The sequence below is a fragment of the Carassius auratus genome, chromosome 6 (genome assembly GCF_003368295.1).
Source record: "Carassius auratus strain Wakin chromosome 6, ASM336829v1, whole genome shotgun sequence".
In the NCBI taxonomy this organism is placed as follows: Eukaryota; Metazoa; Chordata; class Actinopteri; order Cypriniformes; family Cyprinidae; genus Carassius; species Carassius auratus.
The window spans coordinates 14,916,510-14,988,598 of NC_039248.1; the positions used below are offsets into that span (position 1 = coordinate 14,916,510).

Sequence of the window (72,089 nt, forward strand, 5' to 3'; positions counted from 1 at the left end):
CACTGGCTTTTCTCCATGATGCCTTGTGTTTTATTGTCACTGGTATAATTCTAAAATAAATAAAATAAAGTAAATTCTAACAATGTGTAAAACATACAAATAAAGTTTTCAAGAACGGATGTTTTTCTAAAGCACTGAATCACAGACCTGTGTGTCCAGCTGACAGCATCTCTCAAATTTCTTTTCTGACAGATTTTGGTAGGCAAGACCCTTTCCATGGTGGCTCAAATTTCCTGAAAGACAGTATAATTGTGTAAATACTTACATTTGTAGTTATAATATAATCTATTGAATGTGTATATAAATACATATTTTGTGTCCAGGACAGTGTGGCTATTAATGTAATTATTTTGCTTATTTGTTATTTTTTATACCAGTGTTTTGTCTAAGAGTTATGATTCATTAGACACATTGAAAGAATCACGGGAGTATAGTGGTCAGCGCAGACCCAAATGAGTCAAACAGGTGGAGCTTGACCCAGTCCTGGAAGTCTAGCTCCACCCATTAGCTCTGCAGTGAGCAGCATTTCATTAAATTTCCTTACATGACCAATAATCAATCAGAAATTTCACATATTAAAAAACAAACAAACAAAATATAAATCAATAAATCATAGTACAGTTACCCAGCATAAGTGCGGACCAGAGAGGAGCCTGAGGCAGGAAGTTCTTCACCAGATTTGGCATAAATGTGGGAGAGTAGTACTCATTTGGTTCCCCCTTATCCTGCACAGGTGCAACGGCAATGATGTCCTCAAAGTGCCTCTGAAAAGGAGTAGGCCCTATGTCGAGCTGACAATTTATCACAATATATTTTTTTATAAAAATTGGATTTGTGCCACTTTTCAGTATTACTGTATTATGTGTATTATCCATTATGCAAGTCAAATCTTCAAACAAAGCTTTACAAAATAGCTCCTAACATGCACACCCATGTATGGTGTTGTGTATGTCTTTGAAATATATAATGTTCTAAAAAAAAAATCTAAATATTTCTGCTTATTCATTAAGTATTATACAATCTGTACCTTTGTGCTGATACTTCAACAGAACTGACATAATTTACATTTAAGAAGACAATAATGATTTATTATCTTACATGTACATGTATATATATATATATATATATATATATATATATGTGTGTGTGTGACATATAAATACCTCCAAGTCCTCCTCTGTTACTTCTGTCAGATCACCGGAAATGCCCATGTTTAGCATCTTGGTCTGAAGATTGAGAAAATGTTTCTCCACATTCTCCCCGCACTGGGGGCTTGAGAAGACAACTGCCATGCTAAACAGAATGTCTTCCATTTCAACCAATGTAGCTGCAGATGTCAACAGGCCAAATACATGCATTGACAGTCGGTAGTTTTTCGGGGAACTGCGAGAAAAAAAGATTCAGGGAAGTACAGTATGTACATTTTCAGAAATGTATTTTAAACTTTTCTCACAGATTTTTAATGAGTCAAGTAAACAATTATAAATGTATTTAAAAACCATCTGTTCTATGCAAGAACATCAGGAATGCTTGGCAATATAACAATGAAAATAATTTTCCTGCCAATAAAGCACATTTACACATTTAGCACATTTAGTATATTTTCAATAATTTTTGTAGGACTGTCATATGAAAAGGGAGAAGTACCCTTAGAAACCATGTGGATGTTTTAAAATAATAGAGGCTTAATTTTCTTTTGAAAGACAGTTGATGTTTCAGTAAAATCATTGCTTGATAAACATGATGTCTGAGTTAAATAGGACCTTTACTAATGTATGCTTACTGTTTTTTACAGAAGACTTTGGCATTCCTCATCACATGGCTCAAGCAACGATGAAGAATAGGAACCTTCATTTTCTCATCCTTCAACTTCCCAGTTACAATGTCATAATAGACTTTGAGCAACTGGCCAAGAGATACCCTACAAAAACTGTAGGCAACAGCCTGAAGTAAAACAAGGGACCCATCACACATAATGAGTACTGGTCTCACCTGTGATGTTTTTCCAAACAAACGATATAATCCGTTTGAAATGACTGTAGAAAGTACATAACAGATGAGGTGGTGTGGTCACAAGTTACATAAGTTGCCACAGGAACTGGAGAGGCACCCTTCTTAGGTCATAGGTCAACAAGCTCATAAACATAAAATGGGGTTGATCTTCCTTTACCGTTCTGTATGATGCTCCCTGTGGCATCGATGTAAACAACATCAGTTTTAAATCGCTGGTGGAACAGACGGATGGAATCTTGTGACCACAGCATCACTCCTCGGGGATGCAAGATAACTTTCTGAAGAACTTTCTTTGAAACGGTTCTCTCCTCTACCATCTTCTGAAGGCTGAGTACTTCATTATGATGACGGCGAGCTTTTTTCCTGCTGGTCCATGATATGTTTTTAAGCACTGCAGGTGTAGGGGCGTTATCCCGACATCCTGACTCGAACACAGTGCTTTCTATTTTTTCGAGATTTTGCAAGTATAGGGCCCTTGGGAGTGTGGACTCTAATTGCTTGGTCAAAATATCCCTTTCGTCAGCTCGCACGTGTCGTCTCTTCAGTTCCTCTACACTGTGGCATACTTCATCACCTTGAAATGTGACGACTGCTTTCAGGGTACTTTCATGTGCTATTTTTACTTCAGCACATACAGGGCAGTCTGCAAACGCACAGTACCCCAAGCAGTGGAAAAGGGGTCCCTTTCGTTTAGATCTCTTGATCTTCAAATGGTGTCTTTTGAAGGCAATAGTGCAGTAGGGGTGTACTGAATGTATGCCTTTTGAAATGACATTTGTCCACTGGAGATCTGAGAATTGACACTGATTTTGCCTTTTACTTAAGTCTCTCCAGATATCTCTGTTCACAAAAAAAAAAAAAAAAAAAAAAAAAAAACAAGGATGCCTTGGCAATTTGTGTCGGGAAATAGAGGTCATCATTGCTGACATTAATGTCTTCCGATGTTGAGTCAGTATGTGTGCCCATGTCCTGTGAAAGAAGTTTAATTTTTATTTAAAAAATGTAATTGAAAAAAATGTATAATCATATTGTACATTGTACATAATGTATTTCATATTAAAGATCTATGTTAAAATAAGGGAGAACATAATCTCAATAAATTTAATACAAAATACAGTAAGTATAAACATGTAAACAGTAGTTGCATTGTGTATTTAATTGTAATTTCTCAAAGACAATAAACATTTGCAGTAAGTTAAGTTGCTGATATGTTATAAATATTTTTTGGTAATGAAAGCAAAAGTGTCTTTCTAGAATAACAAAGGTGGCATAGTTTGGTGGTTGACCAAGGACTTTTAAAACATTGGTGCACAAATATTCGAACTAACTGTTTAATCTACAGGAGCATTTACCTTGGCATGAAGGAGAAATGCACTTTAATTTATTGCCTTCGACACTATACAAATAACTTTGAGATAACTGGGCAGGGCTATGCTGTGAAAAGTTCTTGATAATATAAAAGAGGTGATGAATCAAACATTTTTTTAAAAATATATAATTAATAGTCACAACTGTATAAGCTACAAAGAGCACATCCTCAAAGGCATGTGAATTTTGTGCAGAAGTAATAACCTTTGGAGATGGGGAAACAGACTCTCTAATGTCACTGTCAGCATGGCTGCCATGTAGTTCAAAAGGTGTAATTGGAAAAGTGTTTTGGAAAATCTAAATCAGAAAAAAATATCTGATGAGAATCTACTTGCATAGGGCCCAATGCACTTAAAGTGAAATGTAGCTTTATTATGGTACAAACCTTCTCTGAGGGTGAACTGGAAATCATAATGTCTCCTCCTTCTTCATTGAAGTTCAGGCCTTCTGCCAGTGCAGGGCTGTCCATACGTGACCTCTACATAATATACAGTATTTTTCAAATGACATATGATGAATCAAAATAGAAATATCAGCACATATTCACAAGAATGACAAACAATATGGATACATCCTCAAAGGCATGTGTATTTTATGCAGAAGTAATAACCTTTGGAGGTGGGCCAACAGGCTCTCCACTGTCACTGTCAGCATGGCTGCCGTGTGGCTCAGAAGGTGTAATTTGAAAAGTGTTTTGGGATTTCTAAATTAAACAGGGCAGCAAACAAACTTTACAGCGATAAATTCTTTACACTAAAGATGATTAAAAAACAGCAATGACAATGAACTTGCTTTCGACCCAATGAACTTGAAGTTGAATGTTGCATAAATAAAATACAAACCTCCTGTAAGGGTGAACTGGAAATCAGTATGTCTCCTCCTTCATTAATCAAATCTCCTTGAGAAGCCTTTGCAAGTCTATCTGTACAAGGTTCCTTGTGAATGAAAAGTATATAAAGACAAGAATAATATATACAATTATATAAAACTTTGTAAATACAGAAATGTCTTTTCCTTCACTTTAACAATCAAAATCAGCCAAAATGGGTTGTTCCCCAACAAACTATATGTAATGTATTATTTTTATTTGTTAATTTTTTCTTATTTTTTGTAACCTTTTTTTCAGTTTTTATGTGTTTTAAATAAAGTAAAGAAAAATAAATATATAATTAACAACATTTTTAATGTAAAGAAATATATATATTACAGACCAAAAGTTTGGACACACCTTCTCTTTCAAAGAGTTTTCTTTATTTTCATGACTATGAAAATTGTAGAGTCACACTGAAGGCATCAAGGGCTATTTGACCAAGAAGGAGAGTGATGGGGTACTGCGCCAGATGACCTGGCCTCCACAGTCACCAGACCTGAACCCAATCAAGATGGTTTAGGGGTGAGCTGGACCGCAGACAGAAGGCAAAAGGGCCAACAAGTGCTAAGCATCTCTCGGGGAACTCCTTCAAGACTGTTTTGTTATGTATATAATTCCATATATAATTCTACATGTGTTAATTCATAGTTTTGAATAAACTAAAAGGAATAAACACACACACATACTTACCAGTGATGCGCGGGTCAATGTATAAACAACCCGCACCGGACCGATGATTTCAACTAACCCGCCCGCAACTCGGAACGCAAAAAAAGGAAAAGAAAATATTGTACCCGACCCGCTTCCTGACCCGCATTTTTTAAAAGTAGTAAATGCTCATCATAGCGTCATTGGGCCATAGACGTAACTAGGCAAAAAAAAAAAAAAAAATCCTTAATATATTCTAATTTTGTCAAGAATTATAAAAACAAATCGTCAATTAGCTCATAATTTGTTCTAAAATAGTCTAGTCTGGCTATGTCTATTTTGATTTTTCTGTTCAGCAGACAGTGAGGCTCGGGTTTGTTCTGATCAGAGCTTGTGAGTGGAGAGCGCAGTTCTGAATCCGCTCGCTCATTCCGTGGGGTCTCGCTCAACACAGAATGGCCTTCTGGTTAGAAAATATGGCATCTTCGCGCAAGTTATTCAGCCAATAAAGTGTAGGCCTATGTATTTCAAAATTGTGTCTAGTACTATATTAATTACAAAGGCTTAATTAGCATCTTTATTTAAAATGACCCGACCGACCGCAACCCTATTTTTGGATGACTCGTAACCGCGGGCAACCGCAGGTACCCGCTAATTTTGGATCAACCCGCACATCACTGATAATTACATAAAAATACAAACACATTTACCTGCAAGTTTGCAAGACATGCATTCTTAAGCCGAATCCTGTTAGTAGTGGTATTCGGAGTTTGCAAGTCTTCGCAAAGATTCACCCAAGTGCCACTGGATGGATATGCACTTTCATGTGTTCTTTGGCCATATGGTTGTAAAGCATTTTGAATGTCATTGAATGTTAACTCTATTTTACGTTGCTGGATGTGGGCAGAAAAATAAACAATTATATACAGAAACAACTTTTTGAACATTTTGTCCATCTTTTACAAAATGAATTACTTTAATGGCATTACACAAGTTAAAAAGAGGACACACATGTGATCTTCTGGAGAACTGACTTTTATACATTAATATATTTTTGAAATGATTGAATGTATCACAGTTTGTTAGAAGTAACTGAAAGACTACCAAGGGACAAAAAAAAACACACTTGATTAGGAACACTCCAGCTTAATTTGTTTACACATACTAATTAGTTTAATATTTTGATTATAAAGCTATAATTATAAATACATAGAGTAAGTGCTGAAAAGTATGTACAAAGTGTTCATGGTCACTACTACTAAAAATACCAAATGTATGTTTACCTTTCCAAATGTGGGAAAGAAATATGTTCTGTGAATGTAAAAACAAAACAAAAACATTATCATTATTGCAACCTACAACGTATTTTCCTGAGGTGGCATTATTGTTGGCTCACAAGAACAAAACTAAGGTTGTTGACATTTTTATTTCTAACACAAGGTAAGCAATATAAAATAATTAATTACGTATTAAAATACAAATTGACTATTACAGAATAATATATATATATGTTATAATACACAATCTGATTAAAAAATTGCAGAAATATGTGTCATTTATTTAAAAACCTTTATAAAGTTACTGTTATTGAACGTATTAAAAATAAAAAAATAATAATACATCGATTCTAAATAGCAATATTATTAATACAATGTATATTTTAAAATGTTATATTTACAATTAATAATAATTCATACAATTTAATTAATTTAGAATTAATTTTGAATTCTCAAAAGCTCTCCATACTTATATAGACTGTCACCACAATTCCTGCATTTCCTGATTTCATTTTGTTGACTCCTGGTTAATTTAGTGTGCTCTGAGTCTGCATACATCTACATGCCACTACATAGGTACTAGTGAATTATTAAATGAGTTGTGAGCGACTACAGATATCGAGTCCAAAAAAACAAAACAAAAAACACACATTTTAATTAATTAATTCACAAAAACGCCGTATACACAAAAAACTACCCTAAGTAAACTAGTATATAATTATTTAAATGATCGTAATAAAGTTTATAATATTAGTTATTATTAGCATTAATAGTAGCTAGTACTAGTAGTACTAGTTACAGTTGTGATAGTTGTTAATGTTACAGGTTGTGTAATGTAACAACGTAATTTCAAATTATTGTAATTAAATAAGTATTTTTCTATTATTATAACAGTAATCAAGTAATGATAGGTTAAATGTTAATTTAAAAATAATTAAGATGTAATTCTTTAAATTATTTTTTATCTCTTTCTTAATTATTGTTCTTTTTCTTCTTCTCTGTGTAACGTAATGATCGCAAAATAGGCTGTAAATGAATAAATCCAACCCCTTATCTCCGTGTGTTGCTCTTCAGCACCACACATCACAGATTTTCCTGCGCTTGTGAATCTCCTCAAAATTTAACATTAGACATACCAGTCGATTTTAAACAATAAATGAAAGATAAAAACAAAGATCACGGACAACATAAGTACAGTATATACTTTTAGCATATGTGACCTGAATTAATGCTCTTTTGCTCCATTGGTGTTTCTTGAGGGAGAACAAATATACCGTTTACTCTCAACTCACATATTAATTCATCCATATTCAGTGTTTAGCGAAAAGCAAAACATTAGACAGTGTTTGTCCGATATAAATGGGATTCCTAATAGCTATCTAAATGTAGCTTATTTATGCATCTTTTCATAGCGTAGAGAATTATAACTTACCTTTTTCTGCGGGAAGTCATGATGCCATCAAGTAGTAATCATAAACAATAATATGCGTCATACTTCACAAAATATTAAAATTACATATAATTAATATATATATATATATATATATATATATATATATATATATATATATATATATTACTTTTAAAAATAAAACTCTTGTCAATTGTAATTTAACAGATACAAATATAATTTTAGAAGATGTAGATTTATTTGATCAAATATAGAGTACATAGTTAACCATGCTGTACTGTGTGCACGTTTTACTTTCAATTATGTCTTTGTAAAAAACCTTTATACAGTCAAATGGTCTTAACTGCAAATTGTATCACATTATTTTTCCAAAAATTTATATTAAATGCATGCGAAATTTATCGATCACATTCTCCTGAAGAGTTTACTGTCCAATTAAAAGTTTATGCACTGTTAGTCCATAAAGATCCCTTACTATAGCTGTCAATTTTGTAATTTATATATTTCTGTGTTAATGTTAATGTACTCATACTTATTTCAGATGAGGTCTTTATGCAATTGGAATGATCATGGATATCTTTGATACACTAAAGCAAACTATTTTCATATGTGGTGTGCCTACGGAATAGAACATTACCTTATAGAAGTGACCATACTTATTTGTATTTATTAGAAATAGTGCCTTTGTAGCCCTCTAAAGTTTCATTTCTTGAAAATTCAGTACAATGGTTTTTATATTAGGTGTGCATATAGAATGGGATGTCCCTTATAAGAACTGAGCGTTCATTTCTTCTACTTATTAGAAATTGTGTCTTTATAGCCCTCTAAAGTGTAATATCCTATATCTTGAAAATTATGCATTAGGGTGTCCCTCATTAGAACTGACCTTTAAATTATTCTACTTATTAGAAATGGGGTGTTTATAGCTCTATAAAGTATAATAATGTGCCACATCTTGAAAAATGCTGCCGTAAAATCAATTAATCAATCAATCACCTTTATTTACATAGCTTTTTTAACAGTACAGATTGTGTCAAAGCACTGAACAGTATCAAAAATTACAACAGAGTGTCAGTCATATACAGTATAATGAATGACAAGATTAAATGCTCAATTTTCAGCTTAACGCATTTCATTATTACATGCAGAGACATCTAGGGCAGCTCAGTTTAAATAGGATCTGTGTAATCAAATCAACAATAATCGCTATTAAGTGTCCCAAAATAAGCAAGATAGAGCTGATAGCGGCAAGTAACCAAAACTCCATTCGGTGGATAAAAAAACATAATCTTAGGAGAAACCGGGATCAGTTGGGGACCAGATCTCCTCTGGCCAGATGAAATTAGCACTTAATTTCCAGTTAAATTCCACATGCAGCGATGTCAGATTGAGTAAAGAACTTATTGTGTATGTGTGTGCATGATAGTCTGTGAGTGTCCGACTCCCATGATCTGTCTCTGGGTCTCATCTAGATATTCTGGTCTCTGATAAAGTTCAGGACTGTAGACAGCTTTTGGTGTTGATCCACCATCTGACCTGAAAAGATTCTTTATAAATAAAGACTTATATTAGTATCGATGTCATTTTTTTTAGGATGTAACAAGTACATTGTGTTAGGGTTAGGGTTTCAAAATGGTTTGATCTCCAAAATGCAGCAGTAAAATGGTTTCATATGAGGTGTGCTTACAGTATGGGATGTCCCTTTGAGTAAATAGCTATAGTTTTTTTCTACTTATTAGAAATGGGGTCTTTATAGCCCTCTAAATCATCTTATGGTCCCATATCTCCAAAATGCTGCAGTAAAATGGTTTGATATGAGGTGTGCATAGAGCATGGGACATCCCTTACAGTAAATGACCATTGTTTTTTTCTACTTATTAGAAATGGGGTTGTGATTAGTGGGGCGGGGCCGAGAGCCGTGAGAGTGGAACGAGGCCAGTGGAGTGATTGGAAATGAGCGACGCCTGCTCCACTCACCGGTCTCGCGTCCCACGGAGGAGATGGAAGGATATAAAAGAGGGGCGACAACAGTGAACAACGAGAGAGGGCCAGGCCAGGATTTTAGTTTGTGTTTGGTTTTTGTTTGTATGTGACAGTCATCCGTGAAGGGCTGTCGCAGTGTTTTGTGTTTATTTTGTTATTAAAAGCTTCATTTGATTGACGGCCGGCCGAGAGCCGTGAGAGTGGAACGAGGCCAGTGGAGTGATTGGAAATGAGCGACGCCTGCTCCACTCACCGGTCTCGCGTCCCACGGAGGAGATGGAAGGATATAAAAGAGGGGCGACAACAGTGAACAACGAGAGAGGGCCAGGCCAGGATTTTAGTTTGTGTTTGGTTTTTGTTTGTATGTGACAGTCATCCGTGAAGGGCTGTCGCAGTGTTTTGTGTTTATTTTGTTATTAAAAGCTTCATTTGATTGACGGCCGGTTTCCGCCTCCTTCTTCCTGTGGATACAAAGTTTTGTACTCCGCTAAAAGGGTCTTTATAGCCCTCTAAATCGCCATATGGACCCATATCCCAAAAATGCTGCAGTAAAATGATTTCATATGAAGTGTGTATATAGTATGGGACGTCCCTGATAAGAACTGACCATTGTTTTTTCTATTTATTAGAAATGTGGTCTTTATAACCCTTTAAAGTGTAATAATGTCCCATATCTCAAAAATGCTGTTGTTGTACAATGGTTTGATATGAGGTGTGCATATGGTATGGGACGTCCCTTATAAGAACCAACTATTGTTTTTTCTACTTATTAGACATTGGATCTTTTATAGCCCTTTCAAGTGTAATAACGTCCAATATCTCAAAAAGCCTGCAGTAGAATGGTTTGATATGAAGTTTGCATATAGTATGACATGTCCCTTATAAGTACTGACCATTGTTTTTTTCTACTTATTAGAAATGGGATCTTAATAGACTTGTAAAGTGTAATATTATCCTATATATCGAAAAGGCTCCAGTAAAATGGTTTTATGTGAGGTATAGATATAGTCTTCTTTAAGAACTGACCTTTAATTGTTTTTTTTCTCATCATAAAAAAGTGTATTCTAAATCATTGAATGTCCCATATCTCGTTTTAATGCTTTGAAAGGTTGAAAATTATAGTAATACAGAACAGTCAAAGAAAACAATAAGTTACACGAATATTAGAGTATTTACACGAATATACGAATATTACACGAATATACCGCAAAAAAGGTAATCATATATCAAATCTGAATGTGTAGATGAAAAGCGCTCTGAAAGCACGTTCCCTCTGTGTTGTTTCTGCCATTACCGTAATTATAGTAATACACGCGCATCTAAATTTTACTCGCGGCTGGCTTGACGGTGTTTTTCTGAAGTGCGGCTGGCTTGACCGCAGTGTAGCACACTGAGATTTAAATCGGCTAGTTAACTTATTGCAATACAAGTTAAAATCTGAAGCCTTTAATGTTCATTTATCGACAAGAGAGCAAGTGAATGCATTCAATTTAGTATGTGTGTCAGTCTTACTCATGAAGTACATATTTTTTTCTGATGATGTCAAAGTTATTGTTTTTTTTGTAGTACTGATTTGTTTTTATTAGTTGTTGTGTTTGTATTTATTTTACATACTCAAAATAAAGACACCTATCAGTAAAAATACACCCATCTTGTACCTTTTTATAGGAAGAAAAAAAATCTAGCTAGCTAGGTTACCCAGGTAGTTGTCAGATTGTCTGATGGTGATACCTACAAATTACAATATTTTACCTGTTTTAATAGGTATGTTGTTAATCTCTTTCAGAGTGGATTTCAAGGAGATGGAGAGGGTCGCATGAATGTTGACCTTTCTAAACATGCAACTACATTTCTTCTTCAAGCCAGAGAAACCCATCGACTGACACAAGTAATGGATGCCATTGATTTTCCAATTAATTATATTTAATTTTTAGTAGCAAGCTTTAAAGCAATACGCTTTTAAATAAACTGTAGAATGATTTAGCCACTGTTCAGACCTGGCATCTTGGTTGATCCGATCACAGGTGGACAGCTAAAGGTATGTCAGAGAAACACCTGACATTAAAATGTGTCTCCACATGCTTCTTCAGTGACCACTTGTTATCAGATCTCACTTCCCCGCTAGATGCAAATGGACACATACTTTGCTTACAAAATCTGCCCATCTACTATATTCTTTGAGCATGAGCTAAGAATATAGACAACATAATACACACAACACTTACACTTTTATTTAGCACTGTCCACTTGTGATCCTATTGCCTAAAACACATTTTAAGACCAAGTGTAATCAAGGTCTTAAAGCTGCAGAAGTCTATATTATTTCATAATAGTTTTGCTGGAAATAGCCTATTTTGATCATTGCATGTCCCTAACAATATGTAAATGAAGGGCTGAGTTTGCATGTTGACTGCATTTTTATATAATTTTTTAGAATATATAAATTTTGTTTGTTTATTTTATACTCCCCAGAGAGCTGTTAACCAAAAGGTGAGTGGAGTCCAGCAATATCAGGCCGCATTATTGGAACACCTAAAACAGCAAATGAGCGACATGATTGAGAGACATTCTGGGGACCTGGATCTGCTAAAGAGTGATGCAATGGGGATATCTGACCAGTTTGTTGACCCTTTCTGTCAAATTTCTTCCACCCATTTGCAGGATAAGACCAACAAAGAACTGTTAAAACCAGTTGAACCAGAGATTCTTGTCGCAAAACAAACAGTATGTTATGTGAAAAATGGAGACTCCAGAGTTCTTACCATTAAGGACCATTTTTTTCATTATATACCGTTGGTGAAAAGTTTGGAGTAGCTGCTATCACATCCAAGAATAATGGCAATGATTGATACGAGGCCACAGGCATGCAATGATGGATTTTTTCATGATTTCATTGATGGAGACATTTTTAAGTCGCACCCACTGTTTCTGAAATTTCCCACAGCATTACAGTTAATTTTATATACAGATGAAATTGAGTTATGCAATCCTCTTGGATCTCGGGCAAACAAAAACAAATTGTTATTGATTTATTACACCTTAGGTAACATCAACCCTAAATACAGATCAAGACTTGTTGCCATTCGTCTGCTTGCCATGGTAAAATCAAAAGATCTTTCCCATTGAGCCATTGATGAGATATTTGAGAGGATTAACCGTGACTTAACTGAGCTGTGTGATGGGGTCCAGGTTGTCACTGCAAAAGGTGAGAGGACAATTTATGGGGCACTTATGTCTGTGTGCGGAGACACTCTTGCTCAGCATGAAGTGGCTGGATTTAAGATAGGAGTGGGATTTGCCTACAGTAAATGCAGACACTGTGAATGCAACTTTGAAGACATGCAGGAGCAATTTAAGGAAGATTTGTTTGTTAAAAGGACAATGGCAAGTCATAACAGGCAATGTAATGACATTGAAAAGGCAAATACTGACTTTCTGAAAGACAATCTAAAAATGACATATGGCATAAACAGGAGAAGCAAATTAACAGAATTTCCTCACTTTGATATAATCAAACCCCACAGGACATCATGCATGTCATTCTTGAAGGTGTTGCCCCATATGAAATCAAATGTGTTTTAAAGCATCTTGTACTTTCAGGGCTCAGAGGACAACATATTTGGGTGGGGTATGGGATTCGATCATATAACGCAGGCACAGCTGTCTCCTGAATGCATCAAATCCATTCTAAACACCCTAAAGAACATCAAGCTAGGCCAGAAAGTCACTGTTCATCACTTTCAGAAGGTTTTAGGTCTCATGGCAGCTGCATCCACGGTGATACCTTTGGGCCTCCTGAACATGAGACCGTTTCAGTTGTGGCTTAGAGCCAGGGGATTTCATCCAAGGGCCAATCCCCAGTGGCAATTAAGGGTTACGCGCCAGGGGCTTCGTACCCTATCTATGTGGTTCAGACCCCGGTTTCTGACTTTGGGTCCCACTCTAGGTCCGTGTTGTCATCGCAAGATGCTAATGACAGACGCTTCCCTCATGGGCTGGGGAGTGGCCTTAGTTAGCTGTCCAGCCCAAGGGATCTGGAGAGGTCATCTTCTCGAATTGGCACATCAATTGCCTTGAAATGAAGACTGTATTTCTGGCCCTGAAATACTTTCTCCAGCAGTTGAGAGGGTACCATGTCCTAGTGCGAGTGGACAACACATCTGTAGTCTCTTACATAAATTGCCGGGGGCGGACATCAGTCGCGCCGCTCGAACGAGTTAACTCTCCAGGTTCTGCATTGGGCACAGGAAAAGTTCCTGTACCTCAGGGCGATTTACTTTCCTGGGCATATGAATGTGGGAGCAGACTTGCTGTCCAGACAAGCTGTGAAACACGGGAAATGGAAACTCCACCCCTAAGTAGTCAAATCTGGGAAAGATTTAAAGTAGCAGAAGTGGACCTCTGTGCTTCACAGGAGATGGCACAATGTCCCCTCTACATCTCTGACTCATCCAGCTCCCCTGGGTCTGGACGCTATGGCCCATGCGTGGCCCAGACTGCATTTTTATGCCTTTCCTCCGATTTCCTCTGCTCCCGGGAGTCCTGGCCAAGGTCCGTCGACAGGGGTCTCGCCTCTTACTGATAGTGCCCCGTGGCCGACCAAAGATGGGTTCTCAAATCTAATATCCCTCCTCGATGGCTCGCCATGGGCGCTTCCAGTCAGGAGAGATCTTCTCTCAAGCACAGGGGACAGTACTTCATCCCCGGCCTGAGCTCTGGAACCTTCACGTCTGGCCCCTGAGGGGGACCAACTAGAGATGCTGGCCTTCCAGCCACAGTAATAGAGACTATTCTAAGTGCTAGGACTCCCTCCACTAGAAGAACTTATGCCATCATATGGAGTGTTTTTGAGGGCTGGTGCATGACACACCATGCAGACCCAGCTCACTGCCAAATTGTTTCAGTACTGGAGTTCCTGCAATATAAATTTGTCCTCAGGCACATGCCCTAGTACTCTCAGAACTTATATGGCCGCTAGTTTGGCTTGCCATGTTTTGATTGACTGGGTTTCTGTGGGAAAACACCCTCTAGTCGCCCGCTTCATTCATGGGGCTCAGAGGTTGAGGCACCTACTAGAGCTACGGCCCCTTCAGGGGATTTAGTCGTAGTGCTCGAGGGGCTGGCTGGCACCGCTTTCGAACCATTAGAATCAGCGCCTGCCAGGCTTCTGACTCTAAAGATGGTTTATCTTATGGCCATTACCTCTCTAAGGAGATTTCGGGATTTACAGATTGTGTCAGTCCTGCCATCCTGTTCCAGTTCAGCCCCTAGGCAAAGCTATTTTGCATCCTCACCCTAATTATCTTCCGAATATTCCTTACTGTATCCAGTACGTGCTCTTCAGAGTTACATTCACCGCACTAGCCAGTGGCGTAAGTCAGAGCAGCTTTTCATATGCCATGGGAGCCGCAACCGTGGGCGGGGGGGGGGGCCTCCAGGCAAACAGTTTCACATTGGGTGAGGGATGTGTTATGGGTATTAGTGTGTTTCTTTCTTGGTATTTGGTTTTGTTTTCCTTTTGTTGCAGGCGGCCGCAGAGATACAGGAAACCTGACTCCCATTAGGAGGAGGAGATAAATATCGTGGTTTCATGCAATGAGGGAGGCACAGAGAGTTGACATCATCGCCGGTTGGCCTCAGGTTGCCTCGCTTTGGGATCGATCGTTGTCTGCCTTTTGTATTGTGAAAAGCCCTAGATTTTGTAATAAATATTAATTATATCAATTCAGTGGTGTGCCTGTCCCATCTTTGTTGCGGTTACGAGCTGGCCGTAACAAATTGGGGGCTCGTCCGGGATACGAGTTTGGTAATTAGAAGCACCTGTTGGTATTTTCAGCAATTCTGCTGTTTGCAGGAGAGTGTGCGGACAGATCGATGTGTAAGTTGGTTAGTCACTGCTCTTTGTTGATTGTTCATCGCAATTGTTTGCCACTCATTTACATGAGAGTAAAGTGAGGTAGGTGAGTTTGATTTTCACCAAACCTACGTTTGTAAAGCGATATTGAAATGCTGCGGAGGTAGACATATGTTTTACTCTTGTTTGGCATTTGTTTGTTTGACTGAAGGCAGTTGAGACCGGTTGTCGACGTACATGTATGAAGGTTGTTTATCATAACTTTTTGGGTGGTGTATGTACGTTGTTTGGTAGTCCATTAAAGTTGCGTGAGATTTATAGCGAGGATTAAATAGATTGTCTTCTCATATTGGTGGCTTTCCCTTGTTAGGCTGAAGCAACGCTTGCGTTGACCCTTTATTATTTTAGTTTGTTGTTTTTGTGCTGACGCTGGGCTGAGGGCACTGCCGCTGTACTAGTCTCTCTCTGTTTTTTCCGAGAGTAGTCTGTACTGATGGTACTCGAGTGCTTAAAGTCACTAAGCTCTTGGTGGAAGCATGAAGCTTAGGGTTGAGGTAGTGTTTTGTTTAGGTAGAGGGGAAAGTCATTAAATGTGAGAAGTTTGAAAACAGCTGACCTTTTAAAATTCATGTTCTAGAGGTTGATTGTGCTTTTTAAGATGACTACATTATTAGATGAGTTTTTTGAGCATCCCACTGAGGAGAACTTTTATAAGCTTTCTAAGAAACAGTTATTGGAAGTAGCAGAAAAGTATGAAATCAGCCTTACCACTAAAGAAAAGAGTTTAAAAGAGGGAGTGTTATTTGTTGTTAAAACTGCCCTTATTGATTTGGGCATTCTTGTTGTATCTGAATCAGGGGTGACTGGAGATCAAGGAGAAAAGGATGTTCCTGTATGTACCCGTTCATCTCTGTCGTTTGAAGAGCAGAAGGCGTTGTTGCTCTTGGAAATGGAGAAGAATAGAATAAGTCAAGAAGTTGAGCTGCGTAAGTTGGATATTGAATCTCAAAGGTTTGCTCTGATTAGAGAAGGTAAGTTGGGATATCATTCAGGGAATTTGCAGGCCTCAGTAGTTAGTCCAGCTCCAAAAGGTTTTGATGCTTCTCGTTCTATTAACCTCATGCTGAAATTTGATGAGGACGACTTGGATACTTTCTTTACTCTTTTTGAACGGTTGGCTGATCTAAAGGGATGGGAAGATTGTGAGCGAATGCCACTTTTACAGTGTGTGTTTTGTGGTAAAGCTCAAAAAGCCTACTCGACACTTAGTGTTCGTTACAGTCAAGTTTATAGTAGGGTCAAGGACGTGGTGCTGAAGGCATATGAGTTGGTTCCGGAAGCTTACAGGCAACGGTTTCGGACTTTGCGAAAAGGTATGCAGCAGTCTTTCACAGAGTTTGCAAGAGAGTTAAGGATTCAGTTTGATCGTTGGTGCTCTGTTTCACAGGCAGAAGATTTTGACTCACTCTATGAATTGTTATTGTTGGAACAGTTTAAAAACACTTTACCTGAAAATGTGGCTATTTTCATAACAGAGCGTAGTACTCAGAATGTAGAGGCAGCAGCTGTCCTTGCTGATGAATATGTGTTGACTCATAGAGATGTTAAAAAAAATCATTGGCGTCGGTTAAATGGCCCTGTGGAAAGAGCTCCTATGGAGACTCATTCTTTTTTGCCTGTTAATGTGAAACTTGAGACAAAGCAGAGAAGTTTGGTTGATAGAAGTGATCAGTGTGCTTATTGTTTGAATAAAGGACACTGGAAAAAAGATTGCCAAGCTCTTAAAGCAAAAGTGAACCGTTCTAAATCTGACCCAAAATCTGCTCTTGCTGTGTCTTCAGTTATTGAATTGGCTGTTCCTGATGTTGATATAGCCTGTATTCAAGAAAGTTTGGTGTCAGGTAATGAAGAAAAGTTGAGCTATGCTCCTTTCATTACTGACGGCTTTGTGTCTCTGGTTGGAAGTGATGAAAAAGTTCCCGTTAAAATTCTTAGAGACAATGGAGCTTCTGAGACTTTTATTTTAGAGTCTGTTTTGTCTTTTCTGAGAATTCCAGTACTGGAAATGAGGGGTTAATAAAAGGAATTGGGTTACAAGTTCTGCTTGTTCCATTGCACTCAATTGTACTTGAGTCAAACTTGGTCAATGGTCAGGTTACTGTAGGCGTGAGACCTTCTCTGCCAGTGGAGGGCATCTCGGTTATTCTGGGTAATAATTTGGCCGGGGGGCATGTCTGGAGGGATGTACCACCTCCCCCTATTGTAACAGATTCTCCTTCCTTACCAGCACAAGCTGATGTTGATCAACAGTTTTCTGAAGTGTTTGTGGCTTGTGTGGTTACGCGGGCAATGAGTAAGAAGGTGTCTGAAAATCAGGATTTAGAGTTCAAATCTGATGGCGAAAAGAGAATGATTCCTGGTTTTTCGTATCTTTTACCTTCTGTTTCTCAGCAGGATTTGGTGGTGGCGCAACAGGAGGATGCCACCTTGAAGGAAATGTTTTCTGCCACATTGTCCGCTGAAGAGGTAGCAAGTGCAGAAAGTGGTTTTTTCATTGACGATGAGGTCCTGTTAAGGAAATGGCTATCTGGTAGTGAAGTACCCTTGGGTGAGGGTTGTATTCAGGTGGTTGTGCCAATATCTCGTCAAGACACCGTTTTACGTACTGCACATGGCGACGCTGCAAGTCATTTTGGAGTTAACAAAACTTATAATCATCTGTTGAGCTACTTTTATTGGCCTCATATGAAAAGAGATGTGCGGAAGTATATTAAAACTTGTGAAACCTGTCAGCTTACAGGGAAGCCGAACCAGGGTCTAAAACCAGCACCGCTGTATCCAATACCAGCGATTGAACCACCATTTCAGCATTTGATTGTTGATTGTGTGGGTCCATTACCCCCTTCTAAATCAGGTAATTCTTATTTGCTTACAGTCATGAGCCAGAGTACTAGATACCCTGCTGCCTATCCTCTTCGCTCAATCACTACTCGTTCAATTGTTAAGGCATTGACACAGTTTATTTCTGTGTTTGGGATTCCTAGGGTTTTTCAAAGCGACCAAGGATCAAATTTTACTTCTCATATGTTCCAGGAGGTTTTGCGGCAGCTTGGTGTGAAGTGCAATCATTCTAGTGCTTACCATCCACAGAGCCAGGGGGCTCTGGAACGCTTCCACCAGACGTTGAAGTCTTTGCTTCGGGCCTATTGTGTGGAATTGAAGCGCGATTGGGAGGATGGTTTGCCCTGGTTGTTGTTGGCAGCTCGGGAGGTGGTTCAGGATAGTCTAGGTTTTAGTCCAAATGCGTTGGTCTTTGGTCATAAAGTGCGTGGACCATTGGCTGTTCTTCATGATGGACTGAAAATGGGCCTGACCCACCTCAGAGTTTGCTACAATATGTTGACGGCTTTAGACGACGTTTACTCTTAGCTGGTCAAATGGCAAAAGACAACTTGTTTAACAAACAAAAGAAGATGAAGCAGTTGTTTGATAGACATACAGAGACTTGTGTGTTTTGTCCAATGGATCAGGTGTTGGCTTTGTTGCCTCTTCCTGCGTCTCCTTTCTGTGCCAAGTTCTCAGGTCCATATACCGTGGTACGTCAAGTTAGTGACCAAAATTATTTGATCTCAACACCTGGGCGGAAAAGACGCACACAGTTGTGCCATGTTAACTTGTTAAAATCCTTTTATTCCCGTTCGTTGGTGTCAGAGAAGGCTCATGTAGCGGTTGCTGTAGCTTCGTCTGTGGAAGTGGCTGAGGATGTTAAAGTACCTGAGGATTGTATGCTGCAGCCCCAGCTTAACAATTCTGAGACTCTTAATAACTTGGAGGGTTTTGTGCAGCATTTGTCCCTACACCAGAGAGCGGAGTTGTTGTCTTTGATTTCTGAGTTTCCCGAATTGTTTTCAGATTCACCTTCATGCACTCATTTGATAGAGCACGATATAGATGTTGGTGATGCAAAACCAATACGCCAGCGTTTTTATCGTGTCTCTTTGGATAAGCAACGGCATCTTGAGTCTGAAATTAGGTATATGGTTGAAAATAACATCACCAAACCTTCATATTCAAGCTGGGCATCACCTTGTTTAATGATGGAGAATGTACTGGCTGATGCCTTATATCGTGCCCCATGTGAGATTCTTTGCAGCTAATTCAGATGTTTTGTTTCTTTCTGTCTTCTCTCACTCTGACCATGGCTTTTCCTAGGCGCCGGGAGTTGCTGGTTCAATTTGTAGAGGGGGATCAGGTTAAAGGACCATACTGGGTTGCTGTGGATTTATAATTTTGGGCTTAGTGGTTATGTTGAGACCTTTTGTAACTTAATGAATACCTAATTTTCACATTTTAGAGGTCCTTTTGTAAGAATCCTCTCTCTTAAGGGGGATGTGTTATGGGTATGGGTGTGTTTCTTTCTTGGTATTTGGTTTTGTTTTCCTTGTGTTGCAGGCGGCCGCAGAGATACAGGACACCTGACTCCCATTAGGAGGTGGAGATAAATATCGTGGTTTCATGCAATGAGGGAGGCACGGAGAGTTGACATCATCGCCGGTTGGCCTCGGGTTGCCTCGCTTTGGGATCGATCGTTGTCTGCCTTTTGTATTGTGAAAAACCCCTAGATTTTGTAATAAATATTAATTATATCAATTCAGTGGTGTGGCTGTCCCATCTTTGTTGCGGTTACGAGCTGGCCGTAACAGATGTTCCTGCTCAAGTGTGTGATGCGGCAGGTTGGTCCTCTCCGCACACATTTGTCAGGTTCTATACCTTGGATGTCCATCCTACTCATTTCCAAAGACTTCGTTCCCATTAGCGCTATTGAGCGCAGCATCGAGAGTGGCTTTTGAAAGGGAACGTCTCGGGTTACTTGACTGTAACCCTGTTCCCTGAAAAAGCGGGAACGAGATGCTGTGCCTCAATGCCAGACTGTCGACGTGTCCGGACGTCTCTTCAGACAAAGGGGTAACCTGAGGATGTTCTCGTTAGCGCTATTGAGCGCAGCATCTCGTTGCCGCTTTTTCAGGGAACAGGGTTACAGTCAAGTAACCGAGATTTTTTCAAGACTGTTTCACTTAACAAGATATTCAAGACGCACAGTCTAAAAGCAAGCTCCTTTATCTCACTTAAATCTGGCTCTTTAGGTGATTCTGTCTTATATTAAAGCTGCAGTAGGTAACTTTTGTAAAAATATATATATTTTTTTACATATTTGTTAAATCTGTCATTATGTCCTGACAGTAGAATATGAGACAGATAATCTGTGAAAAAATCAAGCTCCTCTGACTCCTCCCAGTGGTCCTATTGCCATTTGCAGAAAGTCATCCGCTCCCGGTAAGAAACAACCAATCAGAGCTGTGGTCCGTAACTTTGTTTGTGTTCAAAATGTTGAAAAATTTATATAATAAGCGAGTACACCATGAATCCATTTTCCAAACTGTGATTTTAGTTTGTCCTGAATCACTAGGGTGCACCTATAATAAGTGTTTATATTCGGACTATTTTAGATTGCTTCGGGGGTACCGCGGCGGAGTAACCCAGTGCCTTTGTGATTCTTCATAGACATAAACAGAGAGAAGTAGTTCCGGCTACGATGTTCTTCCACAAGACGCAAGCAGTTCTGTTTATTAACCGCTAGAGCATCAAAAGTTACCTTCCGCAGCTTTAAGTGTGATGAGATATTTTGACTAGAAATTAGAAAAATATACTTGTCAAGATTTTGAGTTGCAGTTACAGATTCTGAAAGTGTAGTCTCCAAGCTTTCCAATGATGTGTAACACATTGAAATCTGATCATATTTGGAGAAGTTGTGGCCATTTGAAGGTACCCACTTTCTGCTTTGTGGGTGATGTAAACTCGTTGTGTCACATTAAAAAATTTATTGCAAAAGAACCTGACGTGAGATTTAAAATGAATTAAAAGAGGCTTCGAGGCAGAGGAATTTGCCTCAATCATTTTTTGTAATCGAGTTACGCGAGGAATCGTTTCAGCCCTTCTCTTCACAGCTGTTCAGTCAGTGTACTGTTTGAGTAAACGATTCAGTTCGATTTGGTGAACTGGTTCAAGTAGAACAGGGGGGTATTCCAGAAAGCAGGTTATGTGACATACCTGGGTATGTTTAAGAGTAAGTAAGCGGATAACCTCAACTTTCGGTTCCAAAAATGGAGGTTACTTTCAGGGTATGTTAGTTGTCATAGCAACTCACTCTTACTCGAACTTAACCGGCTCCAGAGCAGGTTATGTTCCAGGGTTAGTTCACTTCAACGAGCCTTCAGATAGCACACAACATTATATAATATTACAATATGTAATAAAAAAATTAAAATAAAATAATATTATACATATAAAGATATATATATTTGATATGTTAATGAGGAAGTGCTAATTTAAGTAATAAATAAGGTAATATATTATTCTAAAATTATTATTTATTTTCTTGCCATATATAAGAGTTATCTGTATAAATTATAAAACACTATGACAAGGTAATGTTTAACTCGCCAACAAACAATATAATTCACATTCTCAAGGATTAAAGATTAAATGAAAAAAAAAATGATTGCACAGCCATCAATAAGGTGGACGATATGCACTAAACATATAAACAAGTAATGGACAAAAGAAGAAGAAAGAAACAGCTTGGCGCGCTTTTTCTTAGCGTCCGTTTCTATAGTGACTCGGCGATTCGTCGCTCTGTTGAGAATGTCTTGAGTCTTAACATGGAACATACTCTGTTGATTGAACTTACTCCCGGACGCGTTTTTGGAACCACATACCTCGAGTAAGCAAGGTTTGGGGTTAATTAACCGAGAGTTCAGGGTTTAGTTAACGGTTGGTTAACCCTGCTTTCTGGAATACATCCCAGGTTAAATCGAATGATTTGTATACGCAGTGTTGTGAACGAGCTCACAACAGACCCTGAAGAGAAGACAATGCTGAATAAAATTGTAGTTTTTCTTATTGTTGGACCAAAATGTATTTTCAATGCTTCAACAAATTCTACCTGAGCCTCTGATGTCACATGAATTACATTGATGATGTTTTTATTACCTTTCTGGACATGGACTTTATACCGTACATACATTTTCAATGGAGGGACAGAAAGCTCTCGGACTAAATCTAAAGGAGGAGTGAGGAGGAGGTGTTCTCAGCTTCCTCTGAAGAGAGGGAGAGACGGTTTAAGGAAAGTAAACTTCAGAATTCCATCACACACACATATATATATATATAGGGGTCAAATTAATTTGTTCTTAATTTATTTCTTTTTTACCCAACAAGCATTAGGAATACTGATAAACAAGGCACATGTATTTTAACTTATTGCCTTCTCAGCCATTAAACTCATTTAACTGATAAACAAGGCACATGTATATTTTAACTTATAGCCTTCTCAGACATTAAACTAATTTTTACTTATTTTCTCTTTTTTACCCAACAAGCATTAGGAATACTGATAAACAAGGCACATGTATTTTAACTTATTGCCTTCTCAGTCATTAAACTCATTTTCTCTTCTTTTTTTTACCCAAAAAGCATTAGGAATACTGATAAACAATGCAAATGTATTTTTCCTTATTGCATTCACAATCTATGGCAAATTTGTGTTAAGGAAGACAAGCATATTAAGTTTGTCTGGTTTCAAACTGGAGCAAAACACTGTCTTAATGTTCCCTGAAGAACTGAAAAGTCTTTCTGATGCAACACTGGTGGCGGGAATGCAAAGGATCTTCTGTGCCAGTTTTGCCAACCTTGGAAACTCCTCCTCATTATCCTTCCACCACTGAAGTGGGTCTTTTTCGACAGCAATAGTGGGCAAGGATGTGTAAACAGAAACTTCTTGAAATGCTAGTGTAGATTTCACCATGTCTGCTGATTGGTTTTTCTCCTGTTTTTTCATTGTTATTATTTTAAGAATACCAGACAAGCCTTTTGGGGCCTCAGGGACAGAGACACTGGTCCCCTCATCTTCACATTCTCCTCTGGAAGAAGACTCCTGTGAGAGAATAGAAGTGCTACCTTCATTTTGCAGAAGACTCCTGCATGACCTGTTGCTCTAGCTGTCCTTTGATTGAATCTGCCTCTTCCACGAAGTTCAACTTGAAGCAGGGGTCAAGTACACAGGCCATGTTAATCACTATAAAATAACCAAAGAGAATATTAATTATTAAAGGAGCTCATAAAACACAATCATTCATGATGAGTAATAATGATATAAGAATAAGGTGAGGCTGGAGAAATGTGTGGCACTGGCCTACTCACCAATAGCCATATCAGAATCCTCATACAGCTCTTTTAAGTTCTTGCAGATAGCATGTTTCATGTTCCTCACCAGGCTGCTGTCATCATCCTTTTCTGCCAGGATGGATTCAGTCAGATGCTGAAGGACAGGCCTCAGGGATGAGATTGTGATGCATTTCTCTGAGATTTATCCAAGATTCTGAGTGGCTTCAGCACCCTACATGTGTCCTCAGGTGTAGAGATGTATGACCCTCTTAGCACAAGATGCCTGGTATTTCTGTCAGCCATGAGAGTTGCTGTCACCGCAGCATGTTGTTCAACAAATCTGCAAAAATTATATTATATTAATTAAGTTAAGTTATAAACAAATTCCTAATCTACACAACAGGCTTGCTGAGAAGCATCCAGCAGATGTATGTGTGCGCATGTGTGTCTGTGAGTGGGAAAAGTACTAACTGTTACTACAAGTGAGTTAGTAAAAGGAATGCATTTCTTTATATGTTGTTTTCATTCACATTTGTTTTGTTTTCATGCACCCTGTACCTTTTAACTTATGCTGAGTTGACACTGACAGAATAATTAACTGAACAGGGTATTGCCATGCACTAGAAATGCATACATAACTAGAAATCATGTCATATGTAGACCCCCATCTGATGACAACATCTTGTATCAAGGTATGTTGAGGAAGATTAAGTTCTGCTTGCTTTTTCACCAGCTCTCTCCTTCTCTTCCATGAGTGGTTATATCCTTGGACGACACTCCTGCAAGCCTGAAAGTCTCTTTAATGTTTACTCTGGTGTTGTCATCAGGTAAAAATGCAGTCTCTAGACATGCAGCTTTCATTTCCCATGCTGCTGTGATCAAATGAACTGTTAAGCCCATATAGGGGTGTCCAGTATTACTGGTCCAGAGATCAGTTGTAAATGCAAATTGGTTTGCTTCAGCTAAAGAGTTGGCAATGTCATCCTTTAATTTTATGTACATGTTAGGGATTTATTTTTCAGAAAAGTGTTGTCTTTTTGGGAGTTTGTATTTTGGAGCAACTGTTTTTATCAGAGCATTAAATCCTGGCCTCTCTACCATTCTAAAGGGCATCATGTCCTTTGCAATAAAGTAGGCTAGTGACTTAGTGATGGCCGTGTCTTTACATCCACTAGCAATGTCTGTGTTTTTTTTTTCTCAAAAATCGTCAGCTGACCTGAAACTATGTCTCTGGCTTTCTGTGGCTTTTTTGGAGCTCCCTATGAAATAACAAGAGAGAAAAACTGTCAGGTTCAACAGTATGAAATAATATTAACATCAACACTGATATTTTAACCTGTTAACTGCAAAACGTTACCCATACTTTTACAATCTTTTATTACATGGCTTGCTTGAATTCCAATGTAGAATGCGGTCTGTTATTTATTGATAACAGACCATTGCCATGAAAAACAGAGCTTGCTATGGATTCGGTTCTGCTCAAGATGCAGCCTGTCGGGTTTGTATTCGCTATAACAACCGCCTCGCTATATACATTATCCCTTACTTATGATACATACAAAAAATAAAACGTGCAAATACAACACACATACACACGAATAAGACGAGTAAAGAAAACGAGGTAACATTACTTAAGAACATTACTCTTCTTCTTGTTTGATAGGTGTGTCAGCTGGTGCAATACTGCCACCAGAGAGGTTAAACAGGTACTGCGCTGGAGTATTTACGCGTCATGTTATCATACGAGTCCTATTCATTTTAAAGACTGTGGTTATTTCCAATAACGGTATATTGTCAAACTCTAAATTAACACGATGTCGATATTTCATGATTTAAATATCACGATTATTGTGAATACCGGTATATTGCGACACCCCTAATATATATATATATATATATATATATATATATATATATATATATATATATATATATATATATATATATATATATATATATATTAGGGCTGTCAAATTATTAAAATTTTTAATCAAATTAATCAGAATTTTCAGTGGATTAATCATGATTAATCACTATTTGCAACTACACCTGAATCCTAACCATTTTTTTTCTGAAATGCATACCAAAAGATAAATAACAGGACACAGATACATAATTTTCATGTATTGATTCATCAATATGTGGTTCTTTTTTTCTGAATTTCAAAAGTTTAATATTTACTTAGCACTATATCAAACCATGCCATTTAACTACAGATAGTGTAAGAGTTTTAGGTGAACCAGTGGTTAAATATAGCCACATATCTATGAAATTATGCATAGAGAAACTCGAAAGAATGAACCCAGAAACACAAACATGCACCACAATCACATAAGCAGCACTCTGGGCACTATTGTTTTTGGGAGGTGTTCATTTGCTCTGCCACAATACTTTAGGATCGATATTTACACGTTCTGAAGGCTTCAAGTGCCAGTAAAACCAAGTAAAAATGCATATGCTTTTCCAAACAGCTGTAATTTTGAGTAACCCCAGAGTGCAGTCTGGACGATGGGGCGGGGCGACACTTCGAGGCGGAGCGACACTTCGAGGCGGAGCGACACGTGTCGCCCCGCCCATATTTGTTTTTCCCCGCCTTTGACATTTTGCTCCGAGCCAGCAGGGGGCAGTTTGCGTTGAAAGAAACAGAACGGTGGCAACTGCAGCAGCAGAGTAATAACGCTATTCCAAGTTGATTGTATGAGGTGAGTAAAAGTGGTTGTGTAAATATAATATGAAGTGCGATGTTCGATCATTTATTTATCCATGGTAAGTTCAATTTGAATAATTATTATTAATAATTGTAATAAATTGCTTATTTTATTGTTCTTTGTGGATTGTAACAGTACACTTTGTACATGGCTTTAGTTCTTAGGTTTGATTTTACAGAGGTATGCGATTACATTTGTCAAGTTATTTGAACAGACAGCTTCACTCCGCAAATGTATGTAGCTGTTTGAATGTTGCTACATGAAACATTACTCTGTACAATAACTAGCAATATACCTACCTCTTGACATTTGTTCTTTTAGAGCTTAACCACTGAGGAGAACTTCACCATTCACCATGTCTTCAGGCAGAGTCCAGCAAAGCAGGTTATTTGTGCACATACATTCATTAAGAACTAATAATTACATATGTGTGTACATGCAGAGGTATTTTAGTTATTACAGCTACATAGTTGTTCAGATGTGAAATTGGTATTATGTACAAGTACTATATTGGTCAGCACTGTGGATTATTTAATATATAGCTATCAGTTAACATCAGCATCAAAGACATTTAAAAACATTTCAGCTTAATTCATTTTCAGACAGCAGCGAGTTTTTTAAATAACTTCTGTTTGCGATCTTATATGGATTTTGTTCACCATATAAGACAGAAATATTTATATTCAATGTAAAAGATCTTCATGTGGATCATGCATACAAATATATACAAATATCTCACTGGATTATTACAATTAATGGCAAAATGAATGTGTGGACATGTAAACTAATATATCCTACTGACACACAACAGCAAAAGATATAAATAATTGTCTTAAAACTGTTTGTTTTTTTTCAATGTGAAAATACTAACATGCCTAATACTTCTGCACAGTACTGTATATATTAACATTTTATTAGTGTTATTATAAAAGAATGAGTATGCAGTTGTGACAACAATCTATAGAGTTTTTAATGAGAGTTTTAAAGCAAGGTTGTCTGTATTCAGTGTTTATATAATGTGTAATAACTTTTATATACATGTATAAATAAACCTATGTATGTTTTTGATTCAACAGCTTCCACTGGAAATCCTCAGGGAAGTTATTTTGTCGGCGGGTGACTCTGCATATTTGACACTTTCTCTGATTTGCAGATGGTTAAGGGATGTGCTCCGAAGTTTTTTGGAAAGCGGCACAGTTTGTCTGGCTAGACAGTAAGATTTGCCCGTTTAATGCTCATTCTCCAATTGAATTTTGTAGTAGAAGGCTGTTAAACTTTTTTTGTATTATTATTATTATCTTTCATGTATTTTGTCTTTACACTATAAGTTGTGGCCAACTGGAAGAATTGTTCTCCTGTCTCCTGACCGGAACGAGTTCAGACGGATGTACAGCATCAGGGAATGCGTGCAGTGCAGAGCCCTTTTCAAGTTTAACCCACCAGGGTACAGGGAAGAGGCCGGCGTGGTGATCTTCTGGGCTTTTGTTTACACAGGATTTTGTTCCAAGGACTGTTTTTTTTTTTTTTTTTTTTTTTTTTGCGGCATGAAACACATTAGTGTGTTAAGTTCATTGAAGGAAATAGAGAATGGACTGAGATCAACTGGTTTTGATGTATTAATTGATGTCATTTAAAGTTCAACTTTGCAGTGTATAATGTTTTAATAAAAAAGCTATGGAAAACACGTGCATGACAACAGGTTTCAGTCATTTACATCAGTCTATCATTCTTTAAGGTTTCTCATATTTGATGATAACATCATTTGCTATGCATTGCTCATAATGAATTCTTTATTAAGTTGTGACAGGATTGTGAGGATTAATGAGGTTTTCAGTAGTGCAGTTCAGAAAACAAATAACAGAAAGTAACAAGTGTTTTTGGGCAAGTTCTTTAGAACCTGTATAGTTCCTTCCTTGCAAAAAGTAACCATGGATTTATTGTAGTAAAAATATTTGTTGGCATATTAATTACTGTGAGCTGTAATTATAAAAACACCATAGTTTTACTATAGTTACTGTAGCAGAACCATGGTAAATTTTCGTAGGGGCCAAGGGAATGTTCAGAATATTATTGGTGACGTTCAGAGACTGGTGACAATTTGTTACACACACGACGCACATAAATATATATATATATATATATATATATATATATATATATATATATATATATATATATATATATATATAATTTGAATATATAAATCAAGGTACTCCATGACTATCTACATAACCATACTTCGCATAATATTGCCGTGTCATTTTCAAACCAGCGAGTAATGCAGAGGTAGCGTCTACAGCCATTGAGGGAGTAGACCATTTATTTATATTCTGTTCGTCGTAATCCAAAACTCTTTATACGGGATGTTGTGGAAAAGCAACAATAAATGCAAAAACACAACATTTATATTCACTTTTTAATTTATATTAAAAGTTTATTCATCTGAGTGTCTACTTCCGCATTCCAATCCTGCTATAGCGTCATAATTCTCTATACCAATAAGCTGTAAAATCGTCACTCATCTGTACACCAATAAGCTCATCTTAATCATAAACCAATAACCGTTGAGGTGGGCGGGGCGACACGTGTCGCTCCGCCCCAACGTGTCGCCCCGCCCCATCGTCCAGACTGCACTCTGGGATACTTGGTAATTTTCGCTGCATTGCATGTAGGCGTTCTGCGCATGCGCAGTGTGAAACACAGGACGCTATAACACAGTGATCCTCAAATCTGGCTCAAACCTTAAGCTTCTTCGGTGTTTTCGTCGCGGTGCTCGCCGCTGTTTTTTACTATCTTGAGAATTCAGAGATCGACGAGACTTTCCTAACCTGAATAATTTGTCACACTGCGCATGCGTGAAATGCGTTAAAAAATGTGACGCAATTAACAACAACCAACTAATTAACGCGCTATTTTTGACAGCCCTAATATATATATATATATATATATATATATATATATATATATATATATATATAATTATTATTATATATATTTTTTTTTTTTGTAGATGCTGAAAGCCAGAGACAAAATAACTTCATTCTTTTGAGACTGATGTGAGTTATTTTTTTGTTTCCTGCCTGTTGACTTCACATTTTGATGCATCAACAGTGTGATTACATGTTCATATTTTAACTATTGATGTCCCTTTTTTCTTTGCAGAACTCAAACAAACCTTGGAGTTAAGGACACAGAAGATTGCTTGTGTGAAGAGGAGGTAATTTTTTCAGCTTCTTTGGAAGAGAGTCCATTGAGAGTCTGGATAACCGGTATTTTCAAGCCTCATAAATACATAGTTATTGTAGAAGTAATCCATTCGATATTTATATATGATTAAATCTTAAATTATATGAAAGGGCACATGTTCAAAAGAAAATATTGGTCTCCCAGATTAGCAATGGAGGACAAAAAAATTAAATTTTTATTTGTGTTCCAAAAATTAGCAGAGTTTGTGTGGGTCTGTAACAACATGGGGAGAGTAAGTTATGACGATTTAAATTTTTTGGAGAACTAACCCTTTGAAGAGCAGCACATGAACATTTGTGAGGTATGTGAATTTCATGTCTTTTTTAATGTTTTGGTAAAGAAGTAGCTTTCTGAAAGCAATATTGTGACGAGTGGGGCAGGGCCGAGAGCCGTGGGAATGGAGTGAGGCTGGTGGAGTGATTGGAAATGAGCGACACCTGCTACACTCACCGGTCTCGAGTCCCACTGAGGAGATGGATATAAAAGAGGAGCGACGACAGTGAAGGATGAGAAAGGACCAGGCCTGGGCTTTTGTGTTTGGTTTTTGTTTTTGTTTGTGCGCGACAGTCATCCACGAGGGGCTGTCGCGCTGTTTTGTTTATTTTACTATTAAAGTTTTCATTTTGAATGTCCGCCGGTTCCCTCCTCCTCCTTCCTGTGATTTTTATGAAGTTTTTATACCATTACAAATATATTTATTCAAACAATATTACATACCCACTAGTGCTGCCATTTATAGCATTCTAGAGCGCTGAAGACAAAGACATTAAACAACCACACAAAGTGTTGAAATTATAAAACAGATTATTTACCTATCCTTATCTGAAAATGGATAGTATAATTAAATGTTTTCTTTTTTCAAATGTGTTTCTCTTTTTAGGCCACTGATGAAGAACCGGCGGTGACTGGGATGAATGCTTGTCAAAGAAGAGAATGTCCTTTCCCCTAAACTGATGCAGCAGTGATCTTAAAGGAGGATGCTACCCTGGATGATGTAAAAGATGTCACATACTCTGCATGACTACATCAGTTATGCTAAAGAGATCATGAAAATTGACAGTGATGCATGATCTGAATTCATGGACTATGAAACAAACTGTGTTTCATTTGTAAAAACAAAATGTTAAATGCTTGTTCTGTGTTGTTTAGTAGAAATGGAGTTTGCACATTGTAATTTATACACACATTCTTTCACACACATGCGTCTGTTAAATGTTATACTATCAATGTTAATGTTGTGGTTTATTTGTATGCTAGAATAGTTAGTAAAGAACTTGCACTTGTACACTAATTGTACTGTTGTTGTATAATAGTGTTTTTGTATATTTTAGCATAAATGGCTGCCCACTGCTCTGGGTGTGCGTTCATGGTTTGTGTGTTTTCATTGCTGTGTGTGTGCACTTCGGATGGGTTAAATGCAGAGCACGAATTCTGAGTATGGGTATACTTGGCTGATTGTCATGTCACTTTCATTTCATATGAAAAATGTACCAAAAAAATCTAATTTGATCTTAAAGTTACATTTAACAAATGTTCAATGCTTTATTTATCAACTTTTAAGCTGTTAATGCCATACTTTTCTGCATTTCTTCTTACATGCATGTTACTTTTTGCCTGTTTTTAATAAATATTTACCTTTTGATGGTTATTATATGTGTGTAAAAGTGATTTTAAAATGAATAGGATTTGCAGGTTTAATGCCTACCTTAATTTGGGTTAATTTTAGCCTAGCAATATAGTAATTTTAAACCATCAAAAAAGCAACCCAGCATGCTGCGTTAAACATAATAACCCCACCGTTTGGGTTGAAATAACCCAGCATTGGGTTCGTCCCCTTTTGACTCAGTGCTGGGTTGCCAAAATAACCCAAATTGGGTTGTGTTCCACCCAGCAGTTTTTAGAGTGTACAATGCCCTCCATAAGTATTCGAACAGTAAAGACAAAATTGCTCAGCTGTGGTGTCAAGAATAATAATATATTAAAATAATAATATGAGGCAGAAGTACAGCATGTCACATTTTAATCATTGACTTTTTCAACACAAAATGTTTTACCAACTAAGAAGTACAGCAAGTTTAAAGGAACAGTTAATGTAAATGTAAAAGTGTAAAAGCTAATATTTAATTGTGAATCCCTTGCAATCACCACATCACCAGACTCTTGGTTTCACACTTTGAAATACTTTTTTTAAATGCCAGGCCTTTAATACAGCCATTTTCAGCTGTTCTGTTTTGGGAAGTTTCTGTTTTTTTTTTTTTTTTTTAATGATAAGAGCAGAAACCCCGTTACATTTTAAAGGCATACAATATATCTTATTTACAACATTTATATAATGGTTGAGTAACACCATGAACACATCTTCCAAACCATGTTTTTTTTTTTTTTTTTTGTCCTGAATCAGTAACAGTACACCTGTGATGTTTTAAGTGTTTACTTATTTATATTATACTATTTGAGAGTGAGACACCAATTGCTGTGGAGTAGCTCCAGCTCCAATGTTCTTCCGCTAGATGCATACAGTTTTATTTATTACCCACTAGAGTGGCAAAAATTACAAAAGTGTACCTTTAAACATTTTTGGCACTAAATGGTTAGTTTACACAAAAATAAAAATTCTGTTATTTACTCACCCTCCGCACAGAATTCATAACCAGTGTGGTGAACAAAATGTGTAGCGATACATACCAAATCATCCGTTGTGGTTGTCTTCTTGTAGTTCTTTCCGTGCTGACAAGAATGTATCAAACTTATTTTCACAGAGAGTGGGACATGTTTTGTATCTTCCACTTTCCATAAACATCACGGTGTCACCTTCTGCTTTTTTGTGTCTGTCATCAGACCTGTTATGAGGAAAAATACAGTTAAAATAAAAAATGAAATAAAAACTGAAAATTATGGGCAGGCACAGCATGAATAAATACATTTATTGCTCACTGTTAGTTAATGCTTTAACTGTTATAAAATGAGACCTTATTGCAAAGTGTTACCCTCTACTACCTTTTATCTTCTTACAATGCAAATTTCTCTATATTGAGAATTATACTATATTTGTTGTAATGTGTTTTCCGAAGTAAATATATCTGAAACTAGACACTTTTCTTTTATCATGGAAAATAATGTTCACAAGATATTTCCATTATACAAAAACAAGTAAGGTTACATTATTTATCAAAGCAGTAAAACATGCAGTAAAAATATGGACTGTTAAACTGTTTAAGATGTGCCTGATGCACACATGTGACTTTCCAGTAGATGTTTACTCTTTCTTAAGAAGAAGAAACTATTCCTGTTATACACTGTTCCGATGTTGTACATATTTTGAAATTTGTTGGGAGCAGTCTGACAGAAACAAAGTTATAAAGTATTAAAGTATAAAGAGGTTCATTACTTACGTCTCTGTGATCTTTTTCTTCATATTCATTTAGTATAACTGTGGAAAGATACATATACAAAAACGTAAGTTAATTCATTCTTTAATTAATTAAGATAAAATTAACCATGGCTTATTATAGTAAGGGTGTACCAACAATAAGCAGAGTACCAACATTACTTCACGTTTTATATTTTTTGGTTGTTTATTTTTTTTAACGAAAATAGCTTACATGTAAGATAATAAAACATAATAGATATAAAATATAATATCTAAGTTACCTGTATGACAGTTTTGTGACTTGATCCTGGGATTGGAAATGCCCGTGCAAAAATAAACAGCATTCTGCACATGATCGGTGACTTCTTTACTTTTTTTTCTTTTTTGAAAGAGGGCGTTTTAACAAGACCTCAAGAAACGCCCATTTTACGTCGTGGTAATGAAACCCCTGGAATTTAGGCTCTGTCCACACGGCAACGCATTTCTGTGCAAATATATAGGATAGGCGTTTCGTCCACACGGATCAGGCGTTTTGGGAGAGTGAAACCTCAATTTTTCGGATCCCAGAGTGGATACATTTGAAAACGCCGCCTTTGCGTTTTCGTGTGGAAAACGAATGTTTTCTGAAACGATTACGTCATCAGCCCACGTCTCGGCTCTTGTCAGACACCTCCTCTACGTCACATAACAACAACAAAAACATGAACATACATTGAACGTTTATGATTTTATTAACTAACATTAACACCGATTAATAAATGTATTGTTCCATGTTCGTTTGTGTACCACGTGCAAAGTTTATGAGCATAGTCCATGTCATTTTCTCTTTTTAAGTGTTTCCCTGTGGCAGAATTACAGCGCCACATGCTGGTCTGGAATGTATATTACATCCCGGGTGTACTTGTGGATTCGTGTGGATACATATATTTCTTGAGACGATAAAAAAGATCGGATCGGGGTAAACTCCACCTCCGTGTGGACGGGGCCTAGTAAATGCCAATCTTTAGTCAGGCAGAGCTGTGAAAATGGCGTTGGTTGTGAGATACAGTTTTCTATTGATCAGTATCTGTTTAAGAAGCACCACAGGGGCAGATGCAAATGTTCAAGGTATGAATATGAATATTTTTTATGAATATATTTTCCTTTCCATTTCAACATATACAAATGTTACTTGCAGAATGTATGCTAGATTCTGCAGTGGAAAATATTTAGTTCCATTAGTTAAGAAAAGGCAATTAAACACAGTCATGAAAAGCTGTAAAGCTTTATTTGTGTTTTCATGTCCGTACATGTTTGCTACAAAGATAATTTAAGACGCACTATATAGCCTAAAACTTATCACTGTATTTAAGTGTATTTAACTAAAGTTTTTAAGGTCTCTTTTAAAAATTTTTAATATATATATATATATATTTTTTTTATTCAAACACAGTTACATCTTTAATTGGAGCTGTTGGTAATGAGATCATCATCCAGTGTGCTACTGATAAAACCCCTCAAGATGGAGTGTACATGTACAAACAAGATTTAGGAAGTAAAAATAAGCAGAATATCTTCTACTATTACAACGACAAACGTTTTATCGATAAAACATCAATGCTCAAAGGCAGAGTCCGTGTAGATGGAAATTTTCCCAACCTTAATGTCACCTTCTCAAATGTAAATACCACAGACATCGGGCTTTACTGGTGTGAATTTAATTTGGAAGAAAAATGTACAGTTAGCACGCTCACATGGTTATGGATAGGTAAGTGTGTCTTAAACTACTTGTAAATAATTTAATTATCAGGATGATGGTTTATTGTGGTCTGAGTGTAATGCAGTTATTGAGTATGTCAACTAATAGAAAATGTCTATTCAGATGGAGAGATTGAGAAGTACAGTATTATTATTTTTCATTAATACTGAATGAAAAACACCAGAGGATTGCACTAATTCTCTGGTCTTGATCTTCTGTTCTATCATGTAAAATTAGAGGACAAAAAAAACTACAACAAAGAAAAAGGAAAAAGAGATGATAATAAAAGGTGTCCAGAAGATCTTCATGTGAAGAATGCTCTCATTGTGTGTGCTGTCATGTTGCTACTGTGCATCATTGGTTATATCTTTGTGATTCAGAAGGTAAGTAGCCTATACATACACAGAAATCAGTGTGGATCACATAAAAGCACAAACCAAAAGCAAAAAATAAATTGTTGCTGTCTAATTATTTTACTGTTCCTAAACTATTACATTTATACACTATACAAAATGTTAAACTAACTTTCCAAACACTTATGTTTGTCAAAATAAGAAAAATAAATGCTCAGCATGAGTATACCGTATTTACATTTTTGCACTATACGAAATATAAAACTAACTTTCCAAACACGTCTGTTTGTCAAAATAAGAAAAATAAATGCTCAGCGTGAGTATACCTTTAGCATTAATTCTAAGAGTAAAAAATAAACTACTTATTTACTCTTATTTTTAAATAACGAACACATTTCAGTGAGTATATCTGTAGGAGTTATTGTCACAGTGTCTGGGTTGTGTTCCCTGGGTGTCCACTAGATGTCCTCTTTTCCCACGGTGTCTGTCACTTCATTAATTACATTCCCCACGTCCCTGCCTAATCAGTGCACCCAGCTGTCACTAGTTAGCAATTATCTCACTCTGCCAATCTCCCATTAGCGTTTGTCTCTCCTAGTGTGTATTTAACCCGGTCTGTCTTAGTGTCGTTGTGAATTCATGTAAGTCAATCTGTCTTGCCCGTGCCTTGTCTTCTTGTTTTGTTTTCATGTTTGGATTGTGTTTGGTATTGACCCCTGCCTGGACTGTTTATGCTCTTTGGATTATCCCTTAAATAGTGATGGCAAAATGAGGTTTCCTGAACCTCTGAGACCTCGCAGCCCATTGCTACACCAAAAGGTTCATTACTCGAAGCTTCATTCATTATTGCTCACTGGTGAGACCTAACTACTGTGCAAAGAAATAGCAGACCAATAAAAAAATACTGAATCAATGACCTGAGCAGACATTTGTCCATTGCCTGGGTATCAAATAAAATATGTTTCTCTCTCTGTCTGAATTTACTTGTGCAGAGACAACTGTCACACACATTATTCATAAATTGTTTGGATAGTGACAGTAGGAACAACAAAAGTGAGACTGTGTTGAGTGTAGTTCTTATGGTGGAGGGGGTGTAATAACACAAATTACAACAGAAAAGTGTGGGGTGGGAAAAGTTAAGAATTGTTTCTGGTGTGTTTTGTGCATTAAACAGTTACTAGTTTTAGTGCAGTGTTGTGCTTATGGGACTATGGATTTAAAGGAACAAACTGCAACACTGGAGTTTGTGGTGGGTAAAGGAAGGATCACACATTCTTTTTATTGAGGAACATAATTTTTTCTGTGTTAGACGATTCCTCCGTTTGGACAGAACTTCTCCAGACTTGCAAAAGATCCTTTTGCATGGAACAGAGGATACGGGGGAACATAAAAATGTCAGTGCCAGCTAGTATAAATGAGGATACAGATGTTTATGTTGAGCCCAATATACTAGTGGATCCTCAGATCTTGTGAGATTCACTTTGGATAATTATTGATTTGATTTGATTGATAAAGATTGTTAGTAGTCTGTGCATGCTTGTGCAGTGCTCGATAATGCCTGAGCATGGAGGAGGTGTTATTGTTGTATGACAGCTCCTTTTAGGCACAACAAGCATTTCACCTAGAAACATAAACAAATAGACATGAAATATAATGCAGCCTTATAATAAGTATTATTATTAGATCAAGACAGTAAAACAATAATAATACACATAACTTATTGTGACCAACCATTAAAAAAAACTCCCAGACAGGGGAGGATTTCCTCTTTCTTGCTGGCTCCATTACAAGGAAAAAGGAAGAGTTCACAAAAAGCAAACAAATCCAAAAGGCCAATCCAAATCAAAAAGCAGTCCAGTCCAAATCCAAAAAAACAAAACAAACAAAATGAATCAATCCCAAAAATCTTATCTAATTAATATAAAATTACTATAATATAACTACTTTAATTAATAATAACAATATACTATAATTAATATAACCTGATATAATCTAATAATATACAGCCCTAAAACATATATGACACAATAACGATGACGACACAACTATCTAACCAGAGATGTATAGTAACGAAGTAGAACTACTTCACTACTGTACTTAAGTACTAAAAGGCGGTATCTGTACTTTACTAGAGTATTTTTTTTTCCCTACTTCCACTTTTACTTCAGTACATATTTTCGATGAGTTTAATACTTTTACTCCGTTATTTTTGTTATGTGCTGCATCGTTACTCGTTACCCACATTACCACTGCCAGAACTGTAGATGGCAGGTTTGATGAAGCTGGCACATCATTGAGCGAATCAAGCGATTAAGAAGACTGCGCGTGCTGACTGAACTGCTGTTCAGAGAGAGATGAACACCGAGCCGAGCCAGATAATGACTCGTTCACGAGCCAAGAACCGGTTGCATCGGTTTCCTGATCACCAGTAATGTTAGTTCTTTCTGACAGTTCAGTTCAATAAACCGGTTGAAGAAAACAGTTCACCGGTTCTTTTGCACCCGACGTAATGACGTCATTAGCGATGATTGCAAGCCTTCGGTTTACCTGGGCTCATAACATTAGCACAGAATCAGTTCAGAATCAATCACCAAAAGAATTAGTTCAGTCCAGCGCTCTGTGTGTCGGAATGCTTCACGCTGAATCACACATGCGCAGTATCATCAGCTCCTCGGTTCTCGAATCGGACACGAATTCGTAAACGGTTCTTGTCTCGTGAACGAGTCAGTCTTTTGTTCATTATCTGGCTCAGCTCGGTGTTCATCTTCAGTTCTCTCTTCACATCAGTTCAGTCAGTCTACCGTTTGAGTTAATGAATTACTCCGTTATATTGGCTCGTTTGAACTCAGAGGGAGTGTCAGCCACATTAAAAAAGTTAACAGCTTAAGTCATTTGTGGATTAATGCGTATTGGAGACGCCAACCGTTTAAAACGATTCAGTTCGATTTGGTGAACTGTTTCAAAAAGATCCAAATACATCTAATGATTCTTTCGCGAACCGGATATGACAAACTGCTTTGTTTTGAACTGTCTAACAACAGACACGGAAGAGAAGACAATGCTGAATAAAGTCGTAGTTTTTGCTATTTTTTATATTTAACTGACCCTCTGATGTCACATGGACTACTTTGAAGATGTTTTTCTTACCTTTCTGGACATGGACAGTATACCATACACACAGCTTCAATGGAGGGACTGAGAGCTCTCGGACAAAATCAAAAATATCTTAAACTGTGTTCCAAAGATAAACGGAGGTCTTACATGTTTGAAACAACATGAGGGTAAGTTATTAATGACATAATTTTGCAAATTGGGCGAAATAACCCTTTAATCTGTTTTTTTGTTTACAAAAAGTTACAGTCAAAGGAATTGTGATTGTCCTTTAGGTTAATCATTTGAAATAGTAAAAACAGTATGTTCAAACTTTTGACTACTTTATTTAATAACTACATAACACAATACTTGTACTTTTACTTTCAGTACTTGAGTAGTAAATTTTAAAATAGACTACTTGCAATACTTAAGTACAAAAATTGTTGAATACTTTAGTACTTCTACTTAAGTGTGGTGCTTAAAGAGCACTTCAACTTCTACTCAAGTCACTTTTTTGATAGAGCACTTGTACTTTTACTCAAGTATGGGTCTCTAGTACTTTATACATCTCTGTATCTAACTCTGACTCACTGACTCTACTACAACTGATTCATCTACTCCTGACAACACCCACAAGGTGGCGTGAGTTTTGAACCCCCTTTATCCGGAACCGACACTCAGACCGAACCGATGACGTGTCCACACAAACCGAGGCCTCGTTTGTCATCAGTCATGTGATTTCTATGTTAACAACACAAGCCTCGAATCGCGCCTTCATCTGGCACGCCCCTTTTTTCTTGACACAAGCTCCGAAGCCTCGGTTCAAATGTCACATTACTACCCTTAAATAAAGACTCAATGGCAATTGGTTCTCTCTCTGCGTTTCCTTGGATCCCGGTTGTGACAGAACGACTCTGTCACAGTAAGAACCAGCGGTATGTCTGCCTATGTCTCGTCCCCAGCCACAGAGCGGGAGAGAGACAGTTTTGAGGGAACTCGCCTGGTGGTTTTCCGGGGGACCAGGGGAGGTCGCCGAGGAGGGGGTGGTCGAGAGGAAACTCGGCATCGCTCTCAACTGTGGCCTCCCTTCGACCCGGGGCTCGTGTGGAATGGGTCAGAGTCACCGTCTCACCATGACGGACGTCGAGGAGAGAAGAAGCACACGCCCGCCATGGTGGCACCACTGCGCATGATGGCCGCTAGATCAGAGCCAAGAGGCAGGATGGATGGCAGAACACCGCCACAGCACAAGGTGGTCACCAGTCCAGCGTCACGGTGCAAGATGGCCGCCAGCTCAGCGCCAACACCTAAGATGGCCAATGGTCCAGAGCCACGGCCCAAGATGGCCACTCGTCCAGAGTCCTGGCCCAAGATGGCCGCCAGCCCAGCACTACAGCACAAGATGGCCGCTAACCCAGTGCCAATGCCCAAGATGGCCACTGGTCCAGAGCCACGGTCCAAGATGGCCGCCCGTCCAGAGTCATGGCCCAAGATGGCCGCTAATCCAGCGCCACAGCACAAGATGGCTGCCAGCCCAGAGTCACAGCACAAGATGGTCGCTAATCCAGCGCCAATGCCCAAGTTGGCCACCGATCCAGAACCACGGTCCAAGATGGCCGCCCGTCCAGAGTCATGGCCCAAGATGGCCGTCAATCCAGTGCCACAGGACAAGATGGTCGCCAGCCCAGCACCACAGCACAGGATGGCCACCTGTCCAGAGTCAGGACCCAAAATGGCTGCTTGCCCATCGCTGCTACAAGGGATTACAGTCACAGCTGACCCTCCGGAGTCGAGTCAGGTTCCTGTTTACCCTCTAGAATCGACTCAGGTTCAAGTGGACTCTCCAGAGTCGAGTCAGGTTCCTGTTTACCCTCTAGAATCGAGTCAGGTTCCAGTGGACTCTCCAGAGTTGAGCCAGGTTCCTGTTTACCCTCTAGAATCGAGTCAGGTTCCAGTGGACCCTCCAGAGTCGAGTCAGGTTCCTGTTGAACCCCCTGAGTCGAGTCAGGTTCCTGTTGAACCCCCAGAGCCGAGTCAGGTCCCAGTGGATTCTCCAGAGTCGAGTCAGGTTCCAGTTGACCCTCCAGAGTCGAGTCAGGTTCCAGTGGACTCTCCAGAGTCGAGTCAGGTTCCAGTGGACTCTCCAGAGTCGAGTCAGGTTCCAGTGAACTTTCCAGAGTCGAGTCAGATTCCAGTTGACCCTCCAGAGTCGAGTCAGGATCCAGTGGACTCTCCAGAGTCGAGTCAGGTTCCAGTGGACTCTCCAGAGTCGAGTCAGGTTCCAGTGAACTTTCCAGAGTCGAGTCAGGTTCTAGTGAACTCTCCAGAGTCGAGTCAGGTTCCTGCTGAACCCCCAGAGTCGAGTCAGGTTCCTGTTGAACCCCCAGAGTCGAGTCAGGTCCCAGTGAACTCTCCAGAGTCGAGTCAGGAGTTCGTGGACCCTCCAGAGTCAGGGCTAGTCACCGCTGACCCTACAGAGTCAGGGCTAGTCACCGATGACCCTCCAGAGTCAGGGCTAGTCACCGATGACCTTCCAGAGTCAGGGCTAGTCACCGCTGACCTTCCAGAGTCAGGGCGAGTTACCGCTGACCTTACAGAGTCAGGGCTAGTCACCGCTGACCCTCCAGAGTCATGGCTAGTCACCGTTGACCTTCCTGAGCCAGGGCTAGGTACCATAGACTTTCCAGAGACAAGGCTAGTCACCGGTGATCTTCAAGGACAGAGTCAAGTCACTGGTGATCTTCAAGGACAGAGTCAAGTCACTGGTGATCTTCAAGGACTGAGTCAAGTCACTGGTGATCTTCAAGGACTGAGTCAAGTCAGCGGTGATCTTCATGAACAAAGGCAAGTCACCACTGATCTTCATGAACAAGGGCAAGTCACCATTGATCTTCATGAGCAAATACAAGTCACCAATGATCTTCATACAAATACAAGTCACCAATGATCTTCATGTACAAATGCAAGTCACCAGGAATCTTCATGAGCAGTGTCTGGTCAGCACCGATCTTCTGGAGTCCAGCATGTACACCATGGGATTGCCAGATTGTCGTCCTCCCATTGGTCGGACCACACGGTTGTGGTGGTCTTCTGCTCCGCCCTGGGGAGCGTTCGCCCTGACCACACGGTTGTGGTGGTCTTCTGCTCCGCCCTGGAGGGCTTCTGCCTTGACCACACGATTGTAGTGGTTTTCTGCTCCACCCTGGAGGATTTCCGCCTTGACCACAGGGGTGTGGTGGTCTTCTGCTCCGCCCTGGGGGGCTTCCGCCCTGACCACACGGTTGTGGTGGTCTTCTGCTCCGCCCTGGAGGACTCTGGCTTCGGCGACAAGGACGTGGTGGTCTTCTGCTCAGCCCTGGGGGGGCTCTCACCCTAACTACACGGTTGTGGTGGTCTTCTGCCCCACCCTGGAGGACTCTGGCCTCCACCCTCTAGCCTCGACCACAAGGACGTGGTGGTCTTCTGCTCCAGCCTGGGGGGCTTCATGTTGTTTTTTGCTTTTTGTTTTTGTGTTCACTCCTGTCCCTGTTCCTCTCTGTTAGCCTGGCCCTCCATCCCTCCCTTTGAACCTCCTCCGGCCCACCTCCCTCCTGGTCTCCCTGTTTTGTGTTTGCACTTCTGGTGTCTGTTCCCCATGTTTTTTGTTTTTTCTGGCCCTCCGTCCCTCACCCTGAGCCTCCGCCTGTCCGCCTCCCTCCTGGTCTCTGTGTTGTGTCTTGTCGTGGAGCGTCTAGGAGCCGCTCTGTAGAGGGGGGGTATTGTCACAGTGTCTGGGTTGTGTTCCCTGGGTGTCCACTCGATGTCCCAAGGTGTCTGTCACTTCATTAATCACATTCCTCACGTCCCTGCCTAATCAGTGCACCCAGCTGTCACTAGTTATCAATTATCTCACTCTGCCAATCTCCCATTAGCGTTTGTCTCTCCTAGTGTGTATTTATCCCTGTCTGTCTTAGTATGTGTCACGGAGTCGTTGTGAGTTCATGTACGTCAATCTGTCTTGACCGTGCCTTGTCTTCTTGTTTTGTTTTCATGTTTGGATTGTGTTTAGTATTGACCCCTGCCTGGCCTGTTTATGCTTTTTGGATTATCCCTTAAATAAAGACTCAATTGCAATTGGTTCTCTCTCCGCGTTTCCTTGGATCCCGGTCATGACACTTATATCTGTAAAACACAGGCTATTATTTGCTTACTTAATTTGTCAGACAATGGGGACGTGTAGCCTTGCTTAACTTTTCAGTGGTGAGTTTAAAATATTCTAGCCGTCCCCCCAGAGTGTTTTTTTTTTTTTTTTTTTTTTTTAAGGAGACCCTTATTTTAGAAGTTTCACTAATGTTCACAGCACACGCTAATAAAGTGTCAAGCGTGAGTGATTTACATGTACATGTTAAGTCAATGAAAAAACTTGAATAGACATCCTGCGGCGCGATTTGCATGAATGACTCGACGCGAATTGGGCATTTAGGGATTTTTTCCATTGCTCATCGAATTCTGATGTATTGATTCAGGTTGAGCAGCTGTCTTAGAAATGCCAAGACAGAGGCTAAGGATTCTGAGGAGTTCCGCGGAGGAGAAGGAAGGAGTAAAACTATGATAAAGGAGGATGATAACTGGTCTTAATATTTGAGAGCGTGGGTGAAATTAATAATAGTAATCCTATGCAATTAACAAAGATACTTACTTAGAAAAGCTGTTGGTGAAATTAAATCATCCAGATACTTAACCAAGAATCAGTTGATAGTATTTTGTCTGAACAAAAAACAATAAAAAATGTTGAATAACGTGAATGAGTTAGGGAGATTAGGAGTTAAGTGTCATGTGCCTGGGGAGGTGAGTGGAATTAAAGGAGTGATTTCCATATCAGACAAGACATCAAGAAACCAGTTAATGGGTGAAAAAGTAATAGAAGTGAAAAGATTGGCATCGAACAGAAACTGAAAATTTTAAAATGGATGTGTGCTACCCAGTTAAACCTTTTTGTAAAACCGGCATTAAGATGTTTCAATTGCCAAAGGTTGGGTCATATAGCAGAGGGAAGGGAAATATACGATGTTGTAAATGTGGAGGTGAACAAGGATATGGAGAATGAGGGGATTTAGTTGAACCTAAGTGTTGCAACTGTGGAGGCCTGCATAGTGCAGCGTATTTAGGATGAGCATGTTTCATATGCACAAGCAGTAAAGCAGGTTCAAAATGAGCAAGGAAATATAACTAGTCTTAGAAGGTCTGATGCAACTGAAACCCCAAACGGAACAGAGAAATATAAAACAAATATAGATGAGATTATGCTTATGGTCAGCAAAGTAAGCTTCATTGTATTTATTGCTGAAGTTATCAACTGTACAACACAAACAAACAAACAGAGAAACTGAAAATTATTATATCTGCAGCAGCTCGTCAGCTGGGTATAACAGAGGTAACAGTTGAGAAAATTCAGACGCTACGAGGGCTATCTGAGAATAATGTAAGCTCTCAGGAAACCCCAGACAGACAAAGGTTAAAACAAATAATGTGACATTCAGGATAATATAATGGAAAACCAGGAGTTTGACTACAAATGGTGAAGAATTCAAGAAGGTTGTGCATGAAATGACAGACCTTCCTAATTTAATATGTATTAAGGAGACATGGCTTAAATTGCAATTAGACTTTGTCATTCCAGGGTATATATCCATTAGAAAAGAAAGGTCAAGAGCAACAGGTGGAGGGTGTGCAACGTTTATAAAGAATGGGGTGGCTTATAGGGAAATAAGGGTAGAAACACAAAATGAATGCATTAAAAGGTGGAAGTGTGGACAACATTAGGCAAGGCAAGTTTATATAGCACATTTCGTACACATTGGTAATTCCAAGTGCTTTACATAAAAGACATAGAATAAATAGCTAAATTGATGAGTTTTGAGCCTAGATTTAAATGTGACTAGTGTTTTAGCACATCTAATCTTTTCTGGAAGCTGATTCCAACTGCGGGCGGCATAGTTACTTAACAAGACTCCCCTCTGTTTTGTGTGAACCCTTGGTATTTCTAACTGACTCAATCCTAATGATCTGGGCCCTGTTCCCCAAAACGTTCTTATCGCTAAGTAGTTCTTAACTTATTCCTTAACCTCTCTCTTAACCTTATGGCACGATTCCCGACATGTTCGTACGCTAAGTATATCTTCTGTAAGTCACACTTTCATAAGGTTGGTCTGGCCAATTCGTAAGCTCTCTCTCAGCATTGTTTGAGCTCAAGACATAGTCACCGCCACTGTACAGCAGTCTTAAGAAATCAGCGCAGCGCAGTACAAGTCAAACTATGGTATGTTGACAATGTTGTGGCTCAACAGTGATTTTATGTTATGGACATTTTAAGACTCATAATAAAATATGTTCGCAATGGATACAGGCCTATTTATGAAGTTGACTTTATGTGGTATCAGAACTAATATGGTGGTGATTAGCCTAGGATATTTTGTAATGTAATTAAAGCGTTTAAATTGGCAATCACTTTTGATAATTAAAATTGTAAATGTAATGTACATTTTTTTATTCGGCAAAACCTTTTGACATTTTGCTTGATTTGGCTATATTTAAAAAAACAGCTCATTGTGGAGCTGCTGGACCTTCTCCAGGGTTTTTCCCGGGTCAAAATTGGTCTTCGGTGGTGGCTGACCGACATGGTCATCCACTCACAGCAAAGAGTACCCTAGTACCCACATGATCCGCAAGTCCAATATTGACAATAAATGTTACATTTAAAACAAATACAAAGAGTATTTTTTTTATCCTATTCATGAAAAAGCGATCACTGTCATCTTTTCTTGCCCTCTTTGCAAAAAAAGCTGTGATTTTTCCACGACTGGTTTTCATAGTTAAGAAAGATAAAATCCTTTTTTGTTAGACCTGATAATTATTTTAGTATAATCATATCAATTAAAAACGTAACATTAAAAGGTGTAATAGTGTATTTTTTTTTTTACCATATACAATTTAATAAAATTAGCAGCTAGCTATAGCAACAGATCTAGTTTCATCTCACTCCAGTCTAACTTTAAACTAAATGATTGTATAGGTAATTTACTACACATTGTCATAGGCCTATACATACTGTGGATTATTAAGGCTAAATTTTACTTAACACTCTTGCTAAATGGGGTAAGCACACTTACTTTCTCATTTCAGATGTGTATGTTCTTCTAAGAAGTAATGATTTGTTATACACCGATTCAGACACTGACGGGCAGACCAATTGCATTTACCATTCATTATAATGAATCGGCTCAAAGGAGTCATTAGGTCACAAATCAGACTTTAGCGGACGTGTTGTGTGGGAATCATGGCTGTTAGGAAATTGTGAAAGATTTGTCAACACACACACACACACACACACACACACACACACACACACACAAAACACCTCATAACTGTATAGATTTTTTTATTTTTTTTTTAATATATGGTGCTGAATAATTTTTGGTCCCAATTTTATTATTATTATTATCATTATCAATATTATTATTATTTTTATTATTATTATTATTATTAATCAATTTCACTAGTGGTCCACTGTATGAAGAATTTTTGGGTATACACTTACATAAATGTATTATAGTGTCCTGCACCTACTAGTAAAAAATATATATAAAAAATATATTTGGTTTCTGAATAATTGCTGGTTTGACTGTGCATTAATTCTTGTTAAAACTACAAAGTAATTCAGTCAAGAGCAGTGTGTGATTTTCTTTCTTTCATTTTCTTGGATTGACATTACAGCAGCTATATAGCTAAATTAGGCACGGTCACTATAAGAGACGATGAATCCATCCAATATAATACACATAATACACATACACATACTTTCACTTAAGACATAACCGACAGTTTTTTCGAACATACTTCCCAAGACAGTATGAATTTGAGGCTATTTGTATTTGACGGTACAAGAGCAAAATAAGGCAAATTCAGTGTTCAAGCATTTTGAGACGCCTCTCTCTGTCGTGTGGAAAGAGGACCAGAGAGAGCAATTCGCGGAGCAAATATTGTCTTTAATGATCAAACACAGGAGCTTGAGAATAATAGGGAATGCAAACAGAAAAAAAGCCCAAAGGGAAAAACTGGAACCAAAACTCGTCCTTGTTCAAAAGGAGAAAGCAAAAGCCACCGGCCGCCCCGGCGGATTGAGTACGGTGGACAGCTCCGCAACCTCACAGTAGAGAGAGAGAGATCGGCAGGTCAGGAGACGAGCAGCGGCTAAACTTCCAGGCTCACACTCACAGCACCCCGAACAAACAGGACTAAGACTGGGACAAAACGACAGGGGATAAGACATACCAGTTAAGCGTATTTAGGGGAATAATCTGGCAAGGCAGGTAGGGAGGAAAGGGAAAGAAGTAGGAGTGTTAATCAGAGGAGAAGAGGAAACAGGTGCGGGAAGCCAAGCGCAAAGAGTAGCGCAATGAGGAGCAGCTGAAGGAGATTAACGAGAGAAGAAAGATTAGTGCAAAGTAAGAGAAGAGAAGAAAAAGCATCAGAGAGGGGAGGGGAAAAGGGGAAAGGGAACCAGGATCATGACAGTGCCCCCGCCTCAATGAGCGCCTCCTGGCGCTCCCAAGGGGGAAGCCTGGCGGGAGCGGAGGAAAGCGAACGGTCCAGAACGTCCCGGGAGGGGATCCAACTTCTCTCCTCGGGACCATAACCCTCCCAGTCCGCTAGGTACTGTCGACCCCGACCCCGGCGGCGGACGTCCAATAATCTACGAACCCTGTAGACAGGGGATCCCTCAACCTGAACGGGGGGGGGGGGGTGGAAGACCGGGGTGGGGCGCGGATAACCGGTTTAATGCAAGACACATGAAAAACAGGATGGACACGACGGAGATTGGGAGGGAGTTGGAGGCGGACCGCGACAGGACTAATAATCCTAGAAACTCGAAACGGCCCAACGAAACGAGGGGTCAATTTGCGTGAGATCGACTGGAGGGGCAGGTTAAGAGTAGACAGCCAAACCCTTTGACCGCAAATATATCTAGGGCTCTTGACTCGGCGGCGATTAGCGATACGTAGGGTCCGGTCTCTAAAACGGCAAAGAGCGGATCTGACCCTCCTCCAGGTACGCTTACAGCGCTGAACGAACGCCTGAGCCGACGGGACGTTGGACTCCGAGTCCTTGCACGAGAACAGGGGTGGCTGATAACCGAGACTAGCTTGAAAAGGGGATAGCCCAGTGGCCGAGGACGGGAGCGAATTATGAGCATATTCAGCCCAAGGGAGCTGTTCAGACCATGATGCTGGGTTGCGAAACGCAAGACTACGTAATATGCGGCCGATGGTCTGATTGGCTCGTTCGGACTGACCATTAGTCTGAGGATGGAAACCGGACGAGAGGCTAGCGGATGCACCGATTAAACGGCAGAATTCCTTCCAGAACTGCGAAGCGAATTGTGGACCTCTATCAGAGACAACATCAGAAGGTAGACCATGTAGCTTAAAAACATTCTCAACGACAGTCTGGGCGGTCTCCTTGGCGGAGGGGAGTTTGGGTAGAGGAATAAAATGCGCTGCTTTAGAGAAGCGGTCGATGACAGTGAGGATAACGGGTCGAAACGGGTGAAAAATAATGCCCAACGAGCCTGACGGGCACTCATCCTCCTCGCAGAACGAATATATTCGAGATTCCTGTGATCCGTCCATACCAAGAAAGGAACGCAGGAACCTTCTAGCCACTGACGCCATTCACTTAGCGCGAGGCGGATAGCGAGTATTTCACGATTACCCACGTCGTAATTACGCTCGGAGGGAGTTAGTCGGTGCGAGAAAAAAGAGCAGGGGTGGATCTGACCATCGGAGGCAGACCGCTGGGAGAGTATAGCTCCAACGCCTACTTCGGACGCGTCAACCTCGACTATGAACTGTTTGGAGGGGTCAGGGGTCATTAGGATGGGAGCGGACGTGAAAAGGGTCTTCAGGCGGTCAAAAGCGTGCTGGGCGGACTCGGTCCATTCAAAACTGGACTTGACAGAGGTAAGGGCGGTTAGGGGCGCTGCGACCTGACTGTAGTTGCAAATGAAGCGGCGGTAAAAATTGGCGAACCCCAAGAAACGCTGCAAGGCGACGCGAGAATCAGGAACTGGCCAGTCAATAACCGCCTTAACCTTAGCGGGGTCCATGCTAATGCCCTCCCCTGAAATGACCGATCCCAAAAAGGTGACCGAGCGCGCGTGAAAGCAGCATTTCTCCGCCTTGACGAACAGCCTATTCTCGAGAAGCCTTTGAAGAACGCGGCGAACCTGCTGGACGTGCACCTGGAGGGAGGGCGAGAAGATAAGAATGTCATCTAGATAGACGAAAACAAATATATTTAGCATGTCTCTAAGAACATCATTTACCAACGCCTGAAAGACCGCGGGGGCGTTTACAAGGCCGAACGGGAGAACGCGATACTCAAAGTGCCCAAGGGGCGTGTTAAACGCGGTCTTCCATTCATCCCCCTCCTTTATGCGAATTAAGTGATAGGCGTTGCGAAGGTCCAACTTCGTGAAGAATTTGGCGCCCTGCAAGACCTCAAAGGCCGATGACATGAGGGGTAATGTATAACAGTTCTTAATAGTTATCTCGTTAAGGCCCCGATAGTCTATACAGGGGCGCAAGGAACCATCCTTCTTCTTAACGAAGAAGAACCCGGCGCCCGCGGGAGAGGATGAGGGAACTATGGTACCTGCGTCCAGGGACTCCGATAGATATTTTTCAAGAGCTTCGCGTTCCAGCCTCGACAGGGAATACAGTCTACCACGAGGTGGCGTAGTGCCCGGGAGAAGGTCGATGCTACAGTCATAGGGACGGTGAGGGGGGAGAGAAGCGGCCCGCGAACGACTGAAAACCATCCGCAGATCGTGATACTCCTCCGGCACCCCAGACAAATCCCCTGGATCTTCCTGAAACACAGAGACAGAGGACACAGGAGGAATAGCAGAGGTTAAACAGTTGACATGACAAGACACATTCCAAGAGAGGATGGTACCCCTTATCCAGTTAATCTGGGGATTATGAAGTACTAGCCAGGGATGCCCTAAAACTACTGGGAAATAAGGAGAATGAAAAGTTAAAAAGGATATGGTCTCACGGTGGTTACCGGAGATAGTGAGTGTTAAGGGTGGAGTCTCATGGTTAACCCTCGGGAGAGAGCTTCCATCTAGAGCAAATAGGGGAGAGGGTGCATCTAACTCCATCAGGGGAATACCTTGCGCACGAGCCCATGACTCATCCACGAAATTGCCCTCGGCCCCGGAGTCAATCAGAGCCCTGCAGGAGGCAGAGGAGCCAGGCCAGCGAAGATGGATCGAGAAGGTGGTGCAGGAGTTAGGAGGAGAGACTAGAGTGGTTGCGCTCGCCAGAAGCCCTCCCCTCACTGACGAGCTCTGTCTTTTAACGGGCACACGGCGACAAAATGCGCAGGTGAAGCGCAATACATGCAGAGTCGATTGACCACTCTTCGTTCTCGCTCTGCAGCGGAAATGCGGATGCCGCCCAGTTGCATGGCCTCAGGTTCAGAGGAGGGAAGTGCCAGGGGATCGGCGGGCGGAGGAGCCAGTAGGGCGGACTCCAGACCCCGAGCGCGGCGGCGCTGGTCAAAACGCTTCTCGATGCGTAAGGCCAAGTCGATCAGTGCATCCAGGCGAGTAGGGACCTCCCTGGACAATATCTCATCCCTTATACCCCCGTGGAGCCCCTCCAGAAAACGAGCGAGCAGCGCCGGTTCATTCCAGCCACAGGAGGTTGCCAGAGTGCGGAACTCGATAGAAAAGTCTGTAACTGAGCGCTTACCCTGGCGCAGAGAAGACAAGAGGCGGGAGGCCTCCTCCCCGTAGACAGACCGGTCGAAGACACGGATCATCTCCTCCTTGAAGAGGGAAAAACGCTCGACACACACAGCCCTTGAATCCCAGACTGCCGTTCCCCACTGGCGAGCCCGTCCGGAGAGGAGAGAGATAACGTAGGCGATCCTGGCCCTGTCCCCAGAATAGGTTGACGGCTGGAGGGAAAACACAACCTCGCATTGGATTAAAAATGAACGGCACTGGGTGGGCTCACCGGAATAGCACGGCGGGTTGTTAATGCGAGGCTCCGTGGAGTGAACGGATCCGGACAGGGCTGGCGGATTGAGACTACACTGGTGGAGTTGTTTAGCCAGATCCGTCACCTGAGCCGCCAGCGTCTCCACGGCCTGTCTGGCGGCCGATAATTCCTCCTCGTGTTTACCCAGCATAACTCCCTGGATCTCGACGGCCGTCTGGATCGGATGCTCTCTTGCTGGGTCCATAGTTGGCCAGATTACTCTGTCGTGTGGAAAGAGGACCAGAGAGAGCAATTCGCGGAGCAAATATTGTCTTTAATGATCAAACACAGGAGCTTGAGAATAATAGGGAATGCAAACAGAAAAAAGCCCAAAGGGAAAAACTGGAACCAAAACTCGTCCTTGTTCAAAAGGAGAAAGCAAAAGCAACCGGCCGCCCCGGCGGATTGAGTACGGTGGACAGCTCCGCAACCTCACAGTAGAGAGAGAGAGATCGGCAGGTCAGGAGACGAGCAGCGGCTAAACTTCCAGGCTCACACTCACAGCACCCCGAACAAACAGGACTAAGACTGGGACAAAACGACAGGGGATAAGACATACCAGTTAAGCGTATTTAGGGGAATAATCTGGCAAGGCAGGTAGGGAGGAAAGGGAAAGAAGTAGGAGTGTTAATCAGAGGAGAAGAGGAAACAGGTGCGGGAAGCCAAGCGCAAAGAGTAGCGCAATGAGGAGCAGCTGAAGGAGATTAACGAGAGAAGAAAGATTAGTGCAAAGTAAGAGAAGAGAAGAAAAAGCATCAGAGAGGGGAGGGGAAAAGGGGAAAGGGAACCAGGATCATAACACTCTCTGCATGAGCTCTGAACACCAGAACACCGTGGTGCTGAATTGGGCTCTTTCACCTCCTTTTCTGTTTGTTTAAACTGCAATTTGTAGTTGTTCGTTCAGGTGCAGGAGCGTCTTGTGTTTGAATGCTTTAAACTCTTTTTAATGTTTAAATCAACAAGTGGCAAGGCTTAAAAACACCTGAAAATGGTAAGCTTTTGTGACCACAAGCAACAGTGGCCTGTCAACTGTCCTGAGCATCTTTTTAGGCTGGCCTCAGCCAGACGGTTGAGATCGCCAGGGGCAACCCCTCAGCCGTGTGCCCCTATTATTGTCACGACCTTTCAACCCACTATCGACGACCCTGGGATCAGCTGATTTTGATGTGAGGGAGAGAGCAAAGACAGAACTGAAGTCGGAGAGTTCCAGTGCGGGGATGGGGCGCTGTGCTCGTTCTCTCCGTCACTAGCCTGCTTCACTCACAAAACCCAATTACAGATCAAATAAGGCTTTGGCGGGACAAAAAATCGTTTTGGCGGCCGCCAAAAAATTCTCAATGTAGGAAACACTGCTTCTCAGACCTGCACTTGCCAGGCTAAAGTGGCAGAATTTTGCTTTAAGCCCTAAAGTCCAGCTGCTTGCAGTGCTAAGGTTTTTTTTTTTTTTTGCTACAGGGAGCTTCATCGAGGTCATGGGAGAGGGCTACAGCCTAATCAAGACCTCGGTGTGGAGGTGTGTCCACACTGTTACCAACACCTTTCTGTGCCATGCAAGGTCCAGCAAAACTTCAAGTTCCTCTGACGAGAAGCTTGGTGCCCTTTTTTACGTTGCTTCCCCACCATATTCTGAATCTAACTCTCTCTCTCGGTTCATTGTAGATAGGTTGCTTTTTATTGAAAACATTAACCAATGGCATTCAATACTGCATTAAACAGAAGTAACTGCAGCTGCTTGTCAATTCTGATTGTAAAGTACCTTACCATTAATATAAAAGGGTATTACATACATTTTAGAAGTCAAAGAAGCGACACAAGTGGCACAACGGGATAAGGAGGGTGGATGATTAATGTGGGATACCCGGTTTGTCTAACCGTCACAACATATCATGTGAACATATTACTGACCATTTGATAATTACATTTATAGTCTATATTTTACTGATAACTTAAACTATGTTAAAATAAATGTTACTGTAATAATTTGAGGAATGTTTCATTTGCATAGACCTTCACGTGAAGTGGAAAATCGATTCCTGAGCAATCGATGCCAACTAATTCAGCGCTCTTGTAACGTCGAACGTAAGAGGCAGCATGCTAAGAAGCTTCCTAAGGGACACTTTGGGGAACACACTTAGGGACATAAACAACTTTGGTAAGATATATATTACGAGGTCTTCTTAGCTCGCATAGAGTGAATGTTATCGGGAACCGGGCCCTGAGTGGTCTGTTAGGTTTATATTCAGTGAACATATATGCATTGTATTTCAGTCCTAGGTCATTGAGTGACTTATAGATGAGTAAGCTGCAGCTGTCTATTGGTCTTTTTGGGAAGGCCGGTGAGGAGCCCATTACAATAGTCCACTCTGCTGGTGATAAAGGCATGAACAAGTTTCTCCAAGTCTTGGTTGGAAACAAAGCATCTAATTATTGCAATGATTTTTAAATTATATTATGCTGATTTAGTTACTGTTTTGACATGACTACTGAAACTAAGGTCTGTCTCTGGAATCACACCAAGATTCCTGACTTGATTTTTTGTTGTTTGACCCCTAGAGTAAAGGTATGCATTCACCTTGAAAACTTAATCTTTGTTTCCAAATGCAATGATTTTAGTTTCCAACTATTCCAACTATTAATTTCATCATTGCATTGACAGTAGTATAGTCATTTGGAGATAAGGCTAGGTAAATCTGGGAATCATCAGCATAGCTGTGATAGGCAATTTGGTTATTTCTCATTATTTGATTTAGTGAAAGCATATACAGGCTAAACAAGAGCAGTGAAAGAATTGAGCTTTGTGGGACTCCACATGTCATGGACGTCCACTTAGACTTATGCTCTCCTAGACTCACATAGTAGCCTCTCACTTCTAAGTATGACCTACCCATTTGAGTACCATCCCAGAAAGCCTGACCCAATTTCCCAGTCTTTCTAGTAGTATGTTGTGATCTACAGTGTCAAACACAGCGCTGAGATCAAACAATACCAGCACCTATATTTTGCCAGAGTCACAATTTAAGTGAATAAAATTTGTTATCAGGCCCAAGAACCATACCCGGCCCGGCCAGAATAGGGCTACTAACAGCAGCCAAACTCTGTCCCTGCACTCTCTCTCCAGAACTCCCGGGAGCAGAGCAATCAGGGGGAAAATGTACAGATGAAGCCTCGGCCACGTCTGTACCATGGTGTCCAGCCCCAGTGGAGCTGGATGAGTCTGGAAGCCAGAGAGGATAGTGCGATGTCTCTCGAGTCACAAACAGATCGACCTGAGTCTGGCCAACCTCTCCAACTCTGCTTCATCACCTCAGTGTGAAGCCACCATTCCCCGGGCCTCAACAGAATGTCTGCTTCCATATTAAGATGCCCAGGAATGTGGACTGCTTTCAGCGAGAGGAGTTCACCCTGGGACCTCACAAGGAACTGGTACGCTAGTTTGTATAAATGGTGTGAGCGCAGAACTCTGCTGTATTGTCATTGCGCAGCAACACATGGTGACCTCATAGGTCTGGGAGAAAGTAATGTAGGACTCGAAGCATGGCCAGCATCCTCGGGCCACATTACGTGGTGACAAGAAGCTCCCAGCACCGGGCCCTGAGACAAGAACCAAGGTTTTCTCCACGTGTCTAAGGCACATAGGCACCGCCACGTGACCTTTAGCATGCAAAGTGGGTTTCCCTACTGGGAGAACCCCTTGGTCTTGAGGCACTACTGTAGGGGTCTCATGTACAGCAGGCCAATAGTATTCACGTTGGATGTAGCTGCCATCAGACCCAGCAATCTCCAAGACTGCTTGACAGTGAGTGACCGGCCTTCTCTCGCGACTGCAGTTAGGACAGACTCGATTATTTGTACTGGAGAAAGCACACTTTTCTTGGCTTTTAAGTCTTAACACCAGCTCTTTCATGTGAACGAGAATGATACCTCGATGCAGAACCATCATCTGCTCTGATTGAGCTAATATCAACCAATCGTCAATGTGGTTGAGTTGTGAAAGTGTAGGGTGAGAGTGCAAGGCCAGTGGAAGATCCGTATTGGTAGGCTTTTGCCTCCAAAAGCAAACCTCAGGAACTTCCGATGAAGAAGGATGGAGATAAGTGCATCTTTTTGATAGATTGTGACACACCAGTCCTGTGACACACTTGGCCTGTGAAAGCATGCTGAATTTCAGTCCCCTGACTGAGCGATTCAAAAAGCACAGATCTAAAAAAGGACACAACACCTCATCCTTCCTCGGAACAGTGAAGTACCGGCTCTAGGACCCGGACTCTGCAACCCAAGGAGGGAGCACCTTGATGGCCTCCATCCTCAGAGAGAGAGTCTACTTCTGTTACATTACCAGAGCCTGCTTGGGGCCCCCCAGAACTGGATTTTGTGGCCTCTCACTACAGTATGAAAAATAGTCTACTAAGGGAATCAGCCTCTCAAGAATGATCTCTGGTGTCATCAGAGCAGTTAGCTCAGTGCCCTGAAGCGGCACACCGGCAGGAGACGGCCGAACTAGCTGCTCTGAAAACCTCCCCAGCACTGCTATGTTTCCGGATGGTAACTGAGAGAAGCGCTCGCCGGAGATCGCTGCACCCTGGAACACTGGAAGGGTTGGCGTTCGATCTCCTGAGGGCACTAAGGAGAGAAAGGGCACCGTGTAATGCGGTGTACACTGCTCTTCCCCATCTTGTATCTTATATCTGATATAAACTAGGATAATATAATAACGTTAAGCAAGCGTCTCGAATGAAGACGAGGTTTAACACAATATTCCAATACACAAATTCACAGAAATATTGCTTTGTATGAACAAAGAGGCCAGCTAACATGAGAGCAAAAACTAAGAAAAGGACTCGTATAAGGCCCTAAGCACAAGACCAAACCATTACAATTAGGATGGTGAAACTGCAGTAAACGGATTCAAAAAGAAAAAGCTAACAAAGTCTTTTTTTAACAAAGTTGGTTTCAAAGTGTTACGCTATGAAAAACATTGCGGTTTATATCTCACCACTCTAGCAAATTTTAGGTGTACTTAGCAGTTCTATCGTGCTGTTAGGGTATATTGTACTTATTGTCATTATGAATATTTGTACGCGTATGTTCATTAATTTCATTGTGTCTGTAATAATAAAACTCCATAATCATCGGGAAGTAGGCGGGAACAGGCGCACAATCAAAATGAAACTTTAATAATCACAAAATAAACAAAACAGCGCATCAGCCCCTCACAGACGACTTATGCGCGCAAATAAAAAGCAAAACATAAACTAAAAGCCCAGCCCTGGTCCTCTCGCGTCCTTCACGGTCGTCGCTCCAGTTTTATATCCTTCCGTCTCCTATGTGGGACTCGAGACCGGTGGTGGGTCGCAGGTGTAGCTCATCTCCAATCACTACACCTGGCCTCACTCCTCTTTCCCATGTCCCTAGGCCCCGCCCCACTCGTCACATACCCCCATCGCCCCTCGCAGGCTGGGGGGTACCCTCGAACACTGCTGCTCGGCCCTCCACCAACTGGGTGATCTCCTCCGCTGTGCCTGGCGGTGGCACTAGACGGCCCTCGGCAGATGGCACGACACTCCTCCGCCGCCTGGTGGACGGCGACGGCTCCTCCGGTTTTGGGCAGCCGGCAGGAGTCCCCCGTTCCCTGTTCCTCCCCATTCAGGCGGACGGCAGCAGGCTCCGGGTCTCTAGCAAACGGCGCCGACTCTCCCGCTCCCTCACGGACAGCAACTGCCCCTCCACATCGTGGGTGGCCGGCAGCGAGCTCCAGCCCACCGCCTCGAGCGTCCATGGCGGCACACTCCTCGCCAGCTCGATGGCGCCGCGGATTCACCACAGTGGCGAGGGATCTTCAGCAGCGCGTCCCTCCTTCTCCGGGGCTTCGGCACCACTGTAATAATAAAACTCCATAATCATCGGGAAGAAGGAGGCGGGAACAGGTGCACAATCAAAATGAAACTTTAATAATCACAAAATAAACAAAACAGCGCATCAGCCCTTCACGGACGACTGATGCGCGCAAAATAAAAAGCAAAACATAAACTAAAAGCCCAGGCCTGGGCCCCTTCACGGTCGTCGCTCCAGTTTTATATCCTTCCATCTCCTACGTGGGACTCGAGACCGGTGGTGGGTCGCAGGTGTAGCTCATCTCCAATCACAACACCTGGCCTCACTCCTCGTTCCCACGTCCCTCGGCACCGCCCCACTCGTCACAATGTCTTAATGAGCACTTACACAATTTGTCTTAGTGTTTTTTTCCAGAATATTTTATTTAAAGATGACGATGTGTATTGTTTGAGTAGCTAACGCACTCATCTGTCACATTTACGGTCACATTTAAGTTTTCACTGTAACCTGTAACTCTATCGCAATTAGGATAGTTAAAAATAAAAATAAACTTAATGTCTGACACTTTTACTGGTTTCGTCTGGTCAGAGGAGAACTGGCCCCCCAACAGAGCCTGGTTTCTCCCAAGGTTTTTTTCTCCATTCTGTCACTGATGGAGTTTCGGTTCCTTGCCGCTGTCGCCTCTGGCTTGCTTAGTTGGGGTCACTTCATCTACAGCGATATCGTTGACTTGATTGCAAATAAATGCACAGACACTATTTAACTGAATAGATATGACATCACTGAATTCAATGATGAACTGCCTTTGACTATCATTTTGCATTATTGACACACTGTTTTCCCAATGAATGTTGTTCAGTTGCTTTGACGCAATGTATTTTGTTTAAAGCGCTATATAAATAAAGGTGACTTGACTTGATTCACAGAAAAAAATGACTCTTGAGTTGTTAGAATAAAAAAATGTGTACTGACATAACTGCGAAAATGACTTAAGGTCCCTATGAATCGGTTCATTGCAGCGAACTGTCCAAATGATTTAGAGCATTGGCACGTACAATATGAGTATTTTGGGGTCCATGACAGCCATGTTTGAAGTCTAAGGGAATGCTGGGTATTGTAGTTCCCTGCCCTGAAGATCTACATAGCTTGAATGAGGTATTAGTTAACTGTTAACCTGACCCCCCCATTATGGGACTCATAGCTGAAAGTGCTCTACCAAACTTATAATTGTAACAGTTTCCTACTTCAGTGTGTTACAAACATAATTTTGGTGTCTTTAGAAAGAAAACCCTTTGGGCTTTTCTTTTTATCAACCAGATTTGATAATGCTCAAAAATATTAAAAGTTATAGACACTGAAGTGCCTTGAATTTTTTTTTACCACTCTTAAATATTTTTGTATTTGATATAAAAATACATTAAATGAGTCCTGGAGCAATCTGGAAAAGTAATGGGTTGAAAGCCACATGTCTCATGAGTTTCAAATCTGAATAAAATATCATGAAAAATGAGACTCCTGCAAAAAATTTTATGAGACTATGTTTTTTTAAAATTATAAAACACTAGACAGAAACTTAGACATCATATAAGTGATTTATTTGGGCACTAGAAAAATACAATAAGAATAATTTGAGTAAGAAAAATAAAAAAGAGATTAAACTTTGTTTGCCAATTACAGAACATCCTGAGATTGCTAGAAATGCATCTTTTACAATGAATTATGATGCAAATAAGTGCTGATGGCCACTTATACAGATGGTAATAACACAAATGTGCCATAAAGTAAATAATCCACTCTCTCTATTCTTAAGACGCGTTCACTTTGATAGCCGTGATCATTCAGTAATAGCGAGCTGATTTGGTCTGATTTGCACTCAAACAGATGGTAATCCTACATTCACATTCAACATAGAACACACTCTCACATATATACAAACTGAAATTTAAAAGAAACAAAGACAAAGGCGACCGCTGTAAGTTCCGCCTCCATCAGCTGACAGGTGCATCAGAGCACGTCACAAGCCCTCAGGAGGGAGTGCCAAATTCAAATAAACTATTTTCCACCTATGTTTCATTCATTCTTTTTTCCGGTGGATCGCCTCATTCCGTTTGTGACACTGTACGCTGCAAAACCATGCCGTGTTTTTACTACCAAGACGCAGTTTCTGACCGTGAGTTATTCCATAATGGAAGCAAACAATTCTGTCGCTGAAGAAATGAAACGTAAACAAGGAATTATGATCCATAATACAACGTTATTGCTTCGCTGGACTAAACGTGCTTCATGAGATGTCCTTCAGTGGACCCTTACCTTCCTAACTAAACCGGGATTTACAGCTGTGGATGTGTTTATGACTCGTTATTACGACGGATCTGGTATGTACAGCGTTTCTAATGTTCATGGTTATCTGCTTGGACAAATGTAGCAAATACAGTCTTTATAAGCTTTCCATTCAAAAACAGCGATCTGTCGTCGATGCTTGAGGCTTAGATCTTCATAATGATACATAGATTGTCAAGATTAAATGTGTCCCGTTTCATTTAATCTATTCATAAACACTGACACGTGCGAGTTGTGTGGCTTTGAGGATGAGGGCGTTCTGGTGCTGGCTAAGAGGTTTTAAACATGTTAAATTGACCCCCTTTGTAAAACAAAAAAATATAATACATATAATAACAATATAATAAATGTGAACACACATTTAGACTAAACGATTATATTCAAGAATAATACAATATACATGTGCTAAAACAGGCTTGAAGTGTTGGCTATGTTATCTTGTGCAGCATTGGGGCGTTAGGATTTGTGTGTTCCTGAAACCAAATAATTGTCTTTATCTTTAGAAAAAGACAATCGTGAATATCCACTCTGTCTTCATCATGAAATGATGAACCCCATCATCAGCCCCATTCTGGAGAAAAAAAAAAAAAACTAGATTTTTTTTATCACTTTGCTATTTCGATTTTAATCACAATTTTGATGCACACACATATGCTTTACAGTCATAAATACATTTAGGATGAATTTGAAACATATTTCCAATAGAAAACCAATTAGAGCTTTATCAAAAAAGTTGTAACGCTTCTAGAACATACATAAGTCAAAATAATCACAATACTCAAGTGTTGAAATAGATTTTTTATACATTATACAGGTTCACACGTTTGCAGTGTGTAAATAGTATGTGTATGCAATGCAGAAGCAGCAGAGAGAGCGCATTATAGTAACGCGAAAGCACATTAAAATAATGCACGAGCACGAATCTCTCCGCTCACATGCAGATTTCCTTTGGTTTGTCACAAAACCAGACGTGCTTGCTCAGATACACGCTGCTCTCACGCGGAGAGTGTGCTCACTTAAAACGTGTCTCCTCTCACTTAAACTCCCAACTCTCTCTATGCTCGTGTGCTAGATATTAATTATTTTCACATGTTTTTGTCTCTAGCCTTTTACCGCATGCAGTGTGAACGCTCTGATCCGTTAACATGGGCTCGGAAAAAAGGCGCATCACAGACAGTGTATGAACCTGGAGTCAGGCATATGCCCAGTCTGTTCTGTTCTCACGCTAGGCACAATGCATTCTGATTGGAACGGATAGCATACTGGTTAGGAGGTCAGGGCCGCGGAAAATCGTGCTATAAAGCGATTAAGAAATCCAGCACGCTCAAATCGTCATTTATGAAGATTTCTATTAAATCACACAGTGCTAGAATGAACTGGCAATGAACAGAAAATAACTCGGACTGGCAGCGCTCAGCAAAACGGGAAACAGTCAGCGGAGCAAGCAGTCAGGAGGGAACATGTTGACAGTTTGAATGTGTTGTTCTGTAGCATATGCAGCAAAAATATCTAAGATAAATTGGTGGTTTATTCTTAAACCAATCAGCGAGCTCGAATAGTGGAAGCACAGTTACAGTTAAAAAATTGTTTGTTATTTAAATATATATATATGAAATAAAAAAGATTGGATGGAACTAATGAATCACGGATCGTTGAATCTAAAACAATGCAAAAAATTTTGTTAGTGACAAGTACACATTTCCATTGCCAACACTTAGTGTCAGATACCTTAAAGGGATAATTTGGTTAAATGTGGAGATATTTTGAAGAATGACAGAATCAAACAGATCTCGGTCCCCATTGACTTCCATAGTAGGAAAGAATATATAACATGGTAGTCAATGGGGACCGAGATCTGTTTGGTTACAAACATTCTTCCAAATATCTTCCTTTGTGTTCAGCAGAACAAAGAAACTCATACAGGTTTGGAACAACTTGAGGTAGAATTTTCATTTTTGGGTAGGGTGACCATATGCGCCGTTCATACGGGACACGTCCCAGCCAGGATTTTAATATTGCCTAAAATATCCAGGTTTTGGCTATTTGTACTGTGCAGGTTGATCGTTGTGATACATTCATGAGAGCTATAAAGAGCAGAGCAGACCGCTCCTTATGCTTTTGAATCGCTTTTACGTGTATGTTCGTTCGTTTGACTTGAAGGATTGTGGCGCACTTTGTTTTTGTTTTTTTTGGATTTGTGCACAGCGACGCTTCAAGTCAATCGAACGAACAAACACGTGCGCATATTTGCATAGCTTTGATTGTTCCCTCTAGATCTCACCTTCTCACACGCAGCCCCACGATTGGTCGACTATGTACAATACCTGCATGTAATTGGTCAAGCTGCTCTGGATGTTTAAGGCATTATTAAAATTCTGGCTGGGACATGTCCCGTATGAATGGTGCATATTGTCACCCTATTTTTGGGGGAACTATCCCTTTAAAGACATTGCTATTGCTATATTGCTATGCCATTGCTACACTTTCTATGCTATGACTGCTCCACAGACTTCTTGTTGAAAATTTTGCTCACACACCTGGCCCTGAAGATGGACACACACACACACTCAAACTCACAAACTTAATGACACATTCAAACACAGGCTCACACACTCAAACATTCAAAAAGACTCACTCACACACAACTCAGACACACACACACACACACACAAAACTGGACCTGGAGGTGGACACACACACACACACACACACAAACCTGAACCTGGAGATAATAATAATATAATGTCTAGCCTGGTTGCTGTGATATCCGTTGCCATGATTTATGGAATGACTGATCGCGAGAGGAAAAAAACTAAGTTTTAGTCGCATAACATCGGTTAATGGAAACGCCGTAATTTCATTTTGTTTATCAATATTTAGAAAAAAAAAAACACAAAAGTTTTGTGCAAATCTGTAATGGAAACGCAACAGCGCTTAACATAGACTAACTTCTCAGAGTTATGTTGAACAACAGTGTTCATTACTAACCATTCAACTCCGGATTGATTCTGGAATCTTCGCTGGGGGAATAAGCATTAAGCACCGGTGATCGGTCCTCTAACTAACACATGCTCATGTTTTGATTAAGATCGTGTTCGAAGAGGAGGGGCTAGTCGCGCGTGCCTCCGTTGTCAGTTTGTGAGAGGGAGGGAGCAAGCAGCGCGCAGATCTACAATAAAATACAATTGTACCCATATTAAATAATTAAAAAATCTGAATCAATCCGTGGCGGTCAGCGTTGATATTGTGGCGGGCCACCACAAATTAATGAATGTATGGGAAACCCTGGATCCCATTGGGAAACAGGACAGGAAAAAGCCAGCTCACTGGCACCTTTTCTCAATGTATTCTAAATGTATTAAGTATTGCTTTTTGGTGCATTAGATGTTTTCCATAATCAAAAATTTGAGTATCTACAACTTTATTGTGTGTTAATCAAACTTTAAGTGTGAGTAATTCTGCATATGAATGTAACGTCGTGTTTCTGTCAGTTATATATGTCATTTTTGGTATCTGTGGAATTGTCATGTTGTGACCCAACTATCCACCTAATGGGACTTACGGTAAAATTTATTAATCTGGAATTACGAGCTTGCTAGAATATCACTGCTGAAATCTGATAAGACAGAACTTATTAGTGTGGGTGTTTCCCCAGAGACAAAGGAACTTTTTCCCGCTTCAGATCGCGGACATTCACTGGTTCACGCAAACAGAGGCGTGAACCAGTCAAGCCATAAGAACTGACCCAGGAAGTTCCTCCCTCTCTTCTCCTCTTGCTCTCTTACCCCGCTTGTCCTTCTTCACGGTCTTGATCCGCTCTCCTATCGCCGTTGATCTCAGCACTGCTGCTGAGAGAACAGCCTGATCTCATGGCTCATTTGGAAGCTTTCATCTCCATTGTTTTCATTTCTTTTACTTACTAAGTTCCTCTCTACATGAGGAAGACATATCATTACATTTGTAGGACCTTTTCAAATATTGCGCGATTCCGCAGCAGCCCCGGAAGACACGAGAGAACACGCCCAATCACAAAGAGACCACATGCAAGTATCATTCTCTATGGAGATTTAAATGCTGCTTAAAGTTTGTCTATAACCTTTTCAAGGTGATTTGTTTCGTTGTTGTCTTTCAAGGGTTACTGTCTGTGAGTTTGCATAACTGAGCTTATTCTGTGATCACGCCTATTCTCTCACCTCTCTCTCTCATCCTCTCTCATTCATTCTCTCTCTCTCTCTCTCTCTCTCTCTCTCTCTCTCTATCTTTACCTCATTTGGATTCCATTATGTCTTGTACAAAGTTTACTGTCTGTATTGTCGTACGAGTATTTACTCTGTGTGATTTGTAGTTTGATGTATTATTAGTTCAATTATTAAAAACCAATATATATTCATGATTGACCCTAAGCGCTCACATTACAAGTCAATGAAATGTCTGATCTTTAGCTACAAGCTCTTTACTTTTAGTAACGAAATTTCATAATGATAGGATAATGTTTTCATGGCCAGAGAATATTTTTACTTGAATTATGTGACAAATCTGTCTTATTGTCACCGCTGAGGGAGCAGCACTGGCACGCACACATAAACATATTTGCACACATACCCCATTCACTCTTCATTCCCGTCCTCACCTGTTGTTTCTCCATCGGCAACGCGGGTGCACACGCTTGTCCGATGGATCACGGACATTTCTCCACACCACATTACCCCTTCAGTCCATAAGCATACCCGATCATTTCATATACACACACACACACACACACACACATCATCCGTGTCTTGTGTTTTGTTCACGTGTCTTTGTACGTTCGTTTGTTTGTTGTATTATGCGTAGTCGGGCTTTGGCGGGTAAACGTTGTGTCGGCCAAACCGAGCAGACGAAGAGCGGATACTTGTGGCATAACAGGGGGGGTCGCGCCTGCGCAGTGCCGCCAAAGCCGGTGAAACCATTGTCTTGTGATTAAGAGGGGATTATATGTGATTTAAGTGTTTGGTATTTATGTGTTTCGGTGTTGTTAATAATGATGCATTATTACAATGTATTTATTTGATAATTACCAGTGAGAAGTGCGGATTAATAAACATTTTTTGTGGGTATAATATAACTGGTAAGAATTTGAATATTATATCTATTCCTCTCAATGGGTGTTCTCAAAGAAGGCGGAGTCTAGCCTATAAAAAGGGAGGCCAGACACATAATCAGGACTTGTTAACCAAGTCAGAGCGAGAGTGCAACTGCGGTGAACCCAGGGCAGGGTTGAGGTCACAGAGGAAGATATCAACGATGGAGGATGAGGCGTGGAATTCAGCTGAGACTTCAGAGGAAGAGGACGTGATGGCAGAGCTTCCTGATACCTCGAAAAAGTCCAGGTCACCACGGACGGAGCCAATAACTCCAGTTGCTACAGCGGGTGAGGGAATGGTTTCCCTAATGCGTCAGTTCCTAGATGCCCAGCAGCAGAGAGAAGAGAGATATATGCAGGAGCTCCGGGGTCTTCGTGAGTCTATCCGGCAGTCGACTCGGCCTGCTGAACCATTGTCTGACAATGACAGCTTGCGAATGGATCTACCAACACCAGCTACACAAAGGGTATCCTCACAACGCAGGGCAGCACATGACGGAGGCTCCATAAGTTTTCCGGTACAGAGAGAGCCGATGCATCGAGCTGAACTGAAGATGCCAATCTTTCAGCAAGGGGAAGACATTGAGAATTATCTTCGGCGGTTCGAGCGGCTAGCCAGGACCTGGAGGTGGCCTGAGGAGGAGTGGAGCTATCATCTGGTTCCATTACTGACGGGGCAAGCATTGGAGGCGTACCTGGCGATGGATGAGGAGCAGGCAGAGGTGTACGCTGATCTGAAGGAGGCATTGCTGGAGAAATTCAACATCTCACCAGAAACATATCGGCAGAGGTTCCGAACACCTACAGTTCCAGCTGGAGAGTCGCCATCCGATACTTATCATCGCCTAAAGAACCTATATCAGCGTTGGTAAGACCGAGGGAGCATTCCAAGGGTGAGATTGGTGAAGCCATTATCCTTGAGCAACTACTCCGGGTTCTTCCGTATGATGCTCGCACCTGGGTAAGAGAGCATGAGCCAACTTCAGGACTGGCGGCGGCTAAGCTGGCTCAGCAATACCAGAACGCTCATCGCGGGGGTCCACGCACTCAACCATCTAAAGGTACTGTCCGCACGCACTTTGGGGCTGAGAGGGGTCGTGCTGAACTGTCGGACAGTGTGCAAAAACCAAAGTCAGCAGGGGGGAAAGAACTGGTATGCTTTTACTGTCAGCAGCCGGGGCACAAAGCAGCAGTATGTCCTGCGCGTAAAGCTAAGCTGACAGGGTACTGTTATGTACCAAGAGAGGGAGACTTTGAACTAGATTCTGTGAGGGAGAATCTAACAATGTGCAAAGTGACTATTAATGGACATTCCGTACATGCATTATTGGACACTGGATGCTCTATGTCAATGTCGAAATCCTGTATTGTAACAAATGTTGACTATCTGAATACTGCCTCTATTCAATGTGTACATGGAGATGTGAAGCAGTACCCCAGAGCTGAGGTATTGGTGGAAGTACAAGATCAAGTGTACCTGTTGAATGTTGCTATAGTTGACAGTTTGCCTACAGACATGATTCTGGGACAAGACTTACCAGTGTTGAATGAACTGTTACAAGCCACTGTTAAAGTCTCTGGAAAAGCCATTGTAAACCCGGTAGAAGTCTCTTGTTCCGCTATTACTCGGTCGCAAGCCAGGGCAGGTCTTCAGCCACTGCCAGATCTTGATTGTAGTCTGTTGCAGGGCGGGACTAAGGGCACGAAAAAGTCACGCCGACAAAGAAGGCTTGAGAAGTACCTCGGTACCCCAGTCTCTGAGCCTTCTGTGGAGGGTCTCGATGTTAGTGGCTGGCAGGTACCAGGGAATATTGCTGAGTTACAAAGAAATGATGAGACATTAAAACCTTTGTTTGAGAAAACTGCTTTGGATAAACCATCGAATCTGTGTAATGAGAGGCATGAGCTGTTGAATAATGTGTTGTATTTGCAAGTCAATGATGTTGTACCAACTTGTTGTCGTCCACTTGTCTTGCACTTAGCACACACAGTTCCGTGGGCTGGGCATCTAGGCCAACAAAAGACATATGCACGCATCAGCTCACGGTTTCACTGGCCAACATTATATACTGATGTACTGACACACTGCAACACATGCACTATATGTCAAAAAACCAGTGCTGTGACCCGGCGGAGCAAAGCACCCTTGCAACCTCTCCCTGTGATTTCTGAACCTTTCAGGCGGATTGCTATGGACATTGTGGGGCCACTGGAGAGAAGCAGTACAGGACACCAGTACATCCTGGTAATCAGTGACTATGCAACGAGGTATCCAGAGGCTTTCCCACTCCGTACCATCACCACACCAAAAATTGTCCATTGCCTTGTACAACTCTTCTCCAGGGTAGTAATACCAGAGGAGATCTTGACGGACCAAGGGACAAACTTTACGTCAAAGCTCATGGGGCAACTGAACTGACAGTTGGGCATTACCGCTATTAGAACAAGCCCATACCACCCACAGACCGATGGCCTGGTGGAGAGGTTCAACCAGACCCTCAAAAATATGCTGCGGAAGTTTGTTGCAGACACGGGACGAGATTGGGACAGGTGGCTACCTTTTGTCCATTTTGCTTACAGAGAAGTTCCTCAAGCGTTGACAGGTTTCTCACCGTTTGAGCTACTTTATGGTTGGCAAGTGCAAGGACCGCTGGACCTCCTGCGAAAGAGCTGGGAGGAGAGTCCTGCAGCCAAAACCAAGGAGAAAGGCATTGTACAGTATGTGTTGGAGATAAGAGACCGTCTAGAGCAGTACCGGGAACAAGCAAAAGAAAACCTGCAGGCGAAACAACAAGCACAAAAGCGGTGGTATGATCAGCATGAAAGACTACGGCAGTTCCAACCAGGTCAAAAGGTATTACTCTTACTACCAACCTCAACACACAAGCTACTGGCAAAATGGCAAGGGCCATACACTGTGGTCCGTAAGATGGGGCCAGTGACTTATGAGATCCACCAACCCGACAAGGGGAAGTCCAAGCAAACCTACCACCTTAACCTGTTAAGAGAATGGAAGGAATCACCAGGGAAAAAACCTGAGTCAGCGTTGATGGTACGGATGGTGGAAGATGTGGAGGAGGAAGATGGGTCTGAGGTTGCAGAGAGGCAAGCATCTGTGGTGAGTCTAACTCACTTAGAGGACATCAAGCGCCAAGAATTGCAGAACCTACTAGACCAGTTCCCCACTCTGTTTTGTCAGAGGCCTGGACAGACAGAGATAATACACCACACCATACACCTTACCGACTCCACCCCATCCCGACAGAGACCTTATCGTGTACCTGAGAGACTGGTGGAACCCCTAAGGAAGGAAATTGAGATGATGAGAGAGCTGGGAGTGATTGAGCCATCGTTGAGTGACTGGTGCAGTCCCATGGTTATCGTCCCAAAGAAGGATGGATCTTTACGTGTCTGCATCGACTTCCGTAAGCTCAATGCCCAATCCAAATTTGATGCATACCCAATGCCACATATAGATGATCTGCTGGAGAGAATAGGAAAAGCCAAGTACATCACTACCCTAGATCTCTGCAAAGGATATTGGCAAGTACCCCTAGAGCCAACTTCCAGACCCTACACCGCTTTCAAGACTCCGTTGGGGCTCTTCCATTTTACTGTTCTTCCTTTCGGACTGCATGGAGCTCCAGCAACGTTTCAGAGGTTAATGGACAGAGTCTTGCAAGGATGTGAGGAGTGGTCTGCAGCGTATCTGGATGATGTAGTCATACACAGCAACTCCTGGGAAGAGCACTTACAGCACATGAGACAGACCTTGGAAAGGATAACAGAAGCGGGATTAACATTAAATGTGACAAAATGTGAGTGGGCAAAACAAGAGGCAAACTATCTGGGTTATCATCTGGGCAATGGGCAACTACGTCCTCAAGTTGACAAGATGGAGGCCATCCGGCAAAGTCCCAGACCAAATACCAAGAAGGAAGTGAGGTCATTTCTAGGACTGGTGGGCTGGTACCGACGGTTCGTCCCGAATTTCGCCTCTGTTGCCGCACCCCTGACCAACCTGTTGAGCAAAGGCATAGCAAATCCGATCCCGTGGACCGAAGACTGTGAGACGGCATTTCAAGCTTTGAAGGAGAAGATGTGCTACAGTCCGGTCCTGCAAAGTCCTGACTTTACGCAAAGGTTCCTAGTCCAGGTAGATGCCTCCGCTACAGGACTTGGGGCAGTCCTGGTGCAGGGAACCCGGGAAAATGAGAGGCCAGTTGTATACCTCAGCCGTAAGCTTTTGCCAAGGTAGACTCACTACTCAGCAGTTGAAAAGGAGTGCCTCGCTATTAAATGGGCCCTGGAAAGCTTAAGGTATTACCTCCTTGGAAGAGAGTTTGACCTGGAGACAGATCACCGAGCCCTGACCTGGATACATTTGTTGAAAGATCACAACGCCAGAGTCATGAGATGGTACCTTTCTTTGCAGCCCTTTAACTTTAAGATCCGGCACAGACCTGGAAGGCTAAACGTGGTTGCCGACTATCTGTCCAGGTTTCCGGCCAGTACTCGGTTTGAAGAGGGGGAAGGTAATGTGACAAATCTGTCTTATTGTCACCGCTGAGGGAGCAGCACTGGCACGCACACATAAACATATTTGCATACATACCCCATTCACTCTTCATTCCCGTCCTCACCTGTTGTTTCTCCATCGGCAACGCGGGTGCACACGCTGGTCCGATGGATCACGGACATTTCTCCACACCACATTACCCCTTCGGTCCATAAGCATACCCGATCATTTCATACACACACACACACACACACACACACATCGTCCGTGTCTTGTGTTTTGTTCACGTGTCTTTGTACGTTCGTTTGTTTGTTGTATTATGCATAGTCGGGCTTTGGCGGGTAAACGTTGTGTCGGCCAAACCGAGCAGACGAAGAGCGGATACTTGTGGCATAACAGGGGGGGTCGCGCCTGCGCAGTGTCGCCAAAGCCGGTGAAACCATTGTCTTGTGATTAAGAGGGGATTATATGTGATTTAAGTGTTTGGTATTTATGTGTTTCGGTGTTGTTAATAATGATGCATTATTACAATGTATTTATTTGATAATTACCAGTGAGAAGTGCGGATTAATAAACATTTTTTGTGGGTATAATATAACTGGTAAGAATTTGAATATTATATCTATACCTCTCAATGGGTTTTCTCAAAGAAGGCGGAGTCTGGCCTATAAAAAGGGAGGCCAGACACATAATCAGGACTTGTTAACCAAGTCAGAGCGAGAGTGCAACTGCGGTGCCTCAAGCAAACCATTTACTGTGGATACGTTTTGGAAAGTTTTCATCTTTGTTTATTTTTATTTATTTAGGTACTTTTAAGGTTTTTGTGTTCACCTGTATATATATATATATATATATATATATATATATATATATATATATATATATATATATATATATATATATATATATATATATATTTCACTGTGGACCGTCTGTGTTTTTGGCACTGTAAATAAATTACACCTTGCACGAGAGTGCTCTGCGAGTAAGCCATCACTCATTTACATCCACACGGACCCAAGTTACCTTTAATTCCCTTCACCAGAAGCGAGCAGTGGTGTCGCTTCATGACAAATTATAAGAAGTAATAAATTTATTGAAAGTTGATAAGTTAATCTTACGGCCGTTTGCTGGACAAACCACTGTTTGATTTGCGATAATTTACAGTAAGATTCAGTAAGTACACTATCATTGATATGAAAAATGGAATATTGACATATTAATGAGTAAATTACAGTGCCTTGTAATGAGTTATTGATATACACAATTGATCTATTTTTTATCTTCAATAATTTTAATGTAACTGTCATATGAAATATATATATATAATTTGAGTAATTTGAGTTAATTAATATGTACACTGTCTTTATAAATAAGCTGCATATTTAAGTTTAAAACAACTACATTCTCGCCTGAAATACTTTTATATCTACATTTCATGACAAGATAACAGTAATATTTAGAAAATTATCAGAATAAATTGTGGTTGAAATCACAGTGCTGCATGAACTCAACCAAACAGAAACCCCTCCCATGAAGCGTATTCGCATCTGTTGTAAAGGGAGTTTCACTCGCAAATGAAGCGAATAAACTCAAATTTTTCAAATGTCCAACTAAGTGTGAATAGTGTGATTTATTAGCGCAAGTCACGTATGGAATGGATGCACAGTTATTGTTTCCATGGCAAAGCGTCAGGCTTGTTACGTGACACACCATGGTCACAATAACATTGCATTATAGATGTATCGCATCTGTCATGTATATCACGTATCATATTTAAAATATTCACAAACGTGCACACCATGTCATGATCAATTTGATATTCTGATTCACAAATATTTGTAAATGAGTATGTTTTCTCGTTTAAAAATCTTTCTTACTGATCTTGAGCGTGATCTGTAATGTGAGATGGGCACCGCCATGTTTGTTCACGCTGCAGTTCAGAGATTCCTGTCAGTCAGTTTTATAGCACGTGAATTCATCAGTTGCTCCCGAAATACAAGAAATAAGTGACCGGTGAACTGGGACAAAAATAGAGAACATTACAGTTACTTACACTATGTGTTAAAAGATAAAAAGCTTTGGGCTGACCGTCAAGGAGGACTCTTGCGACATATCTGATATGAATAAAACACATGGGCAAATTATATTGTAATAGATTGTTAGTGTTGCTTCTCTAGATGTGTTTTACAAACTCTAAATGTATTGTTTTACTAGTACTGATGTGTCTGAAACTCAAAATAAACATTATGTGGATAAAAACACTGCATAGTTGTGATAATATGACAAGTGCAGTGCACCAAAGTCTCTTTAATACAAGTCATGTCACTTGGCGGCCATCTTTGAAATGTCTCTCGGGGCATCCAAGTGTGCAGCTCCTATCTATTTGAATGGGGAAACATCAAATCAAAACATAAAACTTGTTCTCTAAGTTTAGGATTGAATTTCATATTTGAAATCACCGAAGAAATCTGAAAACATCTGTGTCATAAATGTTTTTACTTTTGCTCAAATAGCATTATAAAAAAATGTATTTCTCTGGCTAGATCATTCAGTGCACATGCGCAGTCCCAAGAGCATGTCACCATGCGTTGACAGTTTCTATAGCAACCGGGACACTTCTAACGGCAGCTTCAGTGACGTGATGACTTTACTGATCAGAAGGCAGGGCTTCCTGCGATTGCACAGCCATATAGAGCATCACAGTACCGCCCACAGCCCGAGAGAGCTATGGTGCCGGAAGTAAATTTCCCATTCATTTCTCCCATTGACTTTCGGAAAAAATCCGTATCTAAAGAGTTTAAGAGCATGTGTGAGAATAACCAGCTACGGCTGAACTCATAAGTATATAACATATAATTTCAAGTGAAACAATTAAGACAAAATCCAAAAAAAGTCAAAGGTACAAGACTGTGTACATATTTTTATTTTGAGCGCAGGAACTACTCATCCCATAAACCACCGCGCCTCATTGAATTCGACTGAAGCCACAACCGCGAACGAGGCAACGAGCCTTTTGAGCGACATCCAAATCTGATGTGCAAACTTTTTCCTCCAGTGAATTTCATTTTATATAGTGAATGTGCAGTAATAGCAGTTCTTTCAGTATTAATCGTGTAAATAAATAGTGTTTTATATACGTATTGTGTATATTTTATATTGTATGCGTGTGTGAAAGTGGTTAACAATAAAGTAAGCAATGGTGCAGTGCTTTGTACTTGACTGCAATCACCGCTCAGTCGTCAACACATGTCGTTGCCATTACACAAATGTTCAGTAAATGCACAAAAAGGTATGCCTAGCCTAGGCTAAATATTGTTTTGACAATGACATTATAAAATGCTTGATATGACTCATACCATATGAAGGCTACAGAATCCTAGCTAAAGTTGATGATAATGATAACTAACATTACCAACCTCCCTGCACAACTCTCATGGCAGCCATGGAGATCATGATTGCACTGATAAGTCTACCGTCCAAAAATGCAACACAGGTTTTTATTTTATTTTATTTTTTTATTAATGATCTTCAGTCTTCACGGACCTTCGCGGGGTTTAACCAGACGGTTACACGAGCTCCACCAATCAGATGCATCACTGTGGGATTGTTCAGGATTGTGGGTAATGAAGTACTTATTCAAGATATCGCAAATAAAAGGCATTTATATCAAAACAAGGTTAGTGCCCCATGATCCTTTTGCGTTTATATGAGCATATACTATCGCTTAGTAAGGCCGTAGCTGGCTTTAAGTCTACCATGTATGGTTAAGTTTTTATGGCTTATACCCCAAATGTCAATGCAGAAATTGCATTGAATTTTTACTTCCGGCACCACCTGTGGGCGGGACTGTGATGCTCTATTGAGCGTTGCATTTTTCCCCATTCAAAACTATACGAGTGACACGTTGAGTATTCTATAGTCTTTGAGTACACTTCTCTCTCTGGCTCGGCACCAGACAAAGCACAAAAGCACAGTATGAATTTGGAAATAAAAATCCCATGTGTGGGACCATACCACTCAATGTGTTC

The 72,089-nt window shown here is 40.7% G+C and overlaps 1 long non-coding RNA gene across 2 annotated transcripts; it reads right to left on the reverse strand.

The window, feature by feature from the left end:
* Positions 1 to 22,485: 22,485 nt before the first annotated feature.
* Positions 22,486 to 33,570, reverse strand: LOC113098044 (uncharacterized). 2 transcript variants are annotated; one of them, XR_003288949.1, is made up of 6 exons: positions 33,254 to 33,570; positions 32,995 to 33,032; positions 32,288 to 32,442; positions 24,865 to 24,907; positions 23,685 to 23,988; positions 22,486 to 23,559 (listed from the first exon to the last, which is right to left on the reverse strand). It is a non-coding gene; the product is annotated as an uncharacterized LOC113098044 (long non-coding RNA). The 2 variants fall into 2 exon arrangements; XR_003288948.1 differs by lacking the exon at positions 24,865 to 24,907.
* Positions 33,571 to 72,089: the final 38,519 nt, after the last annotated feature.